The 72,089-nt window shown below is 40.5% G+C and overlaps 1 protein-coding gene across 1 annotated transcript; it reads right to left on the reverse strand.

Moving 5' to 3' along the window:
- Window positions 1-7,133: 7,133 nt before the first annotated feature.
- slitrk6 (SLIT and NTRK-like family, member 6) lies at window positions 7,134-30,338 on the reverse strand. Its single transcript, XM_036561572.1, is given in 3 exon segments — window positions 7,134-8,700; window positions 8,702-10,631; window positions 30,216-30,338. Coding segments are annotated over 2 exon segments (2,490 nt in total). The 5' UTR covers window positions 10,616-10,631; window positions 30,216-30,338; the 3' UTR covers window positions 7,134-8,124.
- Between the last annotated feature and the right edge of the window lie 41,751 nt (window positions 30,339-72,089).

Genomic DNA, 72,089 nt, shown 5'->3' on the forward strand with positions numbered 1-72,089 from the left:
AGCACCTCGAAAAGGTCAAGCTTCTCCAACAGCCATAGATATATTTACTGTTAATTACTCGGAAATAAACAACGGACCGAAAAAATGCTCAAATATGCTGAAAAACGTCTTCACCTAACGGCTGTGTGATCGTTCTCTATCCGGTCCTCCATAGATTAGAAGTGTTAAATGGTCCGGATCGTTTAAGTAGCTGTCTGCTTAATTTCTTTCTGTTTTCCTTTTCTCCGGACAAATGAACCCCCCAAAAATGTGCCGTCATTATTGACTTTACTGCATATGGCAATCGGTTTTTAAACGAGCAAAGACCTCTTGCAAAGGTAACATCCTGAGAATTCCGCCTTGTCCATTTGGGCCCGTTCTGCTCTGACATATATATAATAACACCCATATTTATAGGCGCAAAACTACCATCTCAGCGCTTGTATGTGTATTTTTCATTCGAGAGGTTGAGCTGACAGAGGCGTACAGTCTGTGGCTGTAACTGAGCCATGATCTGTAGCTTAAGTGGTGACATGCTGTACTGGATATCAACTTCATCTCGTAGAGGAATGCCAAGATCACGACAGCGAGCAGGCAGTGTATGTGGCAGGCTTTGCTCTATACACATATATAGCGTACCCCCCTTGTGTTTGGTCCGTGGGATGACTCTTCCTCGGCTGACGTTCGCTCATACCACCGCTCCGCTGTATCCATGTCTTCAGTCAAAGGCGTATATACACAAGACTAGAGTCTACAGCTGTGAGCCAATGTAAACACTTTCCACAGGCCGAGGCTTATAGGATCAACGCCATCTGCCCTGCAGAGACAAACTAACACTGGAGCTTAGAATAACTGCTAATAAGTATTCTTGATAGATCAAGCCAGTCTGCAGATCGACCGGGTTTGGGCCAGAAAAGACGGAATCAATTTTAAACAAGTTCTTAATCTAACCAGTCTACACTACATCAAACCACTTCTAAATAAAACCAATCTAGATCAACGCAGTCAAGCAAAGCAGATTAGTCCAGATCGAAGACGTCTACAGTAGATCATTCCAGATTAAAGAAGTCTACCGTAAGTCAAAGCAGTCTAGAGCGAATCAGTCTAAATCAAAGACAGCTACAGCAGATCAAATCAGTCTAGTTCAGAGCAGTCTACAGCAGATCAGTCCAGATCAAACACGTCTACATTAGGTCAAATCAGTCTAGGTCAAATCAGCCTAGAGTAGATCAGTCTCGATCAAAGAGGTCTACAGTAGGTCAAATTGGTGTAGATCAAAGCAGTCTGGAGTGGATCAGTCTACATCAAAAGTCTACAGTAGGTTAAATCAGTCTAGATCAAAGCAATCTGGAGTAGATAAGTCTAGACCAAAGACATCTACAACAGGTAAAATCGGTCTAGATCAAAGCAGTCTGGAGTGGATCAGACCAAAACAGTTTTAGATCAAACCAGTCCACAGTAGATCAAATCAGCTCTACATCAAATCATTTTAGATCAATCTGCAACTGATTGACCAAATCAAATAATTTCTAAATCAAAGCGATTTATCTAAATCAAAGCATCTCGATCAAATGACTTCTAGATCAAACATGCTGAAGATCTTCTAAGTTGTAGATAACAGTCTATTACAGATAATAGACTAGACTACTATAGATAAAGCAGTTATATAAAAAAAAAAAACTACAGCAGATCAGGCCAATTCTAGAATTAAATAGTTTTAGATAAAACCAGTCCACAGTAGGTCCAATCAGTCTACAGTAGGATGAATCTGTTCAGATCAAATCAGTCTACAGTAGGTCGAATCTGTTCAGATCAAATCAGTCTACAGTACACTTATAGCAAATAAATAAATAAATAAATAAATGTGCTGTCACTGTCTACACTACACTAAAGATGCCAGAAAGTGTTCTTTGATGCCATGGAAGAACCAATTCTGGTTCACCAAAAAAGGTTCTTTGACTTACAACAGTAGTGGAGCCATTTTTGATACTGTATAGAACTATTTTTGTGAAGGTTCTATAAATGACATATAAAGAATCATTTTAAAAGGTTTGCCAGTACATCAGAGTCATTGCAAGTTCTAGCTAAAACTATGTATACATTAAATTAGTCTACAATAGATAAAAGCCGTTATTGCAAGAAACGCTACAGAAGACCAGGTTTGGTTAAAACGGTTCTAGACCAATCTACAATCAAACCTACAGTCTACAGTACACTTATAGCAAAAATATGCTATATAGTACTACAGGAAGTTTTTTTGACTTGTAAGAATAGTGGAACCCTATTATGGTGCTATATAAAACCACTTTTAAAGGTTCTATAAAAACATATACAAGTTATCCATCATAGAGAACAATTTACCAATGAAAAGAACCATCTAGGCATTCAAAAGTCTTTTTCAAGATGTCAAGATTCTATGCATAACCATTGTCTTCACTACAGAACTATTGGAGAGCCCTTTTTTCAGGGTTCTAGATCAAACCAGTGTAGATCAAACCAGTATCAGTCAGACCAACCTACACTACACTAAAGGTGCCAGAAACGGTTATTTGCATGATGCCATGAAATAAACATTTTGTTTCCCTTGTAAAAGTTTAAAGAACCAGGAAGAACATATATATATATATACCTTTAAATGGTTCTTCACACTCATACATCTTTTTTTCAGATGACGTATATCTTTCAAGAACCCTGTGGCACATTTTTAACAAGGTTAGAAGTTGAAGCCCTTTTAGAGCGTGTTTGGATTATTCTACACGTTTCAGTATGTCACACTTGTACGAGCTAATGGAAGCTCTGTGGTAGAACAGATCTGTCTAAAGTGAGGCAGTTTGCCTCCAACATTACAGCCAAGGAGAAGTGAAGGCTGAGGCAGTTTGGACGCTGTGTCATCCAGGGTCGTAGCAAGTCACCTGCACAAGCGTGCAGTCACAGAAAGCAGCGTCCTGTCCTTTCAGCGTTAGGCCTGTGTGCTTTCTGGAGTATGTGATCCAGTTAGCAACAGAGCATTAGTCACATTGCATTGTAAAGTGTCCCAAAATCAGGCATGGGTGACCTAAAAAAAACGAGATTCTGTTGTTCTAATGTGACTCTGGGGGGCAATGCGGGTTCACACCAGTGCTTTAAAGGTTTGAGGCTGTTCAAGAAGGGAGGGAGGGAGGGAGGATGTCTTTTCCTTTATTCTTCCTTTCTTTCTCTTTTTTGCATATCCAAAACATTCAGGCCCGTTTAATTACCAGACTCCCACTCACTACTGTCATTTGGCATTGCATGCAAACCGAACTGTCAAAACAGCGTTATGTTATCCACGCAGTCATTGTAACTACAGCCTGTCGTGACTGCATGCGACTGCGTTTTGGACGTGCGCAATTTCGCGGCGTGTTTTTTGTCCCCCTGCCCTGCTAAAATATTCAGTGTCACACTGATTTACATACATGAAATAAAGAAAACCACTCCTGAAAGTGAACATTGTTTTGCACTTTACTGGGAGCCAAAAGCGCTGGCTTGTCAGAAGGCCTCCTGTCCCCCCTCAGCCTCCTCCGCCAAAAGAGCACCGCCTGAACCCTCGCGACCCTGCGTTTGTCTGAACTGCTTTAAAGCGATAGTTCGGCCGAAAATCTAATTTACACTTCTCCCCTTTCCTCCCTGGGGTCAGCACTAGGTTCCCAGGCTCTTCTGTTTGCAGAGCTTTTTATCTGCACAGAAACATACATATTCTGATATTATGTGTCTTTTCAGTAAATAATATCTGAAATTCTGCTTTGATATAGATTCATTTTTCAGTAAACAGGACTATTCAGCTATTAATAGGCCTGACAGTTATTACATAATCGCCTGATCGCTGTTATTTAAACTGATGGCCATTATTGTAACACTGTGAATTGGGTGCATTTTCATTTGTTGGCCTCAGGATAAACATGTAAATAACAGAGAGCAGAAAACAGAAAGACACATCAAGGGTTTTCCAGAAAAGCTTAACGGTAAGTTCTGGTGCTTTTAGCACCTTTAGAGGACCTTTAGAGTGATGCTCGTTTAATTGAGGCCCATCCTTCAAGATATTTTCATGATATACAACAAAATATTTTGCTTTTCTGAGGTTTGGTAAAGCAGAAGAGACAGTAGTCCCTTCATATTTAGAGCCCACCATTTAATACATACCATCAAAAGCTGTGAATACAGTGATTCTTTTCTATGTTTCACACACTGCAGTCCTATTAAACAGGACTAATTATTCTGTTTTTGTAATGAAACATGCATTTTAGTCAATACTGGTGTCCATAATATGCTCAGGAAGGCATATTGTGGCATAACGTTTTGTAATTTATCAAGATAACGATAAATATTGTTAGACAGCCCAACCGCATTAAACAGCTCAGAGGCAAGACAGCTAATCAGTTAATTCATTAAGCTAGTGCATTAATAGCTGAATACAATAAGCCAACAAGACAATTAAATTAACTTGCAATGACTTATGCAACAATTAATTATCAGCTAAAATGTTATGATCATGACAGGCCTAGTTTACTCATTATTTTATTTAAACTTCACAATTTTAATAACATTGCAAAAAAATTGGCAATCATGAGAATAAAGGGCTTTGCAAACATAAAACCCTGCAAACAAAATACCCTGGGAAAATAGGACCTAGTGAATATAGGGCTTTTGAAATATAGGACCTTGGGTACACCAGGTCCTGCAATCATAGGACCTTGGGAGCACAGAATCTTGGGCACACCAGATACTAGAAACATAGGACCTGGGGAACATAGAACCTTGAAAATACCAGGTCCTGGAAACACAGGGCATGGGGAACATAGGACCTTGGGAACACCAGGTCCTGGAAACACAGGGCATGGGGAACATAGGACCTTGGGAACACCAGGTCCTGTAATCACAGGGCCTTGGGAGCATAGAACCTCAGGAACACCGGGTCCTGGAAACATAGGACTAAGAGAAAACAGAACACTGGGAGCAACAGACCCAGGGAACACTGGACCTTGGGAACATAAAATCCTGCTAAAAATATTCTGCACACTTAAAAGGAAGGTTCTTCAGGGGTTCTTCAGTAAAGGCAATGCTCCTGTTTAGACCCATAAGTTCTATATAGAACCATTTCATGCTTCAGTTCTTTGCATTGTGAAATGGTTCTTAAGATTAAAGGAGAATGTGTTGTATATGGCTCTGTATAGAACCTTTTCGAAAATGGTTCTATATAGCACCAAAAAGGGGTTGCACCACAATGGGACCCTGTTAACATAGGGCCTTAGGAAAGCAGTACCCTGTGAACATAGGACCCTGGGAACCTAGAATCTTGGTAACACAGGGTAAATAAGACCTGGGAACACTAATGGGTAACACTTTTCTTTACAGTCCCCTACATTGTAGGTATTAACCAGTTAAGTGTGATGTAAGTACACTCCAATGTACTAGATAATTATTTTGGGTATCATGATCTGGGACAGTGTTGCTAAACTGTGATGTTCTAGATAGTACATCTGAGTGCTGTGCAATTAATTTGAGTGAAATGACACTATAACTACATATAGCGTGGAAATGGCTCACAGGTTCTCTGTGATAAGCTGATAAAGGATACAGTAAAATAAATAAATATAAATAACACAAACATATTCAAAGTAAATATCACTGTAAAGTCACATGTTTAAGCAGTAAAGCAAATCTGAAACTCCTCCAAGTAGCAGGTAAGTTATATAATATAAAATGACAGCACAACGTACAGAGATAGTCTTCTGAAGTAAATGAACCCAGTAGAACCACACTGCTTTCTTCTACAGCCCAGATTCAGTTTAGTTTATAGTCTACTGTTCCACCTCAAGGTCCACCTATTTATCACTAGAAAGCATGAAGGCCACAGGAAAAAAACTTAGCTTAAAAAAAAGCATTTGGGAAAATTTCAACACAGCAATTTTTGGGTTCCATAACATACCATGTGTATCACTGACCACTAGATAGATTTTTCACTGATTTTTATGACCAAGTACCTTGGCAAGGCCCACTATGGACCATTAGTCCACCTAGGTATTGGCCCAAGGACCACCAGAGGGTCCTACTGCTGGCCTAAGGCCCACTGGTTGAGAAACCCTGGCTTATAACTAATAAACAGGTACATACTGTACAGATTCTGCCCTTTATTTGTGTAAAAATAACACAATTACCCAAAATGATCACACAGCACTATTGAGTTTAAGTCAGATTTACCAAATTGATACCTATTACATTTTTGGACAGGTGTAATTTGGTAAGACTTTACTTTTGTACCTCACACTTACCTGAATTTAGTACAATGTAAAAGAATGCACTACCTCTCCAAACATAGCCAATCAGTAAAGACATGTTTGGTGTCTGAAGAACGGACGAAACAGAGTAGTTTGCACAGTGCTAATTGGTGGGGTATGAGCTTTTATTACTTGCTAGCTACCGCAGTCTTGTAGCTCCAGAGACGCAAACTTCAGACACCAAACATTTCTTGACTGACTACATTTTAAATAAGAAGAAAAACAGTGCACATGTGATTATTTCCACCAAAATGCCTAATGAAAATTAATATATTCCCACATAAAAGGAGGCAAAAAGTAAAGCAGAAGATAAAAAGTGATGGCAAGGCGAGAGAGAGCATGAGAGTTGGCTACTGCAGAATAATTAAGTACAGCACGGAGCTGGCACGCTGGGGTAGGGGGCTGGAAAAAAGAGGGTTGACAGATTTATGTTTGCATGACTTGTAGCAGCATAATTATTTGACGTGTATTCTTGGCCTTGGCAAGAGAAAGCTGCCAGGTTCTTATTTCTGGCATCGACGGGGAGCGTTGTGTTCTTGGAGACTGCACACATCACCTTATTACTCCTTTTTACCTTCCACCGCTGATTAATTTTCCGGTCTGTTTTGACAGCTTATGTTTTCCAAACGAATGAACACTTTGGAAAATACAAAGGATATATAGGTGTATTGTTTTCCTCATATAACCTGCTTTATTGAATGTGCATTAAATATTCCAGGGGTTGTGCACAAATTAGGAAAAAAGAAAATATGTTCAGTACAGTAATTTGTTATTTCTCGTTAAATGCACTAGTCCATAGAAATTGCACCTGCATAAGGAACATGATATAGAAAACAAACCCAGTGCTATTATATTAATGCCTTTTACTGTACAATATATGGTTTTGGGGTGGCCAGTATACTGTAACACACTCAATATAAACTTTATTTACATCATTACCACATTAAAAGGCACACAGACATATATAAATGTTAAATTATGTACAAATATGTACAGAATAAATAAATCTGATCTACATCGGTACAAAATAAAGCTATGGTGCTCTTACATACAGTGAAACGTTTCAAGGCTGAGCTTTCCAACCAAAGAAAGATGTGATAAAACACCCTGCATAAGTATCATGCTGAGAGAAAATAGTCAATAATATCAGTTCATAATTCAATGCAATTTAAAAACACCACATCTTACAATCTTGTACAGACCAGTAGCCACACCCATCAGGTATCTCCACGTGAACTTCCTCACAGTACTTTGATTGTCAGGTGCCATCTCTCGCATGGCGTGTCGAGTAGTGCAATTCTTCTCTTTAAACTATGACCTTGCAGCAAATGCTGGGACTAGATTGTTATGAGATGTAAGTGCTTCTCTTATCGGACAGAGGAATAATGTTACGGACAGATTATAGCTACAAAAATAAATAGAACTTCACACACATATGGATAAAAGCAGAGGTGCGTATTAAGAAAAGTGCTAGACCCATGTTTCAGGCCAATGTACTACGACGTAGAAACATGCGGCTGCATTCGTTACATGGCACATGATGTTTATGGCAAGCCGTCAAGAATCGACAGCATTGGCAAAAGTGGATGGAAAAGACGAATGTCTGCCAGACCTGATGTGGTGTAACTCCATCCTTTGTCCTGTCCCTCGGCTGAATTACACTAGGGCTCACTGACGTGCACTTCTAGGAGCAAGACTACTTCTGTTTCACGAGTTAGACCAATCAGGTCGGACCCAAACAATCGGCACCCTTGTCTGCTTGATAACAATTCAAAATGACAGTTTGAAAGAAACTCGTCAAGGCACTTTTTTGAATATCACCTTTCAAACCACATGTGACAGTATACGCATCTTAGTTGAAAGCTGTCTGATGCTCTAGTACCTCCAGGTAGTCCGGTTCAGTGTGTAGGTTGGCTTTGAGCTCAAAGTACTCGTTCTTAGTCTGCTCCACCATGACCTTCCTCGGTCTGGTGTACACGAATGTCTCCATCAGTTTCAGCTCTTTGTGATGCCCGGGGACTTGCACGTCCACGGCCGGCTGTAGCTGCGAGATGTTTTTCCTGAGGTATTCCGTGATGCTGAGCTGCTGGAGCTCACGTTCCCGCTCCAGGATGTTTTTGTACAAGGAGCTTGCATCCCCCAAAGCCACAAACTCAGCGGGGTACTCGCTTACAGCCCTGTACTTCAATGTGGATCCTGTTAAGGGGGAGCCGTTCTCCTTGTCTGCAATGCTGTGGCAAATGTGGTTTGGTTTCTCTGCCTCGTAATCCTCAGTGTCATACTCCTTGTGCTGGGAGCAGTAGCTGGGGTTTCTGCACACCTGTACGATGGGACTTCTGGAAGGTTCGTCGTACATGGCCGTAGCATGCCTCTCGGCCACGTGGTGGGTTGTCTTCTGTCCATACATGCTGTAATGCAGGTGGATGGGGACTGCTTTCACGAGGCTGTTCCTCAGCCTGCTTTTTCTTTGACTGCCGGCGGCGACGGTGAAGGACGAAGACCACGATCCCAGCAGAACAGAAGATGACAGTCAGTAAGAGGATGAGAAGGCAGAGGATGAGAACAGAGAGGGGAACAGCCTCTGTTAAGGATCGGAAGAAGCCGCTAGTGCCCCCGTCAGGGGCTGCTGTTGTTAAAACTCCAAATTCACCTGAATTACTCAAAGAGTTATGAGTGACCAGACCAGGGCAGAGAAGGTCATGTTTTAGGCTCCTGATCTCAGCATTGGCCACCTTCTTTGGACTGTGGCACAAGATAGTTCCCACCAGCGTATCTTTCCTTAGCTTTTCCACCCACTGCTTGAGGCTGACCAGGTCACAAGTGCAGTCCCATGGATTGTCCTCAAGGTAGATCTGCTCCAGGAAATCAAGCTGATCCAATACATTACTGACTGGCAGATGCATGAACAGGTTCTTCCTCAGGTTCAGCTTAGTCAAGGGCACATTTCTGAATATTTGTGCTGGCAGAGCATTGAGCAGGTTGTTGTTCAAGAACAGGAGCTTAAGGTTTGTCAAAGGGTTGAATGATCCCGCCTCTATCTCCTTTATAATGTTATATTCTAAATACAAGTACTCCAGATTGTGGAGCCCCAGAAACATGGTCGCAGAGATTTTCTCGATCCTATTTCCATTTAGGTAAAGCTTTTTCAGGTTGCTCAAACTCAAGAAAGTTTCATTGTCAATGTAGTCTATTTGGTTGTTTGCCAAGTTCAGCAATTCCAAACTGTCATACGTGACAAAATCATATTTCAGAAGTCTCTGTATCATGTTCCCACTTAACACAAGCTTGCTAGGACTTTGTTGAAGAATTCCCAGATCAGATATCCTCTGAATGCCTCGGTCCTCACAGTGGATTAGGAATCCAGCACTGGGATGATTGTGACAAGAGCAGTGGGCGACGCAGGATGTCTTCGGGACATGGGCAGGTGTCGGGATCTTTGCGTCATCTCTGGCATCTGGTATTTGTATCACCTTTGTAGAAGGGGTCACAACCATATCCAGAGACTTTGAAGGTTCCTCAAGGTTTATGTCAGCATGAGAGGGACAAAGAACATCCCTTTTCACCTTGGCCAGTGTGCTTCCCCTGAGATGATGGGGACTGCTACAGACCACCTCCCCGATGGACGACTGCGCTCGCATGTTCTCGATCCAGATCTTCAAGTGCAGGATCTGGCAGTCGCAGACCCAATCGTTGTCCTCCAGCAGGAGCTCGATGATGCGGCCGATGTGCTCCAGAAATCCCACATAGGGCAAGGTCTGAAGCTTGTTCCCACGCAGGTCCAAGTGGGTCAGAGGCACAAAGCGGAAGATGTTGCTCGGGAGGAACTCGATGGAGTTGTCGTTGAGGATCAGGACCTTGAGACGGACAAGTTTGCTGAAGGCCCCAGGCTCCACGACTCGGATGAAGTTTGTGTCAGCCTGAAGGTACTCCAAATTCACCAAGCCATGAAAAGTGTCCTCCTTCAACATGACCAGGAAATTACTGTTGATGTGCAACTTCTTCAGGGAACCCAGTGTACTGAACACCCCGGGCTCCAGCTCTTGTATGCTGTTGGCACCAAGATGCAAAGTGACAGCATTCTTGAAAGGTTCCATGTCCTCTGGAAGGAGCTCCACTAAGTTGTTTTTGTAGAGATTCAGGTGGAAAGGTCTGTCTGACGGTACTTTGACTTCTGAGATCTTGTTAATGTTCCTCTCCTCGCAGTTCACGTACAGAACTCCATCTTTCTCCTCACAGGAGCACAAGGCTTCACAAGCTCCTTTGTACGATGCCTTAATGCCCTCAACATCCTGAAACCTTGCACCAACGAAAAAGGAACAAAGGAAAACAATCCTGGCCAGCATTTTTTCTCTTCTGTATCTGTAAAAGACAAAAACACAAGAAGAGAAAAAAGGAAGATTATTACACTTCAGTTACTAGAACATGACAAAAAGTGAACTGTGACAAGGAATAAATGTAAATATATAACTGAGCTTTTAGATGTGACAAAAATAAAGGCAGCAGTTTATTAATATAACACAAAGCACAAATCCAACAGCGACTGATCTTAAAATCTGCAAAATAAACAAACCTTCAAATAAATACCTATTAGAATGATAATTAACACATTTCAAAAGCAAAATATTCAAATCATAATGAAGAAAAGCCTGTTTGTGAGAGATAACACAAATTCTGATCACATCTGTGCATCTTGCCAAAGCCTCGCTCTTAGCATTTCGGGGCTTTTGAAAAAATGTTTTGGCCGTCAAAGTTTCAAAGGTGTCCACAGGCCACTGGCGGCAGCATAATAAGTCACAAAATGCAATGTCCTGCAAGTTCAACCCTGCCTTCGTAATGCTGCCACAGTCCTTAAATGAAACCTTACCTTTGGTATCAAATCTGATATCTGGTGCAAGTTTAATTAGTAGCACTTTTTTTTTTGCAGGCTTTAATGAAAAGACTACCGCCCCCTAATCCCAATTAGGTTTTAATAACAGAGGGGATTAATTCTGTCTCTTTAGATTCCCACTAGAGGCTTTATAGGCTTATTTGAAGTGTGAAATAAAGATCATGTCCAGACCCCATCACGGCCTTTGTGGCTCATGCCGTTGTCAGATTATTCATGTTACAAAAAGTGTTAAAAGTCGCAGAATCTGGACAAATCCCCATCCGTATCCTCAGCATTCAAATGAGGACAACTTCAAATGACTCAATTTATAGCTCCTTAAATCAGTGCAGGACAACTTTTCATGTTTTCCATGAAGGGAAGTTTGAAGCTCTGATAGACGAGATTCCTTCTTTGATTTGTTTGCTGTGAACCAGTTCTGTAAAATTTGATTATCTTTAATGAGACTGATCTCGGTCTCTTTGCGGACCGGCCAAATGGGCCATGGCAACTCGATCTTATGCAGTCTTTGATTAGTTGTGCCTAAACACCTTTAAAGCCAAGGTAGTAACATTTAATCACACATTTATTTTGATGTTTTGTAGACTCGGCTGATTTCGTTCGTTTTAATGTCATTTATTTAGTGTAATTTACACATTTCTCCCTCTTTGCCCAAATGCAGTTGATCAGCCAAGACATGTTTGGTGTCTGAAGTTTGCCTCTTTAGTTTTCCTGCTGGGGCTACAAGGCTAATGTAGCTAATCAGCAATGGAAATTGTACCCCTTCAGTTAGCATCACGACTTGTGAGGTTGTTCAGTCATCTCTAATGTGGTTTGTCTGACAAAATGTGTTCATCTTTATAAATAACTCGACATATTTTGTGGCAAATGTGCTGAGTTAGGTATGTAGTTAGCACAATGCTAACTGGTGGTTATAAGCTTCTATTAACTGTAGCTATATTAGCTTAATAGCTCCAGTGTAAAACTAAAGCAAACATCACTGTACTTGGCCTAAGAGGAAAACTGTAAATTAAGCTCAGTTGCCAAACTATTACTTTAATTTGATTGGTCAGGAAGGCTAACTTATTTAAATAATATTTATTTATACATAAAACCATTTAGGAACAAAAACTATAGCATAGCATTGCATCCCTTATTGACAGAATCCACAATTTTGTGTTCTTCAGTGTTCCTGAACTACAATATCCAGCATGCATTGCACAAATATGTATTACAACCATTGGAACCATTCAAATCTAGCCTCTTTCTGCATTAGCCAGCTAATTAGGCAATAATAAATAATTGAAGGCCGTGTATTCGCCCCAAAATAGGTGTAGTTTTTCTGAAGCTTCTCCCACCTTCCTGCTACATCACCAGAGGACGTTTGCCTAGTCTTTAAACCGTTAAATCTCACCGTAGACACCACTGCACCACCACCATAACAGATGAGGGGGCATGTTCAAGACAGATGAAGCAATGGTCACCAGAGTGCCCCTTTAATATACAGCAGTGGATACTCTCTGCTGACCGATCTTCAGCGCAGAACTGAACGTGCTAGAATGTGTGTATAACATCTGAACGCACGTCCTCATCAAAGACCACTCTGCCAAGATTTTAATGCGCGTGCTCTCGACACACGCCGGCTGTGCTCCCCGTACGCGGCGCAGACTTTGACAAATTGTCACGCAAGGTTGCTTACACCACGCTGGCCCTTTTCTGCAGGGAGAAATAACTCCACTCATTTTTCATCACGTGTAATGCAATTTCGGAGCTGACGTGATGATGCAGCTCCATTGAAGCAGACTTCAGCGGCAGGCACATCTGTCTGACAGCACTCGCCTGCTCGTATCGATTTCCCTGCTGAAATCAAACACTGATAGGTGCAGAAGACACCTCCAGGCCCCCGGCGCCGACAGCAACGAACGAGAGCAGCAGATGACACGGATCAAACGCCGATCGCTTATTCCCACCAGGGGACGTGGATATGAGGGGTAAATAAAATTAGATTGAAAGAGTACAAACAGCCCCGAGAGTCCATCTACAGGGCTGCAATGAGGCCTCGAGCTGGAGCAGGTGATCATTTTTCATCAACAGCGTTGTTTTTGTAATGTGTGAATTCATATTAATCGATTTTAATAATGTTCCATAAAATTAAAACTGGTACAAACGGAAATTCTCTGGCTATTTTATGTAGAAGTTGGATTTGTCTCACTAGTTTTATCCAGTTCCCACTAACAAAAAATGACGGTACATGTTCCGTAAAGTAACAATGCTGTTGCTCCTTAAACAGAAAATTCTGTTAAATTACAGAAATTATTCCATGTGTGTGGATGATTCTACTGTACTGGTTCGAAGTCAGAAGTGAAACATATTTGGGGTTTTTAACTGACTTTTACTTTTAGACTAAAACCCTTACTTTGAGTGGCCCTATACCTTAATTATGTTTATTTTATTAAAACTAATGACTGAATATTCCATTAAATCACTACCAACACAATCATAACTCTACCCAAACTTCCATACCAAATGTTTCAGTAGTGACTGTTTCAGTGGTGACAGTTTTAGCTCATTTTGAGCTCAAAAACTCAGCCAGTACATGACCAGCAAACACAGCTTTGACCAGCTGTTCACACAGAAAATCATCATATTTTTAACTACAGCACTAAAAAGTTCTTAACCGAAAAAAATATGTTTCAGTAATGACAATTCTTAATGTTCCACACTGATTTTCAGATTTTTGGACACATTTACGTCAAAACAATGGGATCTAACTGCTCACCATGTGGCCACGAGGGACAGGGATGCAGCCTCACGTCCTGCTCTAAAATACAGGGGCACTACTCTGTGTTTCGGTAGTGACATGAAAACGTCATCTCATCTCTAGGGGCGACAGGTAAATGCAGAAAAGCTCTAGTGAAATGCAGAAACGGAGAAAGTGTGTTTAAATTATATAAAAAAGACATGTTTAGATATTTCTTGCGGTGTAGATCACCCAGTGCCATGAACCGTGGCAGCTGAGTCTTTTTCTGAGACACCTGAGGCTCTACTGTCTTTTCAAACTGCCTCTGACACACAGCATTGAGCTCAACACGCTTGGAGGAGAATGCTAACTGCTAATGCTAACTCCAAACTGTGTAAGTCTACTGAAATTCAACAACAACAAAAAAATACTTCGTGCATAACCATCTCAAAACAAAGCACCCGCTGTTGGCCGCAAGCAAAACCGTGTACAGGCAGGCTGATAGACCTGAATAGACACTACAAAAATGCTCTGGTTGACAATCTACATGAAATACAGCCTCTACATCTTCATAAAAAAGGCATAGAATCTATTAAACGTTTATGTGTCCAACTTTCTGGTGTCCAATAGCGACTAATATTGGTTAGTGTTTTCCTGATGGGCTGATAACACAGAGTAAAGGGCTCTAATGGTTTAACAGGTGTTCTGATTCCAGACGCATTTGATGATCTGAAGGTGTCTTACAGGAAACGAGTGATTACTATTCCAATTCCCATTAAAAAGCAAAACTCAGATTTGACTCATAATGGCTCTAATGGCTTTTTTGGAGGGCAGACTTCTCTGTCTCTGGACAACTTACAGTAAAGCTAAGGCTGAGCTACAGCGGCTTTGCTAACTTGTGCCACACTGTGGACTAAAACCAAAACCAGATGAAGACGAACAATACAGCCCACAGCCTTTTTTGCAAAGGCAATTTAGTAAATCAACATATTACCTTTTACACCTCACAGTTCTATTCAGTGAAAACTTGGTGTATTTGGCGTTTGGTGCCACGACCTTTTTTGGCCTCAATTTGGTTCACCTACATGTGTCCACCTCTGTAGAGCCAGTAGTTGTGAATATCCTCACTGTCCACAAACCCACCAAATATCTCCATTTTCGTGTGAAAATTTCGTGACGAATGGACCAATAGAAACACTCCAAAAGTGCTCAGAATTAAATCTCTATTATTCTTCTGTAAAGTTACCATTTTGGAGATACTAGTGTTTTTTGGACAGCGACAATGTTTGTTTGTGTGTGGTCTGCATTGCAATCAGAGCTTGTTTGGGAAGTTAATCACCCCCCCCCCACCCCCCACCCCCCCACCCCCCCAACACACACACACTGCACGCCAAACGATGACCAATGAAGCCGAAAGTCATCCCGATCCTGAAATTCTGTCGGTTGTGACCAAATCTGGCCTAAAATTGGGCTAAAATCGCAGCATGTGTGCCTGAGTTCAGGGAGGGGCTGCCTTTCTTCTGAAGGAGGAAAAGCCTGAGGCATAACGGTCACTCTGTGCAGGCTACATATCGATGCATAGAGCTATCGACTCTTTTTGGGGTCAGTCGGCCTTTTAGAAAGTGATTTAACTATTTACTGACGTGTGGTGCTGCAAGTGGAAACAAACCAAATTTAAAAGTACCTACTTTTATTTTGCTCATTATGATCTGAACTCTTAGTTCTGGGTCTTCTGCAAATGTTACTAAAAGGCCACTTTTCCTTTGATCTGATTGGTCAGCACAAAAAAGCCCTTGTGATAGCGCTTCACATCGAACTGTTTCTTCAGAAAACAGCATCCAAATTTGGCCCATCCCATTAAAAACAATAGAAAGGAGGCATAACCGATGCACAACGTAAACACACACAGTGTGAACCCCCTAAACCCGTTACAATCCAAGGCCTTTTACATACTAAGGCTTATTATTCAGTAACTACAGGGACTTCAATGCAAACTGGCTGAGCTATTCTCAGGTTATAGAAGTGTGTAATAAACTCTGGGCTGCTAAAGGGTTAATTCATACGCACTAATATGATACTTTTATGAAATCTAATCCATTCTCAACTGAATAAGCTTTTGCTGAAATACATCAAAAGCAATTTTGCAAATTTGTATTTTACCTAATTGCTTCAAGTCCAGCCATTAGCCACTTCTAGCAAGGTGGACCACAGTGGACAAGGCAGGTTAATGAATACTACACCCTTGAGTTTTTCTTTAACTAGGATGAAACTCACATTGGGGTTTTAATAATATATTATTCCAAATTCAATAAAACCCAAATTGGACACTTATTATTATGCATTATTTGTTTCTAATTAAATGCATTGAAATCCTTTTACTTTTTGTATTATTTATTTATTCTATTTTGAAATGATTTATTATATATTTTTTTTATTTTAACATACTGTTCACTGTTTTAATTTAATTATGCTGCATTTGTATGTAAGAAAAGTGCTTTATAAAGAAAAATGTATATTATGACCTGTGTTAGTATACATCTGGAGATCTGTTAAGTGAAATTGACTAATAATTGTGTTATAAGTTGTAATAATGAACAATAAACACTTAATTAAGGCCTTAATATGCAACTTAGTGAGCATGAATTAATTCAAATTTGCATCTCATTACTGTATAATTGTCAGCATTTTATTCCTACAGGATCTAGACAGTTTCTGGAGTTTAATAAGACTTTAATAAGTCATTTCAAGATGCTAAAGTAGAGCCTCAGTCGTTGCTAATTGCAGGTAGTTTACATCACAAATTCAACATGATTATTCATGATTACAAAAAAATAAATGAAGAAAATAGAAAATTTCAGTTTTTCACATTTAAAATGGGTTGTAAACTTACAATTTGCCACTTATGAGCTTTAATGCAAAAACCCTAGAGGTCACCTGAAGCCGTCTAGCCTTTGTTGCCAATTATATACCAATAAGATTGTGCATTATTACAACTAACAATGGAATTCACTGGTTTCCACATAACAGACCTCTAGTTATGCTGTAAAACAGGTAAAAATGAATAAATCTAAATTTAGAAGTGTCTAATTTGGGCTTTACTGAACAAAGAACAAGACCTCAACAAAGCCCGTCTAGTTACCACTAGAGTAAATACCATTTATTAGATTATTTTATTTGAATAAACTGATACTTAAGCAAACTGAACCCTACATCACAGTGCATGCTCCCTTTCCTATTTTAGTGGCCGGGCAGTGAGGGGACAGGCCTCCTGCTCCATTAGGACCCAGTGAAGCCTGGACATTGGCCTCTCACGCATGCAGGCAGCAGCTAACTTATCAGCAAGCATTTACGGCCGGCACCGAGGGGGAAGACAAAAAGAGGAAAAGGGAAAAAGCAAAAAACCCATCTCTCAGTGACATAACTGCGGTCGTCAAGCAGGGTGCACATGAAAGCGCACTGATCTTTCGGCCTGTTACGTTAGACACGCGTGGTGTGCTTTATGTAGTACTGATAAGCTGGAAGTCAATAGCAATGCAGCGCTGCATTCGCAGTCTCGCATGCGATGCCAGAACAGCACTGACTCCCAATGGAGGAGTCAAACTCATTAAGACAGATCAGTAGTTTCTCAATACGCTGTCAATATACATGCTGTCCGACACGGAACAACAACATGTCTACATGTGTTTCTGCACATCTCAATTAAATGTGCAATACATGTCAATATATGTGATGTCTCAGTGCCAAATTTACTAATATAATATTTAAAATGTATATGCCAACATATGTAATGTCTTAGCACCGTTCCAAGTGTAAACCAAATACATCTTCATAGTTAAAATGTATGTGCAATATATGTCAATATATGTGATGTCATAATGCCAAAATTCCAAATGTTGAAAAATTTGTGTATAAATATTTCTTCACATCCAAATTGTGTTCATTTCTGCCACCTTAGCACTAACTTCCAAATTTATAAAAATAAATGTATGTATAATCGTTTACGTTCAAAATGTATGTGAAAACATATTTGACATCAGTACCAAAATTCGAAATGTAGAAAAATATATGTATATAAATGTATTCACATTGAAAAATGTGTGCAATTACTGCCAGTATTTGTGATACCTTAGCACCGAACCTCCAAATCTATAAAAATATATGTATAAATAATCTTTACATTTAAAATGTATGTGCAATATATGTCAATATATGTGATGACATAATACCAAAATTCCAAATGTTGAAATATATATATATATTTTCTTCACATTCGAAATGTGTGCAATTTCTGCCAGTATGTTATACCTTAGCACCAAATTTCTAAATGCATAAAACAATATGTATATATAATCTTTACATTCTAGGTATGATGTCTAAGTGCCAAACTTCCAAATATATAAAAAATATATCTGCAATATACGTCTTACATCACATATATTGGAGCAATACTCCAAATGAAGAAATATCTGCCCTTATTTTTAATTATTTTCCCAACCAATGGTCATCATGTAGGACAGCTGGGTTCAAAGCCATTATCAGACAGAACCTGGTGTCATTTTATAGCATTTAAATATATGCCTGTACATTGATGTATATGTACATTTAATATATCCTTTGCATGTCAAAGATCACAAGCATGGGCCTATAAAATATATAAAATCAAAAGGACAAAAGGAACAGCTGTCCAATTAACTCTGGATGCATACAGTCCATTTGTATACATAGCCAAAGCAGAGATAACCCCAAAGGAGAGATCAAACTCATACAGTCACTATCACAAAGTACACTGCTCATAAATTCAGCCGAGGAAAACCACTCTCCAATGAACTGGCTACTTCTGCATGACTGTGGTGGACTTGTTTGTGGACGATCTGATCTCCAAAACAAAGGGATTATCTAGCGCTCGCCCATCACCCGTCTTATCTCGGCCTGCCGATTCGATACGGCTGCGCCGGGAGAATGATTTTGTGCCCAAGCGTCTGGTCTCATGGCTTTGCGATGCTGAACTTCAATCTCAAGCCAACCACGGTGTAATGGGTTTGCTATTCTCAGCATGTGATTAGCGCTCTGCGCTAACCACCTCGGCCAGCGCTCGGGGACAGCACAATCCTGCTTGAGGTGGAATGCTAATGCACCCAGCTAGTGTCCATTCCAGTCCAGCATGCTAAACCACGGGACTCTTTCCAATATTTACAACTCACTTATGTCTTTGTGGGACTTCTCATGAATTAATTAGGGAGTTAGCATCTCCCGGCTTGCTGGCGGTAACTTCTTTCAGGCTAGTTAGGCTGTATTTCACCTTTTCCTCTGGGAGCCGGTGTTTGTGGACGGCGGGTAGCGCATTTCTTGCCCAGGCAGGTTGGGATTTTAGCCGCCGTCCCTGATACCGTTTGAAGGGTTGGCCATTTATTATGCATGCGGCTAGTAATGACACACTGTTAGCACACGGTTGGCTAGCAAAGCAGAGACTGTGGCTGCTGTTCATGTCGCATCACCACACATCAGCTGCTAACCAGCCGTCACAACATCAGTCCCACGCTTACATAATTTGGAGGGACAGGTCAACCTACGCTAACGCTTCTCTGGACGCATACGTGCTGTATCTGGGGCTAAAATAGTAGCCCGAGCTTCTGAGGCTGGATTTCGGACAGTGGTGCTCAACTGCCTGCACATTTCCCTGCTCTAGCTTCCCTGTTTTAATTAGCTAATTAACAAGCCCTTCCTGAGATGAAGTGGGTGTGCTAGAGCAGAGAAAATGCTAGCATGTGCAAGACGGGGGTCCAGGACCAGTGCTGGGAACTCCTGTTTAGAGTTGAATATTTTGGGCGCAATCTGCTCCCGTTATAGTGTACCATTCTGAAAATGAGGACACTGCCACGTCCTCACTCCACGTCCAAGGAGAACTCTCAAGGTGACAGCACGAGGGTATGTTTCTTCCCCTCTTAACTGGGTGAAAATGCCTATATAGAGCACCACCAGTGCCTAATTATGACACAGGAATTTCCTACATGTATAAGTAAAGAAACATATGGTTCTATTTGCATCTATTTGCATGATTAAAGGGTTCTTGGCATCAGGAAAAAGATCTTTAGATTGATGGAGAATGTGCTGTAGATGGTTCTATATGGAACCTTTTTGAAAAGGGTTCTATAAAGCACCCAAAAAGGTTTTTCTACTGTTGTGATGTCAAGCTTGTAGTAGTATACATATTATATACATTTAGGATTGTGTTTTGGTCTATTTAAACACAATGCATTAATATAGATAACACTAAGCTATATATTTACAAAATCTTCATTTATAGGGTACTTTCTATCAGGAGGTCTCTGTTCCCATACGCTACCACTAAAAACCCCTAATATTTTCTTATTATGGATTTTTAGGGGTTAGGGGTGACACCATAGCAATGGCCTAGCAACATCTTAGCAACCAACTGGGACACCACAGCAATGGCCTAACAACACCTTAGCAACCACCTGGTACACCATAGCAGTGGCCTAGCAACATCTTAGTGACCATCTGGGACACAATAATAATGGCCTAGCAACACCTTAGAAACCAACTGGGACACAGCAGCAATGGTCTAGCAATAATTTAGCAACCACCTGGGACACAACAGCAATGGTCTAGCAACACTGGAACAACCACCTGGGACACCATAGAAATTGCCTAGCAACACCCTAACAACCATCTGGGACACCATGGCAAAGGCCTAGCAACACCTTAGCAACCACCTGGGACACCATAGCAATGGCCTAGCAACACTGGAGCAACCACCTGGGACACCATAGCAGTGGCCTAACAACACCTTAGCGACCACCTGGGACACATTAGCAATGGCCTAACAACATCTTAGCAACCAACTGGGACACAGCGGCAATGGTCTAGCAATAATTTAGCAACCACCTGGGACACAACAGCAATGGTCTAGCAACACCATAGCAACCACCTGAGAGACCAAAGCAATAGCCTAGCAACACCTTTGCAACCTCCTGGGACACCGTAGCAACAGCCTAGCAACACCTCATCTTCTAGTTCCTCTTGATAAAATATTAAGACTTAGAGTTTTTGAAGAAAAAACAGAGGTATTGTTATTAGCAGGGTTTTGATACCGGTATTGGTCAGTATTGGTCAGTATTGGTCAGTGGTGTTGTGCCACCTCTAGTCATTTCCAAAAGGGTGACTTTACAGGAGAAGCAAAACAGCGTTTTTAACTTTCTTTAACTTTGTTGGAAGTCATTTTCACTCGTTTCTTTTGGTCCATTCATCATGAAACGTTCACACAGTTTAAAGCGCAGCATAAAATAAACTCTGGGAAAAAACTGAGTTACACGGTTTGGACGTGACCTTTTATATCGGGTAAACCTTAATATGGTCCCTCGCGTCGGCCATTATAACGGAGTTATGAGTGAGATAAAAATAGCCAAGCGGAAAAGGGAGGTTGTATCTGTCAGTCGGTGCGACGTGAAGGATTTCGTTCTATTTTTTCCGTTAAACAAATTTGCGGCGATTATTTCACAGGCATTAGCTGTTACATCTAGCGGATGGAAGCGGACATCTGGTGCTAGCAGATGCATCTCTATCTGCGAAATCAGTGTCACATCAGCGGGACCAGGTTTTCTGTCTTTTTCTTCCTCCACTTCTGCTCTCGACTCGATTTTCCCCTCCGCTGGATCCCGTTCTGAAAGAACACGCTCGTACGCACACACCCACCCTCGTTCTGTCTGGGGCCCGGAAACGTTCTCTGTTGTTCTCAGCCTTTTTAACAGACCTCAAAAAAAAAAAAAAAGGGGAGCCTTGAAATGAGAAGCTCCTGAATTATGGATTAGGGAAGACACATGACGTGATAAAGAGCGGAAAACAGATGCTCCAGTTATTGAAGCAAACGTACAGGGAGATGTAGCATATGCAGCGGCACTGATACTCCAGAAAAAAGGAGGTATGTGGAAAGAAAAATGGGGAAAAAATCGCAAAAAGTAGAAAAACTGAGAGGAACCTTCCATAATTCCAAGTGAAGGACGTTAAATGTGCACATCAAAGATGATTACAGCTACACTGACCTTTTAAAATGGTAATTCCGCCAATATTTCTACATTTCTGCATGATTAAATGGGTTAAACCTTCAGGTTTGATCTGCAACGCTCTATTCTAGAGAAACAGCAGTGGTGGTGATAGGAACCAGACGTCCACCTCTAAAAGCTCCCTCACAGAAAGTTCCTACACTCGTATGCAAACATTTGAACAGTCAAATTCCATGTTGTTGTTGATTTGCTATGTGGAAATATGACAAAATGCCCTGAACAGAGAATAAAGATACAATTTCTACAAATTTCAGTGCTCAATTTGTTTATTTGCTGAGTTTGACATATGCTGTCAGTGACAGTGTTGTGTGTCCTGTGAGTGACAGTGTTGTTTGTCCTGTAAGTCAGTGACAGTGTTGTTTGTCCTGTAAGTCAGTGACAGTGTTGTTTGTCCTGTAAGTCAGTGACAGTGCTATTTGTCCTGTGAGTGACAGTGTTGTTTGTCCTGTAAGTCAGTGACAGTGTTGTTTGTCCTGTGAGTGACAGTGTTGTTTGTCCTGTAAGTCAGTGACAGTGTTGTTTGTCCTGTATGTCAGTGACAGTGTTGTTTGTCCTGTAAGTCAGTGACAGTGTTGTTTGTCCTGTAAGTCAGTGACAGTGTTGTTTGTGCTTTAAGTCAGTGACAGTGTTGTTTGTCCTGTAAGTCAGTGACAGTGCTATTTGTCCTGTGAGTGACAGTGTTGTTTGTCCTGTAAGTCAGTGACAGTGTTGTTTGTCCTGTAAGTCAGTGACAGTGTTGTTTGTCCTGTAAGTCAGTGACAGTGCTATTTGTCCTGTGAGTGACAGTGTTGTTTGTCCTGTAAGTCAGTGAGAGTGTTGTTTGTCCTGTGAGTGACAGTGTTGTTTGTCCTGTAAGTCAGTGACAGTGTTGTTTGTCCTGTATGTCAGTGACAGTGTTGTTTGTCCTGTAAGTCAGTGACAGTGTTGTTTGTCCTGTAAGTCAGTGACAGTGTTGTTTGTGCTTTAAGTCAGTGACAGTGTTGTTTGTCCTGTAAGTCAGTGACAGTGCTATTTGTCCTGTGAGTGACAGTGTTGTTTGTCCTGTAAGTCAGTGACAGTGTTGTTTGTCCTGTGAGTGACAGTGTTGTTTGTCCTGTAAGTCAGTGACAGTGTTGTTTGTCCTGTAAGTCAGTGACAGTGTTTTTTGTCCTGTAAGTCAGTGACAGTGTTGTTTGTCCTGTGAGTGACAGTGTTGTTTGTCCTGTAAGTCAGTGACAGTGTTGTTTGTCCTGTGAGTGACAGTGTTGTTTGTCCTGTAAGTCAGTGACAGTGTTGTTTGTCCTGTATGTCAGTGACAGTGTTGTTTGTCCTGTAAGTCAGTGACAGTGTTATTTGTCCTGTGAGTGACAGTGTTGTTTGTCCTGTTAGTCAGTGACAGTGTTGTTTGTCCTGTATGTCAGTGACAGTGTTGTTTGTCGTATAAGTGACAGTGTTGTTTGTCCTGCATGTCAGTGACAGTGTTGTTTGTCCTGTAAGTGAGTGACTGTGCTGTTTGTACTGTAACTGAGTGACAGTGCTGTTTGTCCTGTAGGTCAGTGACAGTGTTGTTTGTCCTGTAAGTGACAGTGCTGTTTGTCCTGTAAGGGAGTTACAGTGTTGTTTGTGCTGTAATTCAGTGAGTGTTGTTTGTCCTGTAAGTGAGTGACAGTGCTGTTTGTCCTGTAAGTGAGTGACAGTGCTGTTTGTCCTGTAGGTCAGTGACAGTGTTGTTTGTCCTATAAGTGACAGTGTTGTTTGTCCTGTATGTCAGTGACAGTGTTGTTTGTCCTGTAAGTGACAGTGTTGTTTGTCCTGTAAGGGAGTTACAGTGCTGTTTGCCCTGTAAGTCACTGAGTGTTGTTTGTCCTATGAGTGACAGTGTTGTTGGTCCTGTAAGTCAGTGACAGTGTTGTTTGTACTGTGAGTTACAGTGTTGATTGTGCTGTAAGTCAGTGACAGTGTTGTTTGTCCGGCAAGTAAGTGACAGTGTTGTTTGTCCTGCAAGGGAGTGACAGTGTTGTTTGTCCTGTAAGTCAGTGACAGTGATGTTTGTCCTGTAAGTCAGTGACAGTGTTGTTTGTATTGTGAGTGACAGTGCTGTTTGTCCTGTATGTCCATGACAGTGTTGTTTGTCCTGTAAGTGAGTGACAGTGATGTTTGTCCTGTAAGTCAGTGACAGTGTTGTTTGTATTGTGAGTGACAGTGTTGTTTGTCCTGTAAGTGAGTGACAGTGTTGTTTGTCCTGTAAGTCAGTGAGAGTGTTGTTTGTGCTGTAAGTCAGTGACAGTGTTGTTTGTGTTGTAAGTCAGTGACAGTGCTGTTTGTCCTGTAAGTCAGTGACAGTGTTGTTTGTACTGTAAGTCAGTGACAGTGTTGTTTGTCCTATAAGTGACAGTATTGTTTGTCCTGTATGTCAGTGACAGTGTTGTTTGTCCTGTAAGTGACAGTGTTGTTTGTACAGTAAGTGAGTTACAGTGTTGTTTGTTCTGTAAGTCAGTGACAGTGTTGTTTGTCGTGTAATTGTGTGACAGTGTTGTTTGTCCTGTAAGTCAGTGACAGTGTTGTTTGTACTGTAAGTCAGTGACTGTGCTGTTTGTCCTGTAAGTCAGTGACAGTGCTGTTTGTCCTGTATGTCAGTGACAGTGTTGTTTGTCCTGTAAGTCAGTGACAGTGCTGTTTGTACTGTAAGTCAGTGACAGTGTTGTTTGTCCTGTAACTGAGTTACAGTGTTGTTTGTCCTGTAAGTCAGTGACAGTGTTGTTTGTACTGTAAGTCAGTGACAGTGCTGTTTGTACTGTAAGTCATTGACACTGTTGTTTGTCATATAAGTGACAGTGTTGTTTGTCCTGTAAGTCAGTGACAGTGTTGTTTGTCCTGTAAGTCAGTGACTGTGCTGTTTGTACTGTAAGTCATTGACAGTGTTGTTTGTCCTGTAACTGAGTGACAGTGTATTTTGTCCTGTAAGTCAGTGACATTGTTGTCTGTCCTGTAAGTCAGTGACAGTGCTGTTTGTCTTGTAAGTCAGTGACAGTGTTGTTTGTCCTGTAAGTCAGTGACAGTGTTGTTTGTCCTGTAAGTGAGTGACAGTGTTGTTTGTACTGTAAGTCAGTGACAGTGTTGTTTGTCCTGTGAGTGACAGTGTTGTTTGTACTGTAAGTCAGTGACAGTGCTGTTTGTCCTGTAAGTCAGTGACAGTGTTGTTTGTCCTGTAAGTCAGTGACAGTGTTGTTTGTCCTGTAACTGAGTGACAGTGTTGTTTGTACTGTAAGTCAGTGACAGTGCTGTTTGTCCTTTAAGTCAGTGACAGTGTTGTTTGTCCTGTAAGTTTGTGACTGTCCCGTTTGTCCTGTAAGTCAGTGACAGTGTTGTTTGTCCTGTAAGTTTGTGACTGTCCTGTTTGTCCTGTAAGTCAGTGACATTGTTGTTTGTCCTGTAAGTCAGTGACATTGTTGTTTGTCCTGTAAGTCAGTGACAGTGTTGTTTGTCCTGTAACTGAGTGACAGTGTTGTTTGTCCTGTAAGTGAGTGACAGTGTTGTTTGTCCTGTAAGTCAGTGACAGTGCTGTTTGTCCTGTAAGTCAGTGACAGTGCTGTTTGTCCTGTAAGTTTGTGACTGTGCTGTTTGTCCTGTAAGTCAGTGACAGTGTTGTTTGTCCTGTAAGTGAGTGACAGTGTTGTTTGTCCTGTAAGTCAGTGACAGTATTGTTTGTCCTGTAAGTCAGTGACAGTGTTGTTTGTCCTGTAAGTTTGTGACTGTGCTGTTTGTCCTGTAAGTCAGTGACATTGTTGTTTGTCCTGTAAGTCAGTGACTGAGCTGTTTGTCCTGTAAGTCAGTGACTGTGCTGTTTGTCCTGTAAGTCAGTGACTGTGCTGTTTGTCCTGTAAGTCAGTGACTGTGCTGTTTGTACTGTAAGTGAGTTACACTGTTGTTTGTCCTGTAAGTCAGTGACAGTGTTGTTTGTCCTGTAAGTCAGTGACAGTGTTGTTTGTCCTGTAAGTCAGTGATAGTGTTGTTTGTCCTGTAAGTCAGTGACTGTTCTGTTTATACTGTAAGTCACTGACAGTGCTATTTGTCCTGTAAGTGAGTGACAGTGTTGTTTGTACTGTAAGTCAGTGACAGTGTTGTTTGTCCTGTAAGTCAGTGAGAGTGTTGTTTGTGCTGTAAGTCAGTGAGAGTGTTGTTTGTGCTGTAAGTCAGTGACAGTGTTGTTTGTGCTGTAAGTCAGTGACAGTGTTGTTTGTGCTGTAAGTCAGTGACAGTGTTGTTTGTCCTGTAAGTCAGTGACAGTGTTGTTTGTCCTGTAAGTCAGTGACAGTGTTGTTTGTCCTGTAAGTCAGTGACAGTGTTGTTTGTGCTGTAAGTCAGTGACAGTGCTGTTTGTACTGTAAGTGAGTGACAGTGTTGTTTGTGCTGTAAGTGAGTGACAGTGTATTTTGTCCTGTAAGTGAATTACAGTGTTGGGTCTCCTGTGAGTGAGTGTGTGTATGAGAGTGAGAGTATGTGTGAGACAGGTGAGGTGTGTGTGTGTGGGGGGTAACCTACAGCAGAGCATTGAAGGTTGCTCACTGCTGCATCATGCCACCAACCCAGAATGACTGAGCATAGAACAGAATATGGAAAGAGAGACATAGAGAGAGAGAGAGAGAGAGAGAGAGAGAGAGAGAGAGAGGGTCAGTAATGCTCTATTGTAGTCTGTGTAAATCAGTGCAGATGGTTTGTTCAGAGAGAGTGTGTGTGTGTGTTTTTGTGTGTGTGTGAGTGTGTGTGTGTGTGTGTGTGTGTGTGTGCGCACACTGATGAGCTTCACCCCGAGGGTGCCGCCACTACGCCCACGTACGGCCCACCGAGCGGACGCACACACACACACACACACACACACACTCACAGACGCCCGAAGTGTGTGAACAATGCTCTGCACTGAAAGCTGAATCTTATTAGTGCTGATTGTCCAGATAGAGTCACAGATCAGACCTGACCGGCATAATGACACATCGCAGCACCAGCTTATTAATAAACAGCTTCCTGTTAATAGACGCATGAGAAATTAATGATTTAATTAGGGGCCAACTGGTCACTAACGTCCCCCGTCCCTCCGACTTGGCGAGCAGGTGTGGAAACATTACTACAGAGAGGATGACGCAGGTGGTCCGGTCAGTCCTGCGCACCAGCTTTCAGCGCTTACCAAAGCCGTTTCTGAGTGGACCTCTAATCTAAATCTAAATACATCAGCAAATAAATAAAATAAATAATAAGTAAATAAATTAATAGAAGCTCACGTGTCTCACCCTCTGCACTCGCTCACTGCAGTTCAGTCTGAGCGCAGCAACACTACAACCTCGGCACACACAGACTGGACTTAATTACAACATACTGACCACATTCACACCAGATAAACGCCTTATTAATACATACTGGATACATTCAAAAAACATACTGACTGTAATAGCTTACAGTATCAATATTAATACACAAACAGTCCTCATTAACGCATACTGGTTATAATACCACACTGCCCACATCAGTACATACTGGTAGAAATAAAACAAACTGGTTATAATAATACATACTAGCTATATTAATACACAAACAGTCCTCATTAACTCATACTGGTTATAATACCACACTGCCCACATTAATACATACTGGATATATCAATTCACACTGGTTATAACAGTACACTCTAGCAATATTAATACACAAAAAGTCCTCATATAACTCAAAATGGTATTAATACCACACTGCCCACATTAATACATACTGGTAATAATACATACCAGTAAAAATAATACACAGGACCAAAATTAATACACAAACAGTCCTCATTAACTCATACTGGTTAAAATACCACACTGCCTATATTAATACATACTGGATATATTAATTCATACTGGTAATAACAGTACACTCCAGCAATATTAATACACAAAAAGTTCTCATGTAACTCATACTGGTATTAATAGCACACTGCCCACATTAATAAAGGTAAAAATACTGGTAAAAATAATAAATACTAGTAAAATAATACACAATATTAATATTAAAACACAAGCAGTCCTCATTAACTCACACTGGTTATTATAACACACTGCCTATAATAATACATACTGGTAAAAGTAAAACACACTGGTTATAATAATACACTCTAACAATATCAATACACAAACAGTCCTCATTAACTCACACTGGTTATAAAACTACACTGCCCACATTAATACATACTGGTAAAATGAATACATACTAGTAAAATTAATACACACTATCAATATTAAGACACAAACATTTCATACTGGTTATATCGACACACTGCCCACATTAATACATACTGGTAAAAATAATACATACTGGCTATAATAATACATACTAGCAATATTAATACATAAACTGTCCTCATTAACTCATACTGGTTATTAAACCATACTGCCCACAATAATACATACTGGGCATATTAATAACACTGGTTATAACAGTACACTCTAGCAATATCAATATGCAAACAGTTCTCATGAACTCATACTGGTTATATCACCACACTGATCATGTTAATTTACCCATGTAATAACAATACACTAGCAATACAGCTACACAAGTAGTCTTTATCAATTCATACCGGTTATAATACAACACATTGACCATGCTAATAAACACTAGCAATATTAATACACAAATACATCCTCATTTATACATACTGGTTATAATCACAAACAACCCACTTTAATGCATTTTAATGCCCATATTAATTCACACTGGCCATAAAACACACACACTACCAATATTAATACACAATCAATCCTTACTAATACATACTGGTTATAATAAACATCCCATATTAATCCACACTGTCCATATACACTGGTTATAATAACACACTGGCTATATTACTACATATTAATACACACTGGTTATAATAACTCACACTGTTCATACTAATTCACACTGGTTATAATAGTAAACACTCGCAATATTAATATCAGCAGTATTAATAACCAAACAGTCCTTATTAATACACACTGGTTATAATAGTAAACACCATCGATATTAATATCAGCAGTATTAATAACCCAAACAGCCCTTATTAATACACACTGGTTATAATAGTAAACACCATCAATATTAATATCAGCAGTATTAATAACCCAAACAGCCCTTATTAATACACACTGGTTATAATAGTAAACACCATCAATATTAATATCAGCAGTATTAATAACCAAACAGTCCTTATTAATACACACTGGTTATAATAGTAAACACCATCGATATTAATATCAGCACTATTAATAACCCAAACAGTCCTTATTAATACACACTGGTTATAATAACTCACAATGTTCATACTAATTCACACTGGTTATAATAGTAAACACCATCAATATTAATATCAGCAGTATTAATAACCCAAACAGTCCTTATTAATACACACTGGTTATAATAGTAAACACCATCAATATTAATATCAGCAGTATTAATAACCAAACAGTCCTTATTAATACACACTGGTTATAATAGTAAACACCATCAATATTAATATCAGCACTATTAATAACCAAACAGTCATTATTAATTCACACTGGTTATAATAGTAAACACCATCAATATTAATATCAGCACTATTAATAACCAAACAGTCATTATTAATACACACTGGTTATAATAGTAAACACCATCAATATTAATATCAGCACTATTAATAACCAAACAGCCCTTATTAATACACACTGGTTATAATAGTAAACATCATCAATATTAATATCAGCACTATTAATAACCCAAACAGCCCTTATTAATACACACTGGTTATAATAGTAAACATCATCAATATTAATATCAGCACTATTAATAACCCAAACAGCCCTTATTAATACACACTGGTTATAATAGTAAACACCATCAATATTAATATCAGCACTATTAATAACCAAACAGTCCTTATTAATACACACTGGTTATAATAGTAAACACCATCAATATTAATATCAGCACTATTAATAACCAAACAGTCCTTATTAATACACACTGGTCATATTAACCCAAACTGCCCATACTAATACACACGGGCTATTTTAGCGAACAACACACACAAACACACACCTCACTAACACACCCGGGCGCGCGTGCACCACTTTGATCCAGACTTTAAGGGACTGACACACTCGGAGAAAGCGCGCGCGCGCTGCTGTGTGTGAGCAGCCTGCCGCAGCCCGCGCGAGCCAAACTCACTTCATCACCCTAATTAAGCTGTGCTGGTGTTTCCACGCGTGTCTGCGTGTTTGGTCACTCACCGCGCGCTCCTCTAAATCCAGCGCGCGCCGCTCCGCGCGCCAAGCCCCCGCATCCCGCAGCGCAGCGCGTGAAGTCCAGCCAGCAGCTCCTCAGACTGTAACTGAGCGAGTGAGAGAGAGAGGGAGGGAGAGTTAGAGTGTGTGTGAGAGTGAGAAAGTGTGTGTGTGTGTGTTTGAGCTCCTCTCGCGCTCCTCCTGCTCTTAGCTCCTCCCCCCGAACACACTGACACTTCCACCGGGGGGCGACACTGCTCACATACACACACGCGCGCGCACCCTTTCTCTAACTCTCTAACTCTCTCTCCCTCTCTCTTTCTCTCTCTTTAAGTCTCTCTCTCACTAACTCTCTGTGTCTGTTTCACTCTGTATTTCTCGCTCTGTGCATCTCTTACTGTCTCTCTCTCATTCTCTCTCTGTATCTCTCTCTCTCTCTGTCTCACTGTATCTCTCTGTATCTGTCTCTCTCTCTTTCTCTCTCTGTATCTGTCTCTCTCTCTTTCTCTCTCTGTATCTGTCTCTCTCACTGTATGTCTTTGTATATCTGTCTCTCTCTCTTACTGTCTCTCTCTGTATCTCTCTCTCGGTCTCACTGTATCTCTGTGTATCTTACTGTAACTGTGTATCTCTCTCTCTCTGTGTGTGTCTCTTAGTGTCTCTCTCTCCTCTCCCCTCTCTCTCTCTCGGTCTCACTGTATCTCTCTGTATCTTACTGTAACTGTGTATCTCTCTCTCTCTCTCTCTCTCTGTCTCTCTCTCTCTCTCTCTCTCTCTCTCTCTCTGTGTGTGTGTGTCTCTCTCTCTCTCTCTCTCTCTCTCTCTCTCTCTCTCTCTTTGTCTCTCAGTGTCTCTCTCTCTCTTATTCTCTCTTCCCCCCTCTCTTATTCTCTCTCCCTCCTCTCTCCCCCCCTCTGTATCTCTCTCTGTACCTCTCTCTCACCGTCTCTCTCTGTATCTTATTGTAGCTGTGTATCTCTCTCTCTCTCTCTCTCTCTCTCTCTCTCTCTCTGTGTCTCTTAGTGTCTCTCTCTCCCTCTCTCTCTCCCCTCTCTCTCCCTCTGTCTCCCTCTCTCTCTCCCTCTCTCTCTCTGTGTCTCTCTCTCTCTGTTTTATTCTGAATGTTTTAAGCTCCACATTATTGACACAGTAATTAACACAAACGTGAACAGCAGAGAAAATCAAAGGAAGAATGAAAACAGAAAAAACAATATAATAATAACTTTTTCACAGTTATTAATCATCATCAGCGTAAAAGGGCAGAGGAAGACGTCTCTCTCTCTCTCTCTCTCTCTCTCTCTCTCTCTCTCTCTCTCTCTCTCTCATTCTGTTTCTCTCCTTCTCTCTCTCTCTCTCTCTCATTCTGTTTCTCTCTCTCTCTTCTCTCTCTCTCTCTCTCTCTCTCTCTCTCTCTCTGTGTCTCTCTGTCTCTCTCTCTCTCATTCAGCCTCTCTCTCTCTCTCTCTCTCTCTCTCTCTCTCAGTCTCTCCCTCTCTTCACGCTCTGCTGGTCTCAGTGTTCAGAGCTCCGTTATTGTTAGAGTAATTAAGAGTCCAACAGCAGAAGCGGAGAAATGAGAACGTTCAGAAGAAAAATCACTTATTTACAAACTTAATAATCATCAACTAACACACAGACACGCCTACCCGTCCTCATTTCTCTCTATACACGTTTAAATCTCCCTCATTTCTCTCTATACACGTTTAAATCTCCCTCATTTCTCTCTATATATGTTTAAATCTCCCTCATTTCTCTCTATACACGTTTAAATCTCCCTCATTTCTCTCTATATATGTTTAAATCTCCCTCATTTCTCTCTATACACGTTTAAATCTCCCTCATTTCTCTCTATATACGTTTAAATCTCCCTCATTTCTCTCTATATACATATAAATCTCCCTCATTTCTCTCTATACACGTTTAAATCTCCCTCATTTCTCTCTATATACGTTTAAATCTCCCTCATTTCTCTCTATATACGTTTAAATCTCCCTCATTTCTCTCTATACACGTTTAAATCTCCCTCATTTCTCTCTATACACGTTTAAATCTCCCTCATTTCTCTCTATACACGTTTAAATCTCCCTCATTTCTCTCTATATACGTTTAAATCTCCCTCATTTCTCTCTATATACATTTAAATCTCCCTCATTTCTCTCTATATACATTTAAATCTCCCTCATTTCTCTCTATATACATATAAATCTCCCTCATTTCTCTCTATATACATTTAAATCTCCCTCATTTCTCTCTATATACATATAAATCTCCCTCATTTCTCTATACATTTAAATCTCCCTCATTTCTCTCTATATACATATAAATCTCCCTCATTTCTCTATATACATATAAATCTCCCTCATTTCTCTCTATATACAGATAAATCTCCCTCATTTCTCTCTATATACAGATATATCTCCCTCATTTCTCTCTATATACATATAAATCTCCCTCATTTCTCTCTATATACATATAAATCTCCCTCATTTCTCTCTATATACATTTAAATCTCCCTCATTTCTCTCTATATACATATAAATCTCCCTCATTTCTCTATATACATATAAATCTCCCTCATTTCTCTCTATATACATTTAAATCTCCCTCATTTCTCTCTATATACATTTAAATCTCCATCATTTCTCTCTATATACATATAAATCTCCCTCATTTCTCTCTATATACATATAAATCTCCCTCATTTCTCTCTATATACATTTAAATCTCCCTCATTTCTCTCTATATACATATAAATCTCCCTCATTTCTCTATATACATTTAAATCTCCCTCATTTCTCTCTATATACATATAAATCTCCCTCATTTCTCTCTATATACATTTAAATCTCCCTCATTTCTCTCTATACACGTTTAAATCTCCCTCATTTCTCTCTATATACATATAAATCTCCCTCATTTCTCTCTATATACATTTAAATCTCCCTCATTTCTCTCTATATACACATAAATCTCCCTCATTTCTCTCTATATACATTTAAATCTCCCTCATTTCTCTATATATACATTTAAATCTCCCTCATTTCTCTCTATATACATATAAATCTCCCTCATTTCTCTCTATATACATTTAAATCTCCCTCATTTCTCTCTATATACATATAAATCTCCCTCATTTCTCTCTATACACGTTTAAATCTCCCTCATTTCTCTCTATATACATTTAAATCTCCCTCATTTCTCTCTATATACATATAAATCTCCCTCATTTCTCTCTATATACATTTAAATCTCCCTCATTTCTCTATATATACATTTAAATCTCCCTCATTTCTCTATATACATTTAAATCTCCCTCATTTCTCTCTCTATATATATAAATCTCTCATTTTTCTCTCATTTCTCACTATATACATATACGGTTCTCATTTCTCTGCAGCGTAACTCAAAATAACTATCAATCAAATATAGACTATTCATGCATATGAACACACTTAAAAATATACACTTAAATATGTTTTAAGTGAAGTAGAACATGTATTTCAGCATCTCCTAAACATTTAATCACATATAGGTTGTGTAAAGTTATCCTAATATATTAAAGCATATGTTTTAGAAAATAGCACTTAAATACATGTCTTATTTGTTATATGTACTGAAGTGTATTAAAGCAATAAGCCATGAGAGGCCGTAGGTTACTGTGATTCTATCACGGGGAAGGGTGTTGTTAGGCACGACGTGAAGCAGAGCAAAGCCCCCTTCCCTGTCATTAAAAGCACAGTAACACACGGCCTCGAGTGGCTTGTTGCCATTTTAAAATGGTTTTCAGGAATTAATTGAAGTTATTATTAACAATAATCAACATAAAAAAAGTATTCGGCCAAGAAATGTAGTTCCTTTAGAGTACGGTATTGTTGACGAGCAGCCATGGACCGCTGAGTGATGAGAACATTCAGTCACCCGTCGCTGTACACTGCGGTCATTTCATGATTTTTTAATATAACAATGAACATATGATAACACAACACCAGTTTAATGCAAACCTTTTGCTTTATAAGTACTTTTTGGTCCCCAAATTACCACCGCGAGCCTAATTTAGCACCAATCCAGCGGCGCCCTCTTCTCACACTGAGGCTGAACCTCAAACAGCTCCCTGCTCCCTACATAGTGCACTACGTAGGAGTTTAAATACTGGATCCTGCTGCCCAACAGAGCAGAATACAGCTAAGAAACAGTCATTTGGACGACTAAAACTATCCATTTAATAATTAGTGATATTGAAACCTAATTTAAAATGCATTTAATAAGCAACAAATGTCAGCACATCCAGTAATATAATCACAATATATTAGTGTAATCACAGTTATGAGTACAAACATACTTAATGCACTTAAGTGCAACCTAAATAGTTTAGAAAAGCACAACTAAATACATTAAAAATATGTTTAGTTAAAACTTAATTACAGATTAAATACACTAAATACACCAAAATTAATGCAGCACATATTAAAGTATGTTTAAAGTGTACGCATTACATTTTTCCCATTCATGTTTGAAAAGTACACTTAAGTGCATTTTTATTTCATTGAATTTGCTGAGACCCGAGGCCGTACTACTCAAACTACTTAACTCTTCTTCTGTTTGGTCTCCATGGCCTTCGTGTGTTAATGTTGATGATGAAATATTACAGTGATGGTGGTGAATAATGAGGAGGCGGAGCTGAACGTGTGTCTGTTTATTAGGAGGAGTAACGTTAGCGCGCTCGGCTAAAGCGTTTGGGAAACGGAGACTGAAACTGGGGAGCGGCGATGCTCGGATAAACAACAGGGGGCGCTCTCACAGTATTCACTACTTACAGTTTAGCACACTTTAGTTCTGTTTTGAGGTTTTTACATCAGAAACGGCAGCTGTGACGTTTTTAACATCGTTTTTGTTTATGTTTGTTTATGTTCATGTTTATGTTTCAGCTGTGAGTGTATCGTCTGTTGCTTGGAAACAAACATAACAGTGAACTCTTCACATATATTTGATATGTTAAATGTTTAAAAACCGTGTTTACAAGCGATCACACGTGATCATACATTTTTTGACGTGTGGTGACATTTTTTCACGTGATCACATTTTTCACTTGCAATCACCTTTTTTTCATGTGATCACATTTTCATGTGGGAACACATTCTCACATGCACTAACAATTTTTCACATGATCACAGTTTGTGATCACATTTTCACACCTATCACGCGATCATGCATTTGCGTAAATAATTGCCCTTTTTACATGTGATAACATGTGATCACATTTTCACACATTTTTCATGTGGTCACATTTTCAGATGTGATTACACTTGTGGCACGTTTTGCATGTTAATCAGGTATCCTTACATGATAACATTTTCACATGTGATCACTTTTTTTACACATGACAACACTCTTTCTTCCTCGTCACCACGTGCATTTTCATGTGGCCACATGTTGTAATGTTGAATTAGTGTTTCTCTGTAAGGGAACTCTCTGCCTTGATTTCCTAACTTCAGATAAGATGCTGTAAGATTAGACACTCATAAATTCAGATTCGCTTCTGTGAAAATCTGAAAAACCGATCTTGATCTGTCAGATCTCAACTCAGGAACAAGTACAGGATGTTTCTCTGATACGGGCCCTGCCGGTCGGTCGCCATGGCAGCGTGTCGTAAGCAGTTTTCTGACAGTAGCTTCAGAAACAGGTGGTTATTAGGACGGGTGGGGTCACCAGCGCCGCCCCGCGCTGCTTTAGATCTCCCCCCACCGTCTCCTACCGTCCTGTCTGAGCTGTCAGCACCTCGTTCTCCGCCCTGGTCGAGGCGTCCAGCTCTGACGGGACGGGATCGTGTTCAGTTCGGGCAGCTGTCGCGCAAATTGCAGGTTCGTCTGTCAGAAATGGCATTTAATTACAGATGTTCTGAGGCGTCTGTGTGAAGAGAAGCTCTGAGCACCTTTTCCCCACCTTTCGCCTGACGATACCTGGCGGTGAGCACGCACACCCCCCGGCCCACGCACTCTCTGTTCACTTTACCATCATTAGCACTAATCCTGCATGTCCGCTCACGTGCAGTGACTCACAGAATACAAGTCCGTGTGTTTGATGTGAGCAGCTTAATGCACACAGTGCACGGCTAATAAAGCAAACATAAATCAGCCGACAGCCTCATTCAGTAAAGTACAGCCAGGTGTAATAACACACTTCACTACCTGAGCTCTCATATTTGCATTTCGCTGTTGTCGGAAGAAAACCTCGCATCTCTATTTCTGTCTTTTTTTTGGCATAATTTGAAAATGCCTGATGTTCTTTACATTGTGTGTAAATTTCATCACAGATGAACTAAAAGAAACGACCCAAAATGACTTGGAAAAAAGTCTGGTTTCATTGACTTACATTAAAATTAAAGTATGTTGTTTCCTTCTCCTGTAAAGTTACCATTTTGGAGATACAAGGTTTTCTCCCAACAACAAGAAAGAGTTTTTTTTTCTTATTCTTTCCACTTTTTCAAAAAGGTGGGAAGATATAACACATGTACACTGGTGCAAATTTGTGGAGGGGGGCATGGGGGGGTCATATCCTGTCCACTTTTTGAAATTAGGTGACATCATTTTGATGGTGGTGGCGTGGATGTCAGTAACAGTGCACTGCTGGATGAGATATCAGAGCTGTCAGATATCATTTAATGACATTTTAATTGACAGTCTAATTAAAGGCAAAATAGATTTTATTGTTTTTGCACCTGTCCTGAAATCCTTTCATACACTTTAGCATTTTAAGATCATTTTTGACTCAACAGTTTTAAAAGTTCTTCCTGTTTTTTCATCATTGCGTTGTTTTTTTCTCAAATATTTATGACAACATGCAGAACTGAATCTCTGTACAGAATATGTACAGTATCATTATTGCTGTTGATATGATCTCTATGATTTGCATAATATATCAATATAGTAGGTGTAAAGCCTCTAAAAGCTCCCTCACAGAAAGTTACTACATGAAATGGTTATGAATTCACTGCCTGATGACCGAGACACTGTTTTATGGTAGTTTAGAGAACTTAAACTCCATTCATGGTGGAGGGATACATGCAGGGCGCTGTGAGGCAAAATAGTCCCCAAAGAAAACTTATTATTTCAGATTTTCCACTATTTTCCATCATCAACATTCATATAAACTCAGAAGACTCGTGTAGGTTCACTGGTGGTTCTGGATAGTAAATAAAATGTCTATATTGTGTTGTAGTCATGGCGACCCCTGGTTCCTATCACCACCACTGTAAAGACATCTGAACCATTTCACACCAAAACCACTCTGAATCTCTCTGTTTACGTCTCAACCACTAGACAAAGCAGAAATTCCCTTTAAAACCCACACTGTTTTGTTCCAAGTGTGATGATTTGCTGAAGCAAAGAAGAATCATGACACTTGGAGCAAAACAATGTTTCTCCAGCTGTGGCATTTTTTAGGAATGGAGATTTTAAGACTGATGATGCGCTGTTGTTTTTCTTTTGTCCTGCAAAACTAAAAAGACTGAACATAAACGTTTTTGTAGCCAAAATATTGCTTTATTTTTAAGCGTAGAGTCGTGTTTAAGTGGTTTTTATCCAAACAGTTTCAGCTGAACTCCACCAGTCTATCGAAACCGCTCTGTCTCACTGTACGTTATACAGGTTCTTTATGAGATTAAGTCAGTTCTACCCCTTGATGAGTAACTTCACAGTAGAGGAGCCCAACCCTGCTCCTTTAGAGACAATACACCTCTGTACAGATCACCTCCAACCCAGATCCAGAGGAGGAAACACTCAGTTTGTCCACATTCTCAGCTCTTCAGCTCATCACTGTCAGTAACAGGACTTCTGTACATCAAACCTAAACATCAAAAATGACCGTATTACTTTCATTTCACTAAACGTCTTTTAGCTTCGTCACAATTCATATATTTACATTTGACACACGAAGACGGCTCCATACCAGACCAGCATAGCAGCCACGTTATATATGTGAGTGGACATGAGTTCAGTTAATAACTGAGACTGTTTATTTAAGGTGGTTTTCTATTGTAAAGTTTCGGTTTTACGTTTCAGATTTGAGTCATTTTAGATAGTTTTACATTTTAAAGTATTGAGTTTAGATTGTTTCATCGACTCACACATTGATTCACATTTTATTCATATTATGTCATATTTTAAACTAGCAATTTTGGATTGTTTCAGATTTTAATGAATTAATTTTAGTTTTCTCAGGTTTTAAAGTAGTGATTTTAGATTGTTTTGTATATTAAAGAAGTGATTTTAAATTGTCTTGTATTTTAAAGTAACAACTTTAGATTGTTTTATATTTTAAAGTAGCAACCTTAGATTGTATCATGTTTTAAAGTAGCAATTTTAGACTGGTTTATGCTTTAAAGTAACAGTAGCAATTTTAGTTTGTTTTGTATTTAAAACTAGTCATTTTAGATTGCATAGTATTTTAAAGTAGTGATTTTAGATTGTTTAAAATTGTAAAGTAGCAATTTTAACTTGTTTTATATTCTAAAGCAATTTTAACTTGTTTTATATTTAAAGCGATTTTAACTTTAGATTTTTAAAGTAGCGATTTTAACTTGTTTTATATTTTAAAACAATTTTAACTTTAAATTTTTAAGTAGAGATTTTAAATTGTTTCCTGTGTTAAAGTAGCGATTTTAGATTGTTTTATTTTTCACAGTAAAAGTGATTCTAGATTATTTCTTATTTTAACACGGCAACTTTAGATTGCTTCATATTATAAAGTAAGATTTGGAGAAGACCAAGGGTCTTTTCTCAGATAACTGAGGTGCGTTCCAGCCTCCGTGCCCTCCAGGCTGGACACGTCATGCTGAAACACACAGAAACATGTTTTTATATGGGGGTCTCGTATTGGTGGGCTGCCGTGACTCTGACAGCATGAAAATAACAAGGGCAAATTGGCTGCATTCAGAAATGAGTCTGTGTGCTATTTTAATGCAGTAATCGTGTTTCCTGTCTCCATAATTCTTGGTAAACGTGGCGATTTGGAGTGAACCTTCCAGGGCTGGAACAGTGACTCATCCAGCAGAACATACTGATCTTATTCTCCAAAGACTTCATACCACCCATCGTTAGAAACTCATACATCTCTGACAGGCTGAGGAACTCCTTTAAGATCACCTGGTTATGACATCAGAGTCAGGAGCAGTTTTAGATCATTACAAAGCATGTAAAATATCATGATCAATTACTCTTAAAACTTTGACTTTCTCCTTCTTTATGCACATATATATATATATATATATATATATATGTATAGTTACCTTATGAGACAAAGCTCATTTCACATGCAAATGTACTGTCAGATCATCTCTAATCCACATCAGTGAGATGTAACCTTTGAATTTGCAGGCACTGTTTAGGAACATGGTGACCCGAGGGCAGCCGTGTACCTTTCTGCTGTCTTTGTATTAACCTACGTCACACAGTCACAGAGACAATATCTAAACATGACACTGAGCTGGAAGCCACATCTATATTCCAGAGAAAACGCAGAGAAGGCCTGTGAATTAAAAACAAGGATTAGTCTTCATGTTTTAAAAGAAAATATAGCTCCAGACCTGCCATTCGTCAGTGATTCTCAATCAGCCGACACCGGTCTCACGCTGTTCCCCTACTAAAGCACACGTCGGGCTCGTAAAGAGGCATGGAGAATAATCTCTGGGATTAATTCAGAGCTATTTCTGACATGCAGTTCGCTGCTGATTTCCATTGAATTATGCCTTCCTGGATAAACAAGGAGCTCGTCCAATTTAAGAAGACTAACACAATTACATATGAAATATAGCAGTTTTTTGTTGACGTTGTTGAAATGAAATCGTTCAGCGAGACGTGTTTGGTGTGTGAGGTTTTCTTCTTTAGATTTGTGCTGGAGCTAAGAGGCTAATGTAGCTAACAAGTGATGTACTTAGCAATTAGCATAATGCTAACCCTGTAAATCATCCTATCTTTGCCTCAAAACGTGTGGAGTTGTTCAGTATCTCTAATAGTCTTGATTCTGTGGTTTCTGACACTAAATGATGCACTGATATCTTTAACATGGACTAAAGTACGAATAAAACTCAGATCTCAAAGTTAGCGCCAATGTTTTTTAGCTCTGTGAGGTACTGTTGCCCTTTTTATGTGGTGGAGGACCCTCGGGGCCTTCTGGCCCTTTAAATAAGGCCAAACTATTTTATTTCTTACATTTTGTTGTATGGGATACATAGCAACAGCTTAGCTATACCCTAACAACCACCTGGGATTCTATAGTTATGGCCTAGCAACATCTTAGCAACCATCTGGGATACCATTGCAATGGATTATCTATCTATCTATCTATCTATCTATCTATCTATCTATCTATCTATCTATCTATCCATCTTACCTGGGCTTCCATAGCAACAGCTTTCTCAATCCCAAGAAAATGAACCAATCAGCACTGTTACCTCTGTGGTATCTAATTAGACACAGCTGAGCTGCTCTCCCATTGGTTAGGGCTTCAGGAGCTGCACTGAAGGCCTTACGCTTTAGATTAACTACCAACATAGTTAGGAATTAACCAATCACACTTTCATTTACAAAGGGACCACTTTTATGACAAACAAAGATCGCTCTAGACCTTCTGGAAGTTCTAGATACGTCAATCACTGTGAATAGGAGCCATAGTCTCAGGTTCCAGGTGGTTGTTAGGAATGGAAAACATGTGGAATGTCGTTTACATGCTTCAAATATCCATGTCTAATCTAGAATAGCCAAAATGTGCTAGCGCTAACATACTACCAGAATCTCTTAGCAGCGTTAGCATAAATTTGCATTATCATAGCAGTGAGTTTTGCCTTATTTTTGACCAAGTTTTTGACACTTGTGGCCCAAACTGAAGGCCGAGCTCTAATAGTCTTTTAGTTTTGTCTAGTTTTGTGCATTTGATGCTACATTAGCTTCATAGCACCAGTGCAAAACTAAAGAAGCCTCAGACAGCTAGCAAGCCTTGGCTAATTGACTTCTAGAGGTAAGAGAAAACTGTGTACATATGATTTTGTACCAAATTAGCACTCTAAATATTAAGATTTATGGGCAGGGTTTGCTGAGAAAGCCATGATAGCCACCGACTAGCATACCTGAACTAGCACACCTAGCTGAGTTCCTCTTTAAAGAGCCAAATTAGTTGCATAGCTGCGGGCAAAATGCTGAGCTGTGCTCTGGGCTTTGCACATGAAGAACCCTGCGTACATGAATGTTTGTTGTTAGCACTGTTCGTGCTGCTCACTCACTGGCACGCTAGCCTTAATTTAGACTAGCCAAGGCAAATGGACAAAACCAAACACCTGGAGATGCAGAGAGAACAATGGCACAATGCGGTGATGATTTGCCTACAGGAAACAGAGACGTACGGCTGTAAACTGATCCCGCATCTGCTTGATGCTTATATGCAAAGCTGCACACGCTTGGCTTACCTGGCAGTTCACGTCACGAAGACATTTCTCACGTTTGATGGGTTATGAGTCGCGCTGAGGCAGCCTGCCAGCATTTTCAGCAACCTTTCACATGCTAATGTGGTTCCAGCACATACTTGTCTAAGATTTGGTTGGTTGTGGTCTTTTTAAAGCAAAACAAGCTGATCATGTAAGGAGCTGCTGAAACTGGTTCCCTTGGATGAGCTGCATTATAAAGGAGATAAACAGACCTCAGTTCTGTTGGTGTAGTGTTGATGCAAAATAGCTGGTGAGCTGTGTTGAAACATTGGATCTTTCTGTGGCTTGTGGATGTAAAATTGTCCAGGATCTATATGCATGTAAAAAACATCTGCATAATTCAGTGCAAACAAAGTGATTCAGAGTGGTTCAGATGTCTTTACAGTGGTGGTGATAGGAACCAGGGGTCGCCATGACTACAACACAAATATAGACATTTTATTTACTATCCAGAACCACCAGTGAACCTACACGAGTCTTCTGAGTTTATATGGAATGTTGATGATGGAAAATAGTGGAAAATCTGAAATAATATGTTTTCTTTGGGGACTGTTTTGCCTCACAGCGCCCTGCATGTATCCCTCCACCATGTATGTCTTTTGGGTTTTAGGCCAAAGTCTTCTCGAAACTACTGTCTCAGCACATTTTCACCCATTTCAAGTGAAGGAGTTAATATGAAATAGTGGAGTTCTCTTCTAATGCATATGAGTCATATTCCAGTTAAGGCCAATGTTTATATACACCCAGGCTAAAGGCATTCACAACACCACACATTTCATATTGTGAGTCTGTTAGGAAATGTACTTTATATCATAAGAAGCCATTTCAAAAGAATATAATGAATTTCTGAAGTGCATCAGTCCCTTTTCCAGCAGAACATCTCCACAGCACGATGCTACCACCACCATGCTTCACAGTTAGGACTGTGTTTGTTGGAATAAAACCCCTTTTTCTTCCATGCATAGCGCTGATCATTATGTCCAAACTGTTCCATTTTTGTTTCATCTGACCAGAGAACACTCCTCCAAAAGGTTAGGTCTTTGTCCTGCAAACTTCAGACTAGGTCTTTTAGGCTGGTCTTGGAGTAGCAGCCTTTCTGGCCATGGAGATACAGAACTCTCGTAATGGTGGATGTAGAGACTCCATTACCTGGTGCCTTCAGCTCCTTCAACAGCTCCTTTGTTGTTGTCTTGAGTTTGTATGGGAATTAGTGCCATCTTCCCGAGTGAGGCAGCATCTGTATGGTCCCAAGACATTTATGTTCGTACAGATGCTCCTGGTACCTTCAGCTGTCTGGTTCTAAGGAGGAACCGGACTTGTGGAGGTCTATCACTTTTTTTCTTGGCTGAGTTGCTTGGATTTTCCCATGCTAGGCACCAGCTCCAAAGGTAGGGCCTTAAATACAGCCACAGGTGCAATCCTAAATATGACAATTGGCCAACCTGAAGATCAATTTATGGAATCTTCTAGATGGTTTAAAGGGACTTGGTGTTTTTAAATGACCTCTAAAGATAAAGTAGATTCCCTCACTGTCTCGGTATGGTAACATGAATATGTGGAGGTAAATGTAGACTTTATAGGCAAATCAGACCATGAATAGGTTTATACGTCCGGTATCTTCAGAGTAAACACAAAACGAGCCCACGTGCATTTTCCCTCGGTATTAAATGACTGGGCTTGTAGATCCTTCTATTCATACCTACAGGCCCCTACTTGTCCACTGAGTGTAGGTTGACTGACAGAGAGTTGCATAATGATGTTGACAGATGTTTCACACGGACTCTTTCTTTTTTTTTAATGTTTTCTTGGCTTCTCTTTAATACAGGAGCCTGAAAATAGCTGCTTTTAAACTGGCTTGAAGATGAAAGGTTAGGCAGTTACGCAACATCTGCTATTTGTCATAAGTAACAAAGAACAGACAGACAATGATGCAACAATGCCATTTCCCTCTGTTCTGTTGAAAGGCAGCGTTGAATATGTGTAAAGCGCCGAGTTTCAGGATGTAGATCATTTGATAATAGCATAATATACTGTATCACCAAGTTCTCACTAACATATGGAACAAGGCGGCTGAGGTCCTACAGGGTTAATAGTGTTTCTGATTGCCCCCGCCCCCCCCACAAACCGCCGCCCATGTATTTTATCTCCGCTTCTGATCGTGGTTCCAGCATGTTTGTCTTTGGTTTGTGATTGTGGGTTTGAAAGGAAGAACAAAACACACAACATTACTTTGGCCGTAAACACATCTGTGGAATGTGAACGGACATGTTCTCCCAACAGGACGCAGGTCAGCTCTTAGCACGAACGGCGTCCGCTAGATCACGCTACGTTCCTCATACTTTCAGTTCAGGTTCGGGAAAACTAAGCAAAAGAAAGGGTCCGATTACAAATGACCAGTCCAGGAACTGCCACCACCTTTACACACCACTGATGAAGCCCCACAGTTCTGTTTGCTTTTAATAATAATCACAGTAATGGCTGTATTACTCTGCAAACACAGCTCGAGCTCTTCAAGCAGAGCTCGATGAAGCTGTTGCGTAAGACAGCAAAACGTATGCTGAGCGAAACCTCGTAAATAAAAGCGCATGTATGAAAATATGCTGCCTGAGTAAAGTTTGAAAGGGTAAAACGTGTGGAAAGTGGCCGATTTCATGTTTCTATTTAGAATATTAAGTTTTTGGATTATGTTTACCTCATGTTATGATTCTTTTATTCAAAAATTTGTGAGGAAAAATTCAGTTTTTCTTTTCAAAACATTCTGAAAAGCTAATATTTTCAACTAAACTAGGCTATTTATAATTATATGCATCTCAACATCATTGAAAATTGCAATGTAAGTATAATGAATTATATTATTGTTACTATTATTATTCTAATGTGTTTACAGATGTTTGATGGCCAATATATGTGCAGTTTAGCTCCACGCTGAAAACTGAAGAACAGTTAATGAGGTGTTCCAGCCTAAAACTAGAGATTAATATGTAATATTTTTCATGTTATGTTGTATTTAGTTGTGCAGTATTATCTCTATCAGCCTCCTCAGTTTAACAGAATTTTAACACATCATAGAGGATCCCTGTGGTGTCTCCAATTCTGACTGCTAGCCGCTGATCTATAGACTAATGTATTCATAACTAAATCTTTATTTAGCACAGAATGGACAGCAGGGCTGACTTTTTACCCTTTTAGGCAGAGTAAAGGTCTTTTAAAGGACATTCACGTTCTATATTGACATTTAAAGTCACCTTCACGCCGTATAATTATTAGCTTTCTGAAAAAAAAGGGACTCAGGACAGTTTTTTCCATCCTGATCCCAAGATATTCACACTGACACTCACACTTTGCATATTTAAACTAGTAAGATGTAAACAGAGTCATTCAGAGTGGTTTGGAGTCAGAGCTGTTCACAGTGGTGGTGATAGGAACCAGACATCCACCTCTAAAAGCTCCCTCACAGAAAGTTCCTACATGAAATGGTTATGAATTCACTGCCTGATGACTGAGACACTGTTTTATGATAGTTTAGAGAACTTAAACTCCATTCATGGTGGAGGGATACATGCAGGGCACTGTGAGGCAAAACAGTCCCCAAAGAAAACTGATTATTTCAGATTTTCCACTATTTTCCATCATCAACATTCCACATAAACTCAGAAGACTCATGTCGGTTCAATGGTGGTTCTGGATAGTAAATAAAATGTCTATATTAGTGTTGTAGTCATGGCGACCCCTGGTTCCTATCACCACCACTGTAAAGACATCTGAGCCATTTCACACCAGTTATATAGAGGGTTTTGGAAAACTGGTGGGATTCTTTTTAAGCACCAACATGATATAGCAGTGAAGGACCAATCAACCAATCAACGATGTATTGATTTCCAATCAGCGGGAACAGTTTTGTGACCAAAAAGGTCACCCTAGGTCCCCATAGACAGCATTGACCAATAGAATGGGACTCTCTGGAGCGGTCACCCATGAGCAAAGGTCACCATGCCCAATGCCAAGCATGAGCTAGAGGGGTAAAAGCTCCCAGCATTGGGCTGTGGAGCAGGGGGACTGGAGCTACATTCAAAACCTTTGGGATGAGCTGGAGTCCAACATCAGTACCTGACCTCACTAATGCTCAATCAAATCCTCACAGCAATGTTCAACATCTAGTGTAAAGCCTTCCCAGAAGAGTAGAGGCTGTTACTGCAGTAAAGGGAGGACAAACTCCTATTAATACCCTTCATTTCAGAAGAAACACTGGAGGAGCAGAAGGTTTTTACATGTATATTATGGCTTAAGCTGAAGGCTGAGCTTGAATGGTCACAGTCCTTCATCGAGAGCCGGGAAACGTGGACTCTGGTAAACTCTGTTATGTTTGTCAGGACTCAAATAAACCGCAGTCTATCTCACCACCTTGACACAATGTGCAAAGTAGCATCCATAGCATGTAAAGCGGAGTATTTACATTTGCGTGCCATGGTCAGCCGCCTCTGTATTGGCTACTGCCTATTGTTTGTTTGTTTTTGGCTTTTTTATATTCAAACAGTAGAAAATTGCGTTGAAAGCAAGTGATTCACGGCGTCTGAGACTAAACGGGCTTTTATAGATAGATATAACAGTGTGATCAGTGTGTAATCGAGGCCTACGGTCTTATCAGCGAGATCTAGTTCACTGGAAATTGCATGTAAACATGACAGAGATAACAGCATAGCTTCAGTGAAAAGATATACTGTACTGTTTTTTAACATTGCTGCATGAACACCATGTACGATCGACCACGTTATACTGTTAATCAGATGCGTAACAAGTCACCCCCAGGCTCGTCGCCAAGCTTTCGTACCAGGACGCCTTAATCCCAGACATAAACAATCGCAAGGCAAGCAAATGTTATTCTACGCTCTTGGATTCCAACAGCAGTAAAATTAACACAGCGTGAAAAAACTTCTAGTGGGTTGTATTTTCTATTTGTGTTACATATGCTGGTCATCTGAGTGATTCAGCTGGGTAAAAAACATTGATGGTATTGTTAACTTGTGTAACTGGTGTAAAAGTACGCTGCACTGGACTCTGGAGCAGTGTATTCTGTGGAGTGACCGATCACCCTTCTCTATCTGTCAGTCTGATGGACGAGTCTGGGTTTGGCGAATGCCAGGAGAACGTTACCTGCCTGACTGCACTGTGCCAGCTGTAGAGTTTGGTGGAGGAGGGGATGATGATATGGGGCTGTTTTTCAGGGGTTGGTCTAGAACCCTTAGTTCCAGTGAAGGGGAATCTTAATGCTTCAGCAGAACAAGACATTTTGGACAATGTTATGCTTCCAACTTTGTGGGAACAGTTTGGGGAAGAACCTTTCCTGTTCCAGCATGACTGAGCCCCAGTGACCAAAGCAGCTCCATAACGGCATGACTGGGTGAGTTTGGTATGGAAGAACCTGACTGGCCCTCACAGAGCCCTGACCTCAACCCCATCACACACCTTTGGGATGAACTAGAATGGAGATTGTGATCCAGGCCCTCTCGTCCAACATCAGTGTCTGTCCTCGCAGATGATCTTCTGGATGAATGGTCAGAAATTCCCACAGACTCTCTAACATCTTGTAGAAGCTTCCCAGAAGAGTGGAAGCTGTTAGAGCTGCAAAGAGGTACCAGCTCCATATTAATGCCTATGGATTTAGAATGGGATTCATAAAGTGTAATGTGTAGGTGTCCCAATACTTTGGTCCAAACTTTTTCTTTTTACTTTTCTGCCTTATTGGATCTCTGAACCTCATATTAATTTTTCTCAAATTCCATTCATTTTCTCGGACATTTGTATTCATTATACCTTCGTCGACTCGTCCTGATATATTTCCACAATCACTTTTGTTCAAAGGAATCATAAATCTACAGATTATCATCATCAGAGTTAATAAATTGTGGTAACCCTCCAAAAACAAAGCTCACACTGTATGAAAAAGCTGCAGGATCCGAGTCTCAGGCCTATATTTTTCCTATCTGTAACTTCCTGTATCATCGCGGTGGGATCTATACGTGCAGCATATTTCATTTTCTGATACGTATCTCCAGACGGGCCTCCAGTATATCCCTCCTTATCTCCTCCTAAATTAATTGCTCATTTATTTGGTTTCTCCAGGGCCACGGCGCTTCATCATCGCGCCAGATAAGAAATAATACACTTATTATCGGCCCTCTTTGATCCTGACGATTGGATATGGACGATTACTTCATAAGATTCGAGCGATCTTATAGGTATATCATGTTTTCGGCACCACAGAAACCCTTGCGATTCTCGTGCTGTGCTTTTCTGACGCCCTCGAGCTGAAGCGATGGTGTTCGGGTGCTGAACCATGAAAGCTTCGCCCAAGCGGCTCAGAAGGAGGATCAGAAAAGCACGCCACTGCTATTTCCAGCACTGACTCCTCGTTTCTGACCCTGTTGATTTGTACCGGCGATAGTGAGGCCAGTGTGCTCACATGACTCAGCTGGGTCACGTACAAACTGTGCTTTGTGCATCAGGATATTAAACCCTCAATTGTATGATATTTGTCCCCGAGGTGGGTAAACACACGGCTGATCATTTGATATTTCTTTTGAAGCCCTGCAACCTTCCTGAAAACCAGCGCACGACAAAGCCTCGTTACACGAGTCAGAATTTACCGCACATAGTTTAGCTGCTGCTTTCGGATTAATAATGCATGCGTCATTCAAACCTGTTGCTTTTCAGGCCCTCGTTTTAGCGCTCAGAATTGGCGCGGATTATAACAAAGGCAGGCATGTTACTTTATATGAATTATTCCTGAAACAAGTGCAGAAATTGTGTGGGAAGTACAGATTGTGAATATTCAGTCCACATTAATGTTGGCTTGTAGAAATTCTAAAGTGATTTGCGTTTGATGGAAAGTTATTGTTGTGTTTACAGTCTTGTTTTGTGGGGATAAAAACATTTTTGCCACATTTGTATCGTTTATTATTGTTAAAACAACAAGAAAAAGAGAAGTGCAGATACAGAGGGTAAACTGGATGTACAGTATTGATCAAAAGGTAATACTGAAGAAGGATAAACACTATCAAACACATTAAAAATGACAATGTTATCTTTCACTACAGTTCATTATGTACTGAGCTGGATTCAGTTCTAGCCATTTTGGCTCCCTAAAGAAACTTCCCATTAGAGCCCGACTGATACATCAGTTTGTCTGATAATATCACCAATATTGATGACTTCTGATTTTGTTGGGGATGTACAGAAACCAAATCATGCTGAGTAGCTCTGTCCAGGGTGTTTCCTGCCTTCTGCCCAATGAGCGACCCAGGAGGATGAGCGGCTTCGAAAGTGTGTGTTTATTTAGTGGATGTTTTAACAGGATGGTGACTTCTGAACAGTCCTATAAAAATGGCCAACGGTCACAAAACCGCTGAGGGTAAACAACTGCAATATGCTTTTTTTAGAAATTCACTTTTTAACTATGCAAAGAAAAGTAACTGATTTGAATATTTATCCATTTGAACAAGGTGCTGTGCCTAAAACTTGGTTATCAGTGGTCAGTAAGTCCACTACAGGCCTGCTGACCTGTAGAGTGTTTCATCGCTTAGTTCAGGCAGATGCAGAACATATTAAACTGACCGAAGACCTTTCCGCAGGACTGTATATGGAAAACCATTACATAACTCACTATGCAAAGGACGTGCAAGGGTTAATGGGAAAACTCTTGTTAGTCTGCCCTCAGCAGCCGGAGGGGACAGGAAGTGGACACATGGTGGATGGAGGCGAAGGGGACGGCGTGTCACACTGATGTGGATGAGTGAACCGGCGAGGCGTGAAGCAGCATTCGTGCACCCGCTGACAGGTGACAGACCGTCCACATCTCCCACTCGCGTGCTGCTCAGAGTGACACGGAACACAGAACGGACTCAAAGAGCCGAATAAAGCTGTGAGGTCATGTGTGATACAGCGTTACATCACAGCCGGTAGCGGCGCCAGGACTGTCGCTTTTGACGGGCATGACGAATTCACCGGGGGACCGGATCTCGCTCCTGTGGATTTGAGGGGGGGGGTTGCAGTCGCATGCCAAAGTTTGGGTGGCCAGATGACACGTTGTTGCTGGTTTTCCCAGTGCAGATAAGTTGACATCCTCTGTAGAGATCACACTTTAATGCACAGTTGCTGATGTCATCTTTAAGTGTGTTCTCTATAGAGGAGCCTACTCATCTGACCAGGGGTGCTCAAACTTTCGTTGAGCTCTATTGGGTTTATATAATGTATGTAAACGAAGAAATACTGACCACACCTCAGCGACAGCATAAGATACAGTTCAATCACAAGTTTGATGTAAATTTCAATGTAAATTTTGCTTTCCAGTCAAAATTATAGAAATGTTGGCGTATAAGCTGTACAGCCCAGTTCAAAAATATGGGTACTAGATTTAACAGCATATGGATGCACTGCTTTTTCTCTTTTTGTTGTGCAAAAGTTTTGGCACCCCCAGTCAATTTTTGGGATTACTTATTTTTGGTTTCACTCATTTCAATCAGGGACACTGCACAATAATAAACACTCTCAACAGAACTGTATATTAGCTTAACTAGATGTTAAAAGGCAAAAAATACAACATTAAAACTTGCAAGGTATAGCTAACTAGTCAGTGTCCAAGCTGGGGCTTCTTCTGCCCAAACTGAGGCTTCACCCAGCCTGGACACAACTGGGAAGACACATGCAGGTTCACTGGTGGTTCTGGATAGTAAATAAAATGTCTATATTTGTGTTGTAGTCATGGCGACCCCTGGTTCCTATCACCACCACTGTAAAGACATCTGAACCATTTCACACCAAACCACTCTGAATCAGTCTGTTTACATCTCACACACTGAGTTATGGAGGAATTTTGGAAAATCTCAAACACAAGTCTGTTTTTGGGTGACACAGATTTCCATTGCTTGTTGGCAACATTAGCCTCGTAGCTTCAGCACTAAAACTAGAGAAGAAAACTTCAGACCTCAAACATTATTTGGTTGATTGACTACCTGTGAGGTAAAGGTGGTATTGTGTACATTTGATTTGTCACTGTACTAGTCCTTTAAATTAGAAGTGGTCAGTGTTAAATTAAATTACTAAATTATACAGAATTTTGGTGGAATTCCCCTGTAAATAATCTCTAATAGACTTGATGATGTGGTTTCTGTCACTATATGATACACTGTTATCTATAAACATGGACTAAGGTATGTAAGCTGTCCTCATTTCTGTCCATTTTTATAGATCACACAATGCTGATGGTCACTGGTTTCAAGGCCGGCCGTCAATATAAAAAGGTCAACAGTCAGTCCAGGCACTGTAAACGAAGACGTTCATCCTGTGTTTATGGTCTTAAAAGGTGATTTAAGTGTGAGATACAGTACACACAGCACTCATTTCTCTCTGATACGGTCAGGGAACTGTATTTATCACGCTGGTCATTAACCACACTGTTACTGCAGTAATAGCTGATCAGTTTTGCTCAGTTGGGTCCCAAATCGAGTGAAACCGCCGTCATCATCTTCATCAAAGGAGCTAATCAGGAATGTGCCTCTGTTCTTCTTTGGGTGATATATTTGAGGAGGAAAAACAACGCATCATCCTCGGCACTCTATCAGGATCCCTCGCCGCTGGAATTATGCAATCAGGATCAAACTCGGCACCCTTCTGAGTCGCGCTTTCATCCGCTGCCAAACTCGTCCTGCTCCTTCAATCCCACAGCTAATTGCAGAACATTGACTGAAAGTTAAACACTCGCATTGTTAGAAGTCATCAAGTCGAAAGTCGCCGAGCGGAACGAAGCGTCTGTTTCAGGGAAACTACACAAACTTTCATACTGATCCAGTAATCGATAATTAAGACAATGCAGTTTAGCCCCGCCCATTCAGCCTAAATGTTAGCCCCGCCCCCTCAGCCAACAGCAGTTTAGCTCCATCCATCCACTCACACTGAAGTTATGAGTGTTTCAGACTGGACTGCTTTTTGAATGAGGGCAGCCAATCAGCACAGAGCTCATTTACATATATATGTTGAAAGGCTAAGTAACTAACACAGCCTGTTTACTTCTAAAGGGTAAAAGTGAATTATTACTAATGCTGTAAGGCAGATGCAGATTACTGAAATAGACTTTGATACTGCAATTCCCTCTCTGTTAGCGTTCCAGGGAAAGCCTTAAATAGACTTCGCCTTAATCAGAATTCAGCCTTTTCTCATACTGAGCGCTCAGCACACATTACTGCTGTTCTCTATCAGTTACACTGGCTTCAGCTAAAGCTCTACAAGGCCTCGCTCGTATCTCCCTGAACTCCTGCAGCCCTACACATCATCTCGCACGCTTAGGTCCACCAGTGCTGCTCTGCTGGTGGTCCCTAAGGCCTGGCTGACATTGATGGAGAGCAGATCTTTTATTGCTGTGGCCCCCAGACTCGAAACTCTTGCCTTTTCACTCGCCTCTCCTCCGAATCTCACTCTGTGTGAAGGAGGCACTGTATACATGGAAGGAGTTGTCATTAATGATGCTATATACTGTCATTAATGTTAAAAATGTGGAAAAATACAGGCTTCTACCCGCACTGCCAACCTGACTGAGGAGCTTATGGAGGTATCAGGTGGATCTGATCAGAGCTGCTGCAGAAAAATCAGCAGGGAGCTCATTAATATTTATTTCACAGCCCTTTTTTCTATGTTAATAAACATTATTGTCAATTATCGCCTGCAAAATGCTGCACATTGGGCCTGTAATGTACATGTATTCTTCATAAAGGACCTGGAAGTTGACCTCAGACCTGCAGTGGATACGTCAGTTGGGAAGGTAATGGCGCCCCGGGGCCTCCCGGTGTTTTCGGATTCGACTCCTAATTCTCACTAATTGGCCACATCTGAGAAACAGAAGGCCGTGTAATGCACTTTCCTTCGGCGGATTAGTCTCCTCTCCCTCCAGTCATATCAGAAAATACATCTGAGTGTCATCTTTTGCAATGACATGCATGGAAGAGTGCTTTGGATTGGACCACATCGCCCCCTGCTGGTCATACATGGTTATTAGATTCTACTGGAAAGTGAATTCCTCTGATTTCTTAATCAAATATCTGCATAAATAAGTGGTTAAGAGGTAAACAGAGGGATTCAGAGTGGTTTGAGGAGAAGAGCTGTTCACAGTGGTGGTGATAGGAACCAGACGTCCACCTCTAAAAGCTCCCTCACAGAAAGTTACTACATGAAATGGTTATGATTTCACTGCCTGATGACTGAGACACTGTTTTATGACAGATTTGAGACAATTTCGGCCTTAAACTCCATTCATGGTGGAGGGATACTTAATATGCAGGGCGCTGTGAGGCAAAATAGTCCCCAAAGAAAACTTATTATTTCAGATTTTCCACTATTTTCCATCATCAACATTCCATATAAACTCAGAAGACTCGTGTAGGTTCACTGGTGGTTCTGGATAGTAAATAAAATGTCTATATTTGTGTTGTAGTCATGGCGACCCCTGGTTCCTATCACCACCACTGTAAAGACATCGGAACCATTTCACACCAAACCGCTCTGAGTCACTCTGTTTACACCTCACACACTGAATTATGGGGAAATTTTGGGAAATAGTTTTTATTTCTTTACTTCTATGTTAGAATAACAGAAGTAATAGAAGTCTGTGCACATTAAACTTTTCACTGTACTATCCCTTTAAGGAAGGTGTGGTCAGTCTTAGCCTTTCAGGGCTGTCATGCTTACAGATGCACTGATATCAGGATCAATATTGGGCCTCGTGTTATCACTATGTTGTATTACTTTCATTTCACGTGATATACTGGATCTTTTATCATTAAGAAACTTAAGCCAAACAACTTTTCATGAGTACTGCCTTATTATAAACATCATACACTGTTCATTTCTCTCGAGTGCTGTCTTGGTTTTGTGTAATATATCTTTAATTAAGTTTTTATTAGTAATACTGTAAACTTCCCGTTCTCCACATTAGATCACATTACTGTATTAGTAATGCAATACTACTAATTACTTCAACTTTTCAAAATTCTCCCCATAACTCAGTTTTCTTTGGGGACTATTTTGCCTCACAGCGCCCTGCATGTATCCCTCCACCATGAATGGAGTTTAAGTTCTCTAAACTATCATAAAACAGTGTCTCTGTGAGGGAGCTTTTAGAGGTGGACGTCTGGTTCCTATCACCACCACTGTGAACAGTTCTGTTTCTCTAGAACAGAGCGTATCGTTATAACATTTATTTAGCATATAGCTAAGTTTTTATGTAGAGGATTCTTAATAAATATTTACTCTTGAATGCAGTTCGCTTTGGCATTTTTGTTCAAACTGTAAGAAAAAAACGATCAAACATTTGAAAAAGAAACAAAACAATGATCGAGAAACTTGTGTAGAAATACCTACCTTTCATTAATCTAGAGAAGTTTGTATTCATACTCATATTTGAGATTTGATACTTCAAACAACATGAACAAAAGTTATATCTCTATTTGCATTTTGTCCATAAATATGGACAAAAGTATGGACAGTGTTCAGGCCTCGAGATGCTGCTGTGTTCAGCTATGCTAATGTGCTTTAGTCCATGTTTATAGATACAGTGAATCATACAGTCTCAGAAACCTCATCATCAAGTCTATTAGAGACACTGAACACCTCCACATGCTTTGCTAAGGATGTGGATGGGAAGCCTGAGGTAGCGAAGCTTGGTTGCTAACTAGGCTAACTAGCTGGCCAGTTCCAGAAACAGCGAAACCAAATTTCACTGACAAGCTATCATGTAGACACATCGTCCACGGAGGAGAAAATACCTCGTGTAGAAGACGACGAGTCCTCTTTAGCGTCCGATGTAGCTGTTAGCTGTAGTGTTAGCTTTAGCTCATTAGCTCTTTCTCTTTAGCCTCTGTTGCTTATTCTACCTTTTTTCTCTCAGCTAATTTAGAATAATAAAACCTGTTTTCGTCCCTGCTAGAACAGCATAAACCAGCATGTAAGTCAATGGAACCAGACTTTTCTCCAGGTCATTTTGGGCTTTTTCTTTTGGTCCATTCATCAGGAAATTAACACAGTATGTAAAAAGCGACAAACATTTTCAAATTATTACTATTAAAACTGAAAAATGACAAAAAATGGAGATTCAAGGTTTTGTTCTGAATGCAGTAATATGCTGTGTTTGGGATGCCGGTATTCTGGTCAACCAACCTGACTCTGCTGGCTGACCAGCTAAACCAGCACCAGACCAGCATAAACCAGCTTTTTTGTACAAATATCAGTGCTATCATCTAAAGTAGTTAGCATTTGGCTAAAGCCTTTCAGACCTACATTTCCACCTTTGCATATTTTTGCATTCTGCAGTTTCTTTGTGTGTTTTGGACAGAAACTGTCATATATCCCCAGATTCAGCACCATCTCAGCTAATAAAACGTCATTCAGTAAATATTACCACACAGTATATTCCTGAATTAGCCTATAAAGCCACAGCAGCGCAAAACAGAGCTTTTATTGCAGATTTAAAAAAAAAAATGTAAGAAAATTTTAATACATAAAACTGCACAAAATCCTTTGAAGTTATTTGAAGTTTTTACTTCTTTTTTGTTTTCAGGTTAAGCCTTTTTTACTGGGCAGTGTCCCTCTGCGTTTTTGTGAAGCACGTCTTATATATCAAAGTTCTCTGGGCAGCTTCTGTCCACAGTCACAAAGGTGTACTTTGCAAACTCCACACACGGAGGGGTCAGTGTTTGTACTTTGAACACGGTCTGTATGACCTGCATCCAAAATCACTGACGTCTTCCGAATAACAAGATTCAGGATCAAGAGTTGCCCACTGCGCATAATTCCGCGTTGGAACAGCAGTTCTATACTCCGGTTTCCTCCCACAGTCCGAAAACATGCAGTCAGGCCAATTGGACGTGCTAAATTGCCCCTAGGTGTGAGTGAGTGTGTATGTCTGTCTGTCTGCCCTGCGATGGACTGGCGACCTGTCCAGGGTGTATCCTGCCTTACACCCATAGACAGCTGGGATAGGCTCCAGCACCCCACCGCGACCCAGAAGGATAAGCGGTTTAGATGATGGATGGATGGATGGAACAGCAGTTCTAGAGCCTTGACTGTAGAAAACTTCCTCTTAGCCATGGTTTTCGTTTTCATTGCTTTTCTTGTTTTTTTCTCTTTCTTCTCTGTCGAAATTGACCAAAGACGCTCCCACCACAACTCTGATTGGCTGAGGCAACCTACCCAAAGTCGATCTGCGCGCCTGGAACACGTTCAGTTTCAAAGCATTGTGCACCGTTTTGCAACGGCTTCCAGGTTGAACGACACGTTTCAGTGAAACGGTGCGAAACGGAGTGCAGCTGGCTTTAATGTATGTTTTCTTTCATTCGATGGGCGTGTCAGAGGTGTTACCCAATCAGCAGCGACGTGTTTATAAACCTAGCTGTATTACAAAGGCAGTGCACACAATGGATTCTAATAAAGTCATCTACAAATGCGGCCACCGCAACTTGATGTACGCAACTACTGGAGACATCAGAAGACGTTTTGTTGTACGTATTTTATTATCTATTAAGTGTTTTTAATAGAATAAGGACACCAAGAATGGCCTTCTCAGCTACCACAGTTGCAGCACATGTGGAACACAACAGTGTTCAATGCACGACTGTTTCCATTTAAATCAACATTTTGCTGTTTTGTCAGGGCTGGATGCAGCCCCATTCTCCGGTGCTGCACATGGACACACCCACCTCAACTTTTAAATCTCCGAATCACTCTGATTGGCTGTGCCTCTCTAACCAAAGCCAATCAAATGCAGAACTTTGATGTCACATGACATGAGTGTGAAGTTGGTATGTGGATCAGCACCTCCAAGCCCATGGTCCTAGCCCAGAAAAGGATGGCTTGTCCCCCCCAGGTAAGGGGAGAGGAGCTGCCCCAGGTGGAGGAGTTCAAGTATCTCGGGGTCTTGTTGACGAGTGATGGGAAGAGGGATTGTGAGATCGACCGCAGGCTGGGACAGGCGGCAGCAGTCATGCGGTCACTGTACCGGACTGTAGTGGTGAAGAGGGAGCTGAGCCGTAAGGCAGAGCTCTCTGTTTACCAGTCGGTCTACATCCCGACCCTCACCTGTGGTCATGAGCTGTGGGTAATGACCAGAAGTATGAGATCACGAATACAAGCGAAATTAAAGATGCTACACTCTACTGACAGGGTGAGGAGCTCGGTCATCCGGGAGGAGCTCAGTGTAGAGCCACTACTCCTCCACACTGAGAGGAGCCAGTTGAGGTAGTCTGGGCCCCCTGGACGCCTCCGGGTGGGGGTTTACCAGGCACAGCCTACTGGGACGAGACCCGGGGTCATCCTAGGACCTGCTGGAGCGGCTTGGGGTCCCCCAGAATGAGCTGGAGGAAGTTGTGGGACAGGGTCGTCTGGGATTCTCTGGTCTCCCAACTGCTACTACGATCTTATCTGGATTAAGCAGTTAAAGATGACGATGATGATGATGATGACGTGTCACAAATAGATGGATTTATAATGATCTGTAAACAAAACAATTGAACGAGCATTGTGCCAAGTGCGTAGAAAGGGCACACACGTTTTCTATAAATTTATGCTGTAGGTTTATATAGGATGTAAACAACCCTCGACACCAAACTCGGGCCTGTATTTTGGCACTAGTTCTCTAGTTTCAAGGGGAAAAATCACATCTTTGTAGCTCACACTAATGAGAAACAGTGACGTTTTGAAGATAACGTGGAATGGTTGGTTCTGAAAGGGTTAACTGAACATCCATTCATAACTCTTACAGATACTCAGAAATGAAAATCAGAGCCAAAATACGTTTTCCTAGTTTGAAGTGTGATGATTTAGGCACATCGATAGCACCACGCTAATTGGAGCACATAGCTTCATTAGCCACGTACCTCCAGTGCTAAAACTAAAGAATCAAACGTCGGACCCCAAACATGTCCTGGCTGATGGACTCCTTTTGGAGTAAAGGGAGTCATTTTTACAGCGCGTTTATTAGCGCAGTCAAACAGAGCAATAAAAGCCGCCTCTTTGATCAGCGCGGACGTGGGTTATCTGTAATCATATTTCATAAGCCGTTTTAATTAATGTTGATGTGGATCCTCTGGGCCCTCCCGAGGACCGTCCCCATTAGCCGTTTCCTCTTATGTGGCTGGTGGCTCATGTGTGTGCTGGGTAAATATGGAACATAATGACTCAAATATATTAAAAATGTGTCAGGAGGAAGGCGGCGCTGCCTCCAATATTTGCTTTCTGAAACAGGCTTTCAGACAGTCGACGTCCTGGGAAATAACATGCAGGAGATATAATGGCAGATATAATGAATCCAGACACTCGCGTTTATCTCCTAATAGACAAATACACAGCGCGCTTGAACGTGACACGGAGCTGACGAGGGAGGCTAATTTAACCGTGAACCTGCAGCGCGTGCGTGTGCGAGAGACAGATTAGAGAAGCCTTCCAGTCCGGCCTCCAGCCGATCGCTGTGTTTCACTTCATTTGTTAGAACCAGCTGCCTTTTACGTTTGGATACTTCACGATGAAGAGAAATGATCCAAATTATTTGTAATAACTGCACCAATACTGGAACTGTGGTCGATACCACATTTCAATATCCAGTATTTGTCATGTATATATGTCTGTCAGTACACCAAAACATTTATGAAACGTGGGATTGGGGCTACATCTACATAGACCCAGATAGCGAGCATATATATCGGTCCACTGGCTTGATAAGGTCGGCACCCCACTGACTGTTTGCCGCTGCTGGTCCACCGTCGGACCACCCAGATTACTGTCCTGCATACAAACTCTAACTAGTTTTTAATCTCCCCAAACAGATTTTAAATACACAGAGACTTTTATTTTGGAAAATAAACTTAGACAGACATTACAAACAAATGAGAGAGAAAAAAATAATGACTAGGTCTGATATAAAATGATTTAATAGAGAATGTTGTTGGATTAAAATGATTTACTAAACTAATTTACAAAGTAACTAAATAAAGAAAGGAAGGAAGAACAGTAAATTGGACTGTGAGTGAAAAATGAGTGATGATGAGTGGAATTTTGTCTATTACTCTGCTTAACCACTGGTGGACTGCCCAGAAAACACTGAGCAAATGCCAGTGGACCACCAGGTTGGCTATCAGTGGGCCAACAGTGGGCCAACAGTGGTCCACTATCCTCTTGCTATCAGGGGATTAACATCATGGAAATATATAACTTATTTCTATAGGTTTTCAAATGCAGTGGGAAAGTAAACCTAGACTTAGGCCCTCAGTTTGGGCCATGAACATCAAAACTTAACCAACAAAACAAGACAGAAATCCACTTTTACAACAATGCTAACTTCTGCTAGCGCCTCTATGGGATTTCTCATGGAAATAGCGCTAACCTTTCATGTTAAACCTCTGTTCTACGACTTGTCTGCACTACAGTCAGTATGTAAAGTAGCTTAGCTGGTAAGAGCTAACTAATACTACACTGTAACCAAAGGTAAACACACTTGCTGAGGCAGGACAACATTAAACAAGACAAATCCATAACCAATCAATCGAGAAGTCAACTTGAATTCATTTCTGGCAGTGACTGTTAGAGCTAGGCCTCCAGTTTGGGCCAAAAATATCAAAAATTGGTCAAAATAACAAGAAAAAAAGCATCTCTACTATAATGCTAATTTCTGCTAGGGCTCCTATCAGATTCTAACAGCATTAGCGCTAAGCTAATACTGTGGTACACATTTTTTGACCGCTCTACATTAAACACAGACATTTGAAGTTGTAAAAGACATTCCATATAAGCTAGAAGCCAAAACGTTAACACATATTTGAGCTTGTATCAGTTTTATAGCGACTCAGTAAAGCCGCCGCTGTTTTCTGTTCCTAACAGCTAACCGTGTTCACAGTCAGTGACGTATCTAGAACCTCCAGATGGCTTTTCTCACTAAATTGGTCCCGAAATGTGGTTAATTCCTCTGTTGTTTTCAAATTATTTTGGTAGCTAATCTAAAATGTAAGGCCTTCAGTCCAGCTCCTGGAGTCCTGACCAATGGGAGAGCTCGCTTGGCTGTATCTACCTATATACCACAGAGAAAACAATCCTGCACAGTTTTTCTGTTGGGCTTCAAATTTTAGCCCTTTTGGTTTAAACTAAAGCTTAATTACAAACATCATGATTCAACTGAATAATATTTAAATTAAATAAACTAAAGACATCATTCGGTTTTTAGTGCAATAGCCCATCATTGCCTCAACGTTCTGCTCTACCAAAACACATTAAATAGCTCTTCAAGTGCTTGTCTGTCTAAATATGTGTGCAATCACACTAATTGTTTTTACAGCAATTATCTAATTGAGATGGTTGTTAATGCTGTGCTCTTGAAATGCCAACTTTCTATTGATAATGCTTCATAATCATTATTTTCACAATTAGTTGTCCATTAAAGCAATTAGGCAGGTTTAGGATCAATTATTTGGTTATTAAAGCACTCCTGACAGGTACTTTCTACCAGTTAGCCACCCTTTTAGTTCATTTCACTGGACAAGAGCTTTCAGTAAATGAATGCATGTAAGTATAAACGTAAGCGAACCCAAAACACGTACTGGTCATCTGCATTGATAAGTCCACTGCAGTGTGAGCAGGTCTATTAGAGGTAGGTTGTTGTTGTTTTGGGTCACTGCTGATACAGGCTGAAGCCCCGGGGATGCAGTGACCTAGAACAGCCTGTGACTTCAGGCTACAGCCCTCAGAACAATACAGCGTGGAAGTGGCCTCAGGCTCCAGGGAGCTGCGTGGAGAGCTGAAGCATCTGGAACCAGAAATGAAAATGCTGCGTTTGGCCAAGGACAGTTGTTAGGAGGACCCACTGGGCCCAGGTAGGACAATGAGGTCAGTGGTTGGCGTGGCTAACAAATAGTGGGTGTGGTTAGTGCAGCGGAGCACAGATATCAGATATCTTTTGGACAAGGTTAGCTTTTTAGCACACTAAGTGGGGGTGGTGAGGGTGGAATGATGTCACAGATGGGTGGAGTTATTGTCATAATTGGTGATAACAGTTAATGTTCAGTGAGTGTGGTTATTCTATAGCAATGGAACTGGTGGGTGTAGTCAGTGTGCAGTAGGTGTGGTTATGGTACAGTAATGTCATTGCTGGGTGTGGTTATGGTACAGTAATGTCATTGGTGGGTGTAGTTAGGTGTGGTTATGGTACAGGAATCTCATTGGTGGGTCTAATTATGGTACAGAAATGTCATTGGTGGGTGTGGTTATGGTACAGGAATGTCATTGGTGGGTCTAGTTATGGTACTGAAATGTCATTGGTGGGTGTGGTTATGGTACAGGAATGTCTTTGGTGGGTCTAGTTATGGTACTGAAATGTCATTGGTGGGTGTCGGTTATGGTACATGAATGTCGATGGTCAGTGTGGGTGTTGGTGTGGTTATGGTGCAGTAATATCATTGGTGGGCATGTTTATCATACAGGGATGTCATCGTGGGTGTGGTTATGGTACATGAATGTTATTGGTGGGTGTAGTAATGGGACAGTAATGTCATTGGTGGGTATAGTTTTAGTGCACTAATGTCATTGGAGGACATGTTTATCATAGAGGGATGTCAATGGTGGGTGTGGTCATCATCTAGTAATGACATTAGTGAGTGTAGTTATGGTAAAGAAATGTCTTTGGTGGGTGTAGTTATGGTACAGGAATGTGTAGTCAGATGTGGTTATGGTACAGGGATGTTATTGGTGTGTGTAGTCTTAGTACAGTAATGACATTAGTGGGTGTAGTTATGGTAAAGTAATGTCTTTGGTGGGTGTAGTTATGGTAATGTCTTTGGTGCGTGTAGTTATGGTAAAGTAATGTCTTTAGTGGGTGTAGTTATGGTAGAGTAGTGTGTTTGGTGGGTGTAGTTGTGGTAAAGTAGTGTCTTTGGTGGGTGTAGTTATGGTAAAGTTATGTCGTTGGTGGGTGTAGTTATGGTAAAGTAATGTCTTTGGTGGGTGTAGTTATGGTAAAGTAATGTCTTTGGTGGGTGTAGTTATGGTAAAGTAGTGTCTTTGGTGGGTGTAGTTATGGTAAAGTAGTGTCTTTGGTGGGTGTAGTTGTGGTAAAGTAGTGTCTTTGGTGGGTGTAGTTATGGTAAAGTTGTGTCTTTGGTGGGTGTAGTTATGGTAAAGTAGTGTCTTTGGTGGGTGTAGTTATGGTAAAGTAATGTCTTTGGTGGGTGTAGTTATGGTAAATTAATGTCTTTAGTGGGTGTAGTTATGGTAGAGTAGTGTGTTTGGTGGGTGTAGTTGTGGTAAAGTAATGTCTTTGGTGGGTGTAGTTGTGGTAAAGTAGTGTGTTTGGTGGGTGTAGTTATGGTAGAGTAATGTCTTTGGTTGGTGTAATTATGGTAAAGAAATGTCTTTGGTTGGTGTAGTTATGTTAAAGTAATGTCTTTGGTTGGTGTAGTTATGGTAAAGTAATGTCTTTGGTGGGTGTAGTTATGGTAAAGTAGTGTCTTTGGTGGGTGTAGTTATGGTAAAGTAATGTCTTTGGTGGGTGTAGTTATGGTAAAGTAATGTCTTTGGTGGGTGTAGTTATGGTAAAGTAATGTCTTTGGTGGGTGTAGTTATGGTAAAGAAATGTCTTTGATTGGTGTACTTATGGTAAAGTAATGTCTTTGGTGGGTGTAGTTATGGTAAAGTAATGTCTTTGGTGCGTGTAGTTATGGTAAAGTAGTGTCTTTGGTGGGTGTAGTTATGGTAAAGTAGTGTTTTTAGTGGGTGTAGTTATGGTAGAGTAGTGTGTTTGGTGGGTGTAGTTGTGGTAAAGTAGTGTCTTTGGTGGGTGTAGTTATGGTAAAGTTATGTCTTTGGTGGGTGTAGTTATGGTAAAGTAGTGTCTTTGGTGGGTGTAGTTATGGTAAAGTAGTGTCTTTGGGGGGTGTAGTTGTGGTAAAGTAGTGTCTTTGGTGGGTGTAGTTATGGTAAAGTAGTGTCTTTGGTGGGTGTAGTTATGGTAAAGTAATGTCTTTGGTGGGTGTAGTTATGGTAAAGTAGTGTCTTTGGTGGGTGTAGTTATGGTAAAGTAGTGTCTTTGGTGGGTGTAGTTATGGTAAAGTAATGTCTTTGGTGGGTGTAGTTGTGGTAATGTCTTTGGTGGGTGTACGTATGGTAAAGTAGTGTCTTTGGTGGGTGTAGTTATGGTAAAGTAGTGTCTTTGGTGGGTCTAGTTATGGTAAAGTAGTGACATTAGTGAGTGTAGTTATGGTAAAGTAATGTCTTTGGTGGGTGTAGTTATGGTAAAGTAGTGTCTTTGGTGGGTGTAGTTATGGTAACGTAGTGTCTTTGGTGGGTCTAGTTATGGTAAAGTAATGTCTTTGGTGGGTGTAGTTATGGTAAAGTAGTGTCTTTGGTGGGTGTAGTTATGGTAGAGTAATGTCTTTGGTGGGTGTAGTTATGGTAAACTATGTCTTTGGTGGGTGTAGTTATGGGATGTCTTTGGTGGGTGTATTATGGTAAAGTAATGTCTTTGGTGGGTGTAGTTATGGTAAAGTAGTGTCTTTGGTGGGTGTAGTTATGGTAGAGTAATGTCTTTGGTGGGTGTAGTTATGGTAAACTAATGTCTTTGTGGGTGTAGTTAGGTAATGTCTTTGGTGGGTGTAATTATGGTAAGTTGTCTTTGGTGGGTGTAGTTATGGTAAAGTAGTGTCTTTGGTGGGTGTAGTTATGGTAGTGTCTTTGGTGGGTGTAGTTATGGTAAAGTAGTGTCTTTGGTGGGTGTAGTTGTGGTAATGTCTTTGGTGGGTGTATTTGTGGTAAAGTAATGTCTTTGGTTGGTGTAGTTATGGTAAAGTAATGTCTTTGGTGGGTGTAGTTATGGTAAAGTAGTGTCTTTGGTGGGTGTAGTTATGGTAGAGTAGTGTCTTTGGTGGGTGTAGTTGTGGTAATGTCTTTGGTTGGTGTAGTTATGGTAAAGTAGTGTCTTTGGTGGGTGTAGTTGTGGTAATGTCTTTGGTTGGTGTAGTTATGGTAAAGTAGTGTCTTTGGTGGGTGTAGTTATGGTAAAGTAGTGTCTTTGGGGGGTGTAGTTGTGGTAAAGTAGTGTCTTTGGTGGGTGTAGTTATGGTAAAGTAGTGTCTTTGGTGGGTGTAGTTATGGTAAAGTAATGTCTTTGGTGGGTGTAGTTATGGTAAAGTAGTGTCTTTGGTGGGTGTAGTTATGGTAAAGTAGTGTCTTTGGTGGGTGTAGTTATGGTAAAGTAATGTCTTTGGTGGGTGTAGTTGTGGTAATGTCTTTGGTGGGTGTAGGTATGGTAAAGTAGTGTCTTTGGTGGGTGTAGTTATGGTAAAGTAGTGTCTTTGGTGGGTCTAGTTATGGTAAAGTAGTGACATTAGTGAGTGTAGTTATGGTAAAGTAATGTCTTTGGTGGGTGTAGTTATGGTAGAGTAGTGTCTTTGGTGGGTGTAGTTATGGTAACGTAGTGTCTTTGGTGGGTCTAGTTATGGTAAAGTAATGTCTTTGGTGGGTGTAGTTATGGTAATGTCTTTGGTGGGTGTAGTTATGGTACAGTAGTGTCTTTGGTGGGTGTAGTAATGGTAAAGTAGTGTCTTTGGTGGGTCTAGTTATGGTAAAGTAATGTCTTTGGTGGGTGTAGTTATGGTAAAGTAGTGTCTTTGGTGGGTGTAGTTATGGTAGAGTAATGTCTTTGGTGGGTGTAGTTATGGTAAACTAATGTCTTTGGTGGGTGTAGTTATGGTAATGTCTTTGGTGGGTGTATTATGGTAAAGTATGTCTTTGGTGGGTGTAGTTATGGTAAAGTAGTGTCTTTGGTGGGTGTAGTTGTGGTAAAGTAGTGTCTTTGGTGGGTGTAGTTATGGTAAAGTAGTGTCTTTGGTGGGTGTAGTTATGGTAAAGTAGTGTCTTTGGTGGGTGTAGTTATGGTAATGTCTTTGGTGGGTCTAGTTATGGTAAAGTAGTGTCTTTGGTGGGTGTAGTTATGGTAGAGTAGTGTCTTTGGTGGGTGTAGTTAGGTAAAGTAATATCTTTGATTGGTGTAGTTATGGTAAAGTAGTGTCTTTGGTGGGTGTAGTTATGGTAAAGTAATATCTTTGATTGGTGTAGTTATGGTAAAGTAGTGTCTTTGGTGGGTGTAGTTATGGTAAAGTAGTGTCTTTGGTGGGTGTATTATGGTAAAGTATGTCTTTGGTGGGTGTAGTTATGGTAAAGTAGTGTCTTTGGTGGGTGTAGTTATGGTAAAGTAGTGTCTTTGGTGGGTGTAGTTATGGTAGAGTAATGTCTTTGGTGGGTGTAGTTATGGTAAAGTAGTGTCTTTGGTGGGTGTAGTTATGGTAAAGTAATGTCTTTGGTGGGTGTAGTTATGGTAAAGTAGTGTCTTTGGTGGGTGTAGTTATGGTAAAGTAATATCTTTGATTGGTGTAGTTATGGTAAAGTAGTGTCTTTGGTGGGTGTAGTTATGGTAAAGTAGTGTCTTTGGTGGGTGTAGTTATGGTAAAGTAGTGTCTTTGGTGGGTGTAGTTATGGTAAAGTAGTGTCTTTGGTGGGTGTAGTTATGGTAAAGTAGTGTCTTTGGTGGGTGTAGTTATGGTAAAGTAATGTCTTTGGTGGGTGTAGTTATGGTAAAGTAGTGTTTTTGGTGGGTGTAGTTATGGTAAAGTAGTGTCTTTGGTGGGTGTAGTTATGGTAAAGTAGTGTCTTTGGTGGGTCTAGTTATGGTAGAGTATGTCTTTGGTGGGTGTAGTTATGGTAAAGTAGTGTCTTTGGTGGGTGTAGTTATGGTAATGTCTTTGGTGGGTGTAGTTATGGTAAAGTAGTGTCTTTGGTGGGTGTAGTTATGGTAAAGTAATGTCTTTGGTGGGTGTAGTTATGGTAGAGTAGTGTCTTTGATTGGTGTAGTTATGGTAAAGTAGTGTCTTTGGTGGGTGTAGTTATGGTAAAGTAGTGTCTTTGGTGGGTGTAATTATGGTAAAGTATGTCTTTGGTGGGTGTAGTTATGGTAAAGTAGTGTCTTTGGTGGGTGTAGTTATGGTAAAGTAGTGTCTTTGGTGGGTCTAGTTATGGTAGAGTAATGTCTTTGGTGGGTGTAGTTATGGTAAAGTAGTGTCTTTGGTGGGTGTAGTTATGGTAAAGTATGTCTTTGGTGGGTGTAGTTATGGTAAAGTAGTGTCTTTGGTGGGTGTAGTTATGGTAAAGTATATCTTTGATGGTGTAGTTATGGTAAAGTAGTGTCTTTGGTGGGTGTAGTTATGGTAAAGTAGTGTCTTTGGTGGGTGTAGTTATGGTAAAGTAGTGTCTTTGGTGGGTGTAGTTATGGTAAAGTAATGTCTTTGGTGGGTGTAGTTATGGTAAAGTAGTGTCTTTTGGTGGGTGTAGTTATGGTAAAGTAGTGTCTTTGGTGGGTGTAGTTATGGTAAAGTAGTGTCTTTGGTGGGTCTAGTTATGGTAGAGTAATGTCTTTGGTGGGTGTAGTTATGGTAAAGTAGTGTCTTTGGTGGGTGTAGTTATGGTAATGTCTTTGGTGGGTGTAGTTATGGTAAAGTAGTGTCTTTGGTGGGTGTAGTTATGGTAAAGTAATGTCTTTGGTGGGTGTAGTTATGGTAGAGTAGTGTCTTTGGTGGGTGTAGTTATGGTAAAGTAGTGTCTTTGGTGGGTGTAGTTATGGTAAAGTAGTGTCTTTGGTGGGTGTAGTTATGGTAGATTAATGTCTTTGGTGGGTGTAGTTATGGTAAAGTAGTGTCTTTGGTGGGTGTAGTTATGGTAAAGTAGTGTCTTTGGTGGGTGTAGTTATGGTAAAGTAGTGTCTTTGGTGGGTGTAGTTATGGTAGAGTAATGTCTTTGGTGGGTGTAGTTATGGTAAACTAATGTCTTTGGTGGGTGTAGTTATGGTAATGTCTTTGGTGGGTGTAGTTATGGTAAAGTAATGTCTTTGGTGGGTGTAGTTATGGTAAAGTAGTGTCTTTGGTGGGTGTAGTTATGGTAGTGTCTTTGGTGGGTGTAGTTATGGTAAAGTAGTGTCTTTGGTGGGTGTAGTTATGGTAAAGTAGTGTCTTTGGTGGGTGTAGTTGTGGTAAAGTAGTGTCTTTGGTGGGTGTAGTTGTGGTAATGTCTTTGGTGGTGTAGTTATGGTAAAGTAGTGTCTTTGGTGGGTGTAGTTATGGTAAAGTAGTGTCTTTGGTGGGTGTAGTTGTGGTAAAGTAGTGTCTTTGGTGGGTGTAGTTATGGTAAAGTAGTGTCTTTGGTGGGTGTAGTTATGGTAAAGTAGTGTCTTTGGTGGGTGTAGTTATGGTAAAGTAATGTCTTTGGTGGGTGTAGTTGTGGTAATGTCTTTGGTGGGTGTAGTTATGGTAAAGTAGTGTCTTTGGTGGGTGTAGTTATGGTAAAGTAGTGTCTTTGGTGGGTCTAGTTATGGTAAAGTAGTGACATTAGTGAGTGTAGTTATGGTAAAGTAATGTCTTTGGTGGGTGTAGTTATGGTAAAGTAGTGTCTTTGGTGGGTGTAGTTATGGTAACGTAGTGTCTTTGGTGGGTCTAGTTATGGTAAAGTAATGTCTTTGGTGGGTGTAGTTATGGTAAAGTAGTGTCTTTGGTGGGTGTAGTTATGGTAGAGTAATGTCTTTGGTGGGTGTAGTTATGGTAAACTAATGTCTTTGGTGGGTGTAGTTATGGTAATGTCTTTGGTGGGTGTAATTATGGTAAAGTATGTCTTGGTGGGTGTAGTTATGGTAAAGTAGTGTCTTTGGTGGGTGTAGTTATGGTAGAGTAATGTCTTTGGTGGGTGTAGTTATGGTAAAGTAATGTCTTTGGTGGGTGTAGTTATGGTAAAGTAGTGTCTTTGGTGGGTGTAGTTATGGTAGTGTCTTTGGTGGGTGTAGTTATGGTAAAGTAGTGTCTTTGGTGGGTGTAGTTGTGGTAATGTCTTTGGTGGGTGTATTTGTGGTAAAGTAATGTCTTTGGTGGTGTAGTTATGGTAAAGTAATGTCTTTGGTGGGTGTAGTTATGGTAAAGTAGTGTCTTTGGTGGGTGTAGTTATGGTAGAGTAGTGTCTTTGGTGGGTGTAGTTGTGGTAATGTCTTTGGTTGGTGTAGTTATGGTAAAGTAATGTCTTTGGTGGGTGTAGTTATGGTAAAGTAGTGTCTTTGGTGGGTGTAGTTATGGTAAAGTAATGTCTTTGGTGGGTGTAGTTATGGTAAAGTAGTGTCTTTGGTGGGTGTAGTTATGGTAAAGTAGTGTCTTTGGTGGGTGTAGTTATGGTAAAGTAATGTCTTTGGTGGGTGTAGTTGTGGTAATGTCTTTGGTGGGTGTAGGTATGGTAAAGTAGTGTCTTTGGTGGGTGTAGTTATGGTAAAGTAGTGTCTTTGGTGGGTCTAGTTATGGTAAAGTAGTGACATTAGTGAGTGTAGTTATGGTAAAGTAATGTCTTTGGTGGGTGTAGTTATGGTAGAGTAGTGTCTTTGGTGGGTGTAGTTATGGTAACGTAGTGTCTTTGGTGGGTCTAGTTATGGTAAAGTAATGTCTTTGGTGGGTGTAGTTATGGTAAAGTAGTGTCTTTGGTGGGTCTAGTTATGGTAATGTCTTTGGTGGGTGTAGTTATGGTAAAGTAATGTCTTTGGTGGGTGTAGTTATGGTAAAGTAGTGTCTTTGGTGGGTGTAGTTATGGTAAAGTAGTCTCCTTGGTGGGTGTAGTTATGGTAGAGTAGTGTCTTTGGTGGGTGTAGTTATGGTAAAGTAGTGTCTCCTTGGTGGGTGTAGTTATGGTAAAGTAGTGTCTTTGGTGGGTGTAGTTATGGTAAAGTAGTGTCTTTGGTGTGTCTAGTTGTGGTAAAGTAGTGTCTTTGGTGGGTGTAGTTATGGTAAAGTAATGTCTTTGGTGGGTGTAGTTATGGTAATGTCTTTGGTGGGTGTAGTTATGGTAAAGTAGTGTCTTTGGTGGGTGTAGTTATGGTAATGTCTTTGGTGGGTGTAGTTATGGTAAAGTAGTGTCTTTGGTGGGTGTAGTTATGGTAAAGTAGTGTCTCCTTGGTGGGTGTAGTTATGGTAAAGTAGTGTCTTTGGTGGGTGTAGTTATGGTAATGTCTTTGGTGGGTGTAGTTATGGTAAAGTAATGTCTTTGGTGGGTGTAGTTATGGTAAAGTAGTGTCTTTGGTGGGTGTAGTTATGGTAAAGTAGTGTCTTTGGTGGGTGTAGTTATGGTAAAGTAATGTCTTTGGTGGGTGTAGTTATGGTAAAGTAGTGTCTTTGGTGGGTGTAGTTATGGTAATGTCTTTGGTGGGTGTAGTTATGGTAAAGTAATGTCTTTGGTGGGTGTAGTTATGGTAATGTCTTTGGTGGGTGTAGTTATGGTAAAGTAGTGTCTTTGGTGGGTGTAGTTATGGTAAAGTAATGTCTTTGGTGGGAGTAGTTATGATAATGTCTTTGGTGGGTGTAGTTATGGTAATGTCTTTGGTGGGTGTAGTTATGGTAATGTCTTTGGTGGGTGTAGTTGTGGTACAGGATCATCATTGGTGGAAAACTTTGCTGTTTGTTCAAAATTCCGAGCATGTTGATTGTGCTGCTATGCCCGGTCGGGGAACCTTTCCTTCAGACAGAACAGGATGAAGGACAGGTTCGGCCATGTGTCTTATAGAGTTTTAGATGGGAAGGGTAAAAGGTGGCAATGACAGCCTTTATCATCCGTCACATCACAAGAAATCAAATCAGAGGGAATCTTTGTCTAACAGTGTCCGGGAGGACGGAGTACGGCGTTCTGCCGGGAAGGACCTGAGTACTGGAGAAGCTCTAACTAAACTCGCTGGGGTTTTCTTCTTATAGCGATCATTAGAGCTCAGTTTAGACCATGAAGAGTAAAGTTAACCTCGAATAAACACTATAATGGGTAAGTCAACACTGCTGACGCTACTCTGCATGAATTTAAATCCCCTCTCGCTCTCTCGCTCTCTCTCTCTCCATTCACTGAGCCCTGACTGTAGCAGGTGTTGTTCTCCATTAGCCATTACGTTCCTCCTCTGCTCCTTGGCTTCGGGAGCTTTTCCCTGGCCAGCCACAGCAGTGAGCGGAATGCTAATGCCCCTGTCCCTGGACACCTTTAAGTCCTGAGCCTTAAAGTCTTCTGATGGTCATATCTTTTTATGAGTGAGTGATATACTGCGCAATCATAGTGATCTGTTTCTTCTAACCTGGATTTATTGCAATAACACTTATTCAACCCTGATATTCAATAGAAAAGAGGAAAATAAGGTACTAATAATGAAGATTTATAGTAATAACACTTATTCAACCCTGATATTCAATAGAAAAGAGGAAAATAAGGTACTAATAATGAAGATTTATAGAAATAACACTTATTCAGCCCTGATATTCAATAGAAAAGAGGAAAATAAGGTACAAATAACTCAGATTTATAGCAATAAGACTTATTCAACATTGATATTCAATAGAAAAGAGGAAAATAAGGTACTAATAACTCAGATTTATAGCAATAACACTTATTCAACATTGATATTCAATAGAAAAGAGGAAAATAAGGTACTAATAATGAAGATTTATAGCAATAAGACTTACTCAACCCTGATATTCAATAGAAAAGAGGAAAATAAGGTACTAATAATGAAGATTTATAGCAATAAGACTTATTCAACATTGATATTCAATAGAAAAGAGGAAAATAAGGTACTAATAACTCAGATTTATAGCAATAAGACTTACTCAACCCTGATATTCAATAGAAAAGAGGAAAATAAGGTACTAATAATGAAGATTTATAGCAATAAGACTTATTCAACATTGATATTTAATAGAAAAGAGGAAAATAAGGTACAAATAAAACAAAAAAAACATAATGTTGTCTATACAAACAGAGAAACCATGTCAAATAGCTAAAAACAGAAGAAGTCATCTTGAAACCTGAATTCTGTTCATACTATGGTCCAGGTTTATGGATAACCATATGATACAGTGTCAGGAAACCACATAATCAAGACTAGGTAGCACTTTATTGTACAGCAGTGTTCATAAGGCTACGTAAGCTCTTTATAGCAACCGACATACACCTGTATAAACTATGAGAATGAAAAGGTTTATTAAGATAGGCATAATCTGTCAAAAAGACTGTGATGTTGACAATGTTGTCACTGTGATGTTGTGATGACCAAACTGGTATAACGTTAGTGTCTGAAATCATTTACTACCACCACAAATTCAGTTCCCTATCATAGTGTTCTGTACAGTGGTCCAGATTTTCAAATGCAGTGACCGGGGGGTCATTTTGGGCACGGCATGTATCAGGTGACATCATGTTGTAATAATACTAGATAATTAGGCAGTAGAACACAGAGGGAGTGTGTTATCACAAAATAACATCACAGCTGTGATTTGGTCGCCGTAGATCATCACAGCCGTGATGTTATTGGTGATAACACACTCCTCGAGTGTTCTACTGCTTTAATACAACAGTTAAATAAATACAGTAATAAATTAATAAACTGGGCCGTGAACGCGGCGTTTAATACGTTTTAATGTTCGCAGTTCGCATATTAATGTTGTTTTGTTTCAGCCAGTCTGTAAAGCATCTTACAGCCCGTTTAGTTTGGCGAATAGTGTTGGGTTCATTTCTGCAGCTGATTCCAGGTTGTTCAGCTGTTCTTCTGTCACAGCTGCCGACTGAAAAGCTGCTCAGTGGTGATGACAGTTTGGGAATTTAGTGTCGTCTCATCTTCAGAGTCTGACCAAAACGTTCAAATGTCTTGAGCGTCTCCTACAGCTGTCAAAGTCGTTGCTTAGCAACAGCGTCTCAGCAGAGGGATACAGTGTTTGTGAAAAACCTGTGATGTTATGGTGAAATAACAGCACCGTTAGAGCGCTTCTCAACCAATCAGCTTGCATGGCTGGAACTAACTGTTGTATAGCTGAGTAAAAAAGAGTGCAGATTTGACCTCCTTTAATGACGTACTAACTCTGCACCTGCCTCCGTACGATGTGAAAACTAGTGGAGATTTGAGCGCAGCCAGCCTTGGTGCGTGAAATCAAGCGCCAGCCTCCCAGCACAAAGAGTTGGGCAAAATACTTTGAAAAAGTAGTAAGAGCTGAGTATTGAATACACTATCCTAAATGAGTTCAGTAACATATTCCAGTTAGTTCCGGTCACGCAAGCTGATTGGTCGAGAAGCGTTTTTTCACAAACACTGTATCACTCCGCTGGGACGCCGTTGCTAAGCAATGACTTTGACAGCTGTAGGAGACGCTCAAGACATTTGAACGTTTTTACTTCTTACTTTGCCACAAACAGAAAATGGACACTTTTAAGATCACATTTGACCGACAGCCGATTTGGTCAGACTCTGAAGATGAGACGACACTAAATTCCCAAACTGTCATCACCACTGAGCA

The sequence above is a fragment of the Colossoma macropomum genome, unplaced genomic scaffold (genome assembly GCF_904425465.1).
Source record: "Colossoma macropomum unplaced genomic scaffold, Colossoma_macropomum, whole genome shotgun sequence".
Classification (NCBI taxonomy): Eukaryota; Metazoa; Chordata; class Actinopteri; order Characiformes; family Serrasalmidae; genus Colossoma; species Colossoma macropomum.